Genomic DNA, 72,089 nt, shown 5'->3' on the forward strand with positions numbered 1-72,089 from the left:
ATAAAAAATGTGGACCAATTATAAAGATAAAATGAAAGTTATTAAAAATTTAACATTATAATAAATTTAAAAGATCTACTTGCATAAAATGTACATAAGAAATTGATTATAACACTAGATAGTATTCTATGTTTTAATAATATTAATATTTAAAGATTATCAATCTAAGCATAAATTATAAATCAAAATTTAATGCTCAACCGAAATATATATTTCAAATGTTTTATTTAGATATGCATATAAAGATTATATTTGTATTAGATTGCACATCCACTAAAAGAAGTCATGTTAAAAAATCATAGATGCCAAAAAAAAATTAATATAATTAGTTATATATAATAGGTGAAGACAATGTTATGTTCTCTACTTATACAATTCACCAAAGATCGAATCCTTTGAATGTACAATAAATAAGATATGGAACTAAGACCGTGTCTTAGAAAACTGTGGCATATCAATATCATTTTCCCATATAATTTTAAAATATTATATGGATGACAAAATCTTTTATCCAAATGAAAGAATGAAAACATAGAATAGATAAATTTATTTCATTTAAATAAATAATTTAATTAAATTTTAGTACCCATACTTTTCTAAAATGAACTCCTTGTACAATGTAGTGACACATGCAAATGTTTACTTTTCATTGATAATAATGTTATATTTACGTGACATTACATGATGCATGAGTCACTTTATGTTTAGCTTCCATAATGGACTAAGCATTACCATTTGATGAAATCTTTGTGATAACTTTAAGTTTTCTTCTGTAATATCAAACTTCTCCACAATCAGAAGTATAATAATAATTTACACTTTTTATAAATCAAAATTTTTAGTTTAAGAATCTTAAAATTATTTCTGCCGATTTACGATCTATGCTGAATTTGTACATATCTCGTTTGTATTTGGAATGGATCCCCTGTCAATGGAATTGCTCCCCGGTCAATGTCAGATTATTCCTTCATGTCCTTACCCTGTAAGTGAGATGGGCCTGAGCTTATCTAACCATGGACGACACCTTTGAGCTACCGGACCATGAAACGTTTTCCATCGGGGAGGAACTGATAAATAATTAGAAGATGTCAGGGCACTTGAACGAACTTTCTCAAGCAGGGAATTCCCCGACTGTGAATAATATTTCCGTGCCAGGAGAACAATATTGTAATGAGATGCTACCAAATAAAGATATTCTGTCGTCCGAGCAAACCATGAATTGCGAAGGACCTGGGCGCGTAAGTTTATGCGCTAAGGATAGCTCCGATCGAGAGGCTCTGCATCGAGAGGAAGAGACGGGGCTGGAGGAAGAGAAAGGGATGGAATTGATTCAACTTCTGCTAGAGTCTGCACAAACGATAAGCGAGGCGAAATATGATCACGCTGCTGGACTAGTGAGCAAATGCGAAGATTTGTCTTGTCAGATGGGGAATCCCACACAAAGGCTCGGCTATTATATCTCCGACGCCCTGAAGGATAGAATCGAACACGAAGGATAGAATCGAACACGAGAGTCTCGGCATGTTAAACAATGCAGCTAAACCAGTCCTAGATTTTGCCTTCAATATAGAGAGTGAATCTGACAAAAATGAGTTTTGTAGTCTCATTGCTTACTATAATAGAGTTCTGCTCTATGTCAAAGTGATACAGTTCACATCTGTGCAGGCAATCATAGACGTCGTGGGGAATGAGAAGAAAATTCATGTAATTGATCTAGGGATACGAAGTGGGTCGCACTGGACAGTACTGATGGAGTATCTTGCACACAGATCTGTTTCCTCTTCTCTCCCTACGCTTGAGCTTCTCAGAATTACAGCAGTTGGGATGAATGCGGAAGAGCTTAGGAAAACCGGAAAAAGGCTTCATGACCTGGCTAAATCTTATGCGATTCCATTATCTTACAACATGGTGGAGATCGCAAGCATAGAGGAGATTAAGGAAGGTTTATTCACCGTTAAATCTGGTGAGGAGTTGGCAGTTTATGCTCCAGTTGTTCTGAGAAGTTTGTTATATGACCCCGTTCTTATGGACAATATCTTAAGTGTTATCAAATAACTGAGGCCAAGGATAATAGTCAATGTTGAAATAGAAGCGCAGCATAATTCTCCTTCTTTTGCAAATAGATTCAGCGAGGTGCTTTCCCATTACATGGCGTATTTTGATCTTTTGGATGTTACCTTACCAGACAGAATTGATCTTAAGAGGGTGAAGCTTGAAGAAATAATTACTGCAAGTCATATAAGGAATATAATAGTCTATGAGGGGAAGGAGAGGTCCGTTAGGCATGTTAGAACAGATGAGTGGAGGTGCTTGTTCAGAAAAGCTGGGTTCAGAGAAAAGGGCTTCAGCTTTCAAGCTATGTATCAGGCTAGATTGTTATTACGAGAACATGCTTCGGGAGAGTATTATACTCTAGAGGCCGATGGACATGCCATGATTGTAAAGTGGAAAGGAACACCATTATTTGCAATCTCGGCATGGGATGGTATCAAATGAATGATCATTCTGGTTGCTGAAACGAATGTCTCAATATCCTAAATATGATATATTTACTAGAAAGTGTTTGTCGCCCCACTTGCATGAATAAAAGTTAGATTGACCAACTGTTAGAGTTTTCTTTAGTCATTTTAATTCCAAGGGATAATATCCGAGTCCAGGACAATTAGACCTGGAAAACTGTACTACTACAATGGCCTTTAATATAATTGTTATCTCTTCAATTTTCAATTTCATCATTCTTATCAATTGTGTACACTAGTTTTATAATTGCATTCTTTCTATTTATACAATCCAATTTCTAACCTAATTTTTTTATTACCCGAAAAATTTCAATTTATGTTTTATAAAATTTACAATAAATCATTTATACATTCTTTCTATTTTTACCCTCTAATTTCAATCCCTAACCTACAAATTTTATCACCCTAAAACATTCCAATTTATATTTTATACATGATTAAAATTTAAATCATTTGAACAACTAAAATTTAAACAGAGAGACACATATAGAAAACATATATAGAATATTTTTATTACTTATTAGGTGAAATAAGAGGCATGGATATTAGGCTAAACTTGCTCTAATAAGTGTAAATGTAAACCTCATAAATATTATATAATGGCACTGAAATTAACATTGTAAATGTGCCTAGAAGAAGTAATGACATGATGCAAATTACTATGATAGCAATTCTCGCAAACAATTGCGTTTGCAAATTCAAATTCATAGCGGTCAAAACTATGCGGCTTATGTTGTTAGTCGGCAGATTCTGCCTAGAAGTAAAATGTCAGGCGAAAACAAATTAAAATGAGTTTGCTCCATTCGATATGTCGCAGCATCAAACATAGTCATTCGGCAAAGTATTTTATGGTCCGCATCAGGCATAGTAATCCTGGGAAGTATATGCATGGCGTTTTATGCGAGTGGGACCACTTTTCGCCTGCTCAGGATCAATTGCGGTCGGCAGCAAAGATTATGTGAAACGTCTAGACACTCTCTCATACTTCTCTAGTAAACATTAGAAAATAGATATTATATATATTTAAAAATAATATTTGGCTTTATTGTTATGGTCGTTGGTCAATACTTATGGTGAGTGCAGTATGTTTATAGGCAACTCTTATATAATGTAGTGAAATATAATATTAACTAATCTTTAAAAATAAAAATAACACATATATGGAGTTTTTAAAATAAAATGAAGTGGTAGTTTCTTTTTAGCTCAAGAAGAGCTTATCAAAGTGGATATGAATGTGATATATTATAATCAATTTTGAAATCTTGCGATCAAATAAATGAAATAAAATAATTGTTTGAGAATGTAAATTTTTCTTATATTTTTTTATGGTTCTATAATAGACACATTGGATAATTTGAAAAGTGAATCTTAGGTCAACATAAACTAAGTGCAAGAGTTGTGGGAGGTGAATGGTCATCTTCCATTTTTGATTCACCAAGCTTCTACTATCACAAATCGAGCTTAGATTAGTTCTCTCTATCGCTATAGGAGTTCTTTGTTTTCTTTTATCCTCTCTTTCCCAAATTACTATTGATTTTAATTTAATTTTTTTGCACTATTTGATTTCCCTTGTCTTTCTAGGGTTTGGTTTTCCTCCTAGGTAATATTGACTCTACTTCCTTAAAATTTGCGGTATGATCTTTTATTTTATATTTTAAAAGAATTTTTGAATTTCAACTAAGATCATTTTTTATTCTAGCAGATATTCCAGTGCCTAGTTGTGGTGGTGGGCATTTAATTCTTATGCCAATTGCATTAATTCCCTTGAATTGGACAAGCCTTATGGAAGCTTTGAGTAGAGGGGCTTTAATGATATTTGGCTAGACAATTAATGCATTGAATTAAATTAATGCTATTTATGGTGATGGATGGGGATGTTAAACTAGAAATAGAGAAAGTCATTTCAAATTCTACCATTCCTAAACATTCCTAAAACTAAGCACTCAAACTACAGCTACTTGGTGCTCCTTTCTTAGTTGCTATAACATTCAATGTTGTTGATGGACAAATATTCAAGGCTTGGGAAAATCGAATGGGAGATGGAGGAACCATCCAAATTGGAGAGTTTGAAGGACTCATAAAATTTGAAGAAACTCATTTGCATAGTGTTGCTATCTTTTTCTTTGTTTGGACATTGATTTTTTTTGTTTGAAGAAAAATATTTGATAGCTAGATGGCTAATGTGTTGTTTACAAATATTGGAATATGTGTTTCATTCTGTTGCATGCTTCAAAGAGGCCTCTTTCTATTTTTTGTTGTAGCAATGGTATGCAAAAAAGAGTTTTGAAGAAACAACATTGGAATATTGGCCAATCCCTATTTAAGGATATCTCTTGGTCTCCAAAACATAAGTTTGAGGAGGTTGTAGAAAACTTTGCTCCTTGGTTGCTATAATCAAGAATTTTTCCTCCCTCTTTAGAAAATTATTCCCCAAATTTTGAAACCTTTGGGTAATATATTACAATTAGAAGAATCAAGAATTTCTTTTCTCCATTTAAATGCTAGGGTTATAATGTCAATTCTCCCTAGTGTTGATATACTAGATATTATTTTAGTTTAGCTGGCAAATAAATTTGTCTAGTCTAAGGTATGTTTACTCGGAAGTTTGAATCCTTTATTTTTGTGTAGAAAGAATTCCCATGTTAAAAATAATTACCCCATTTTACATTCCAAATGCATTAGTTTCTTCAAAAAAGTTTACTCAAATAACGACTTGGTCCTTGGTAATAGTAATGATATGGTTAATCCTCCTACTAGTGATAATGGCCAATTTGACTCTATTGAAGAAGTTATAATGGTTGAATGTAACCCTAATTCTAATGCTAGTTGCCTTAAAGATTCTCTTGGTCTTTAAACAAACAAGTGTTCACCCTCAACACTCTTTTTGATGGTGAAATTTCTATTGTTAAGACCAACCATCCCCTAGAGCCTTCCTTCCAAATTGAACAAGGAATAGAGTAAGGTTGACCAAATTGTGTTTTATGCCCCTCAAAATGCCCAACAATTGGTATTTGATACAATTAAGGCTAGGGCTAAGAAGTTGAGAAATTATGCTACTCCCTACATGTCCTCTTAGCTATTGCTTGAGGGTCCTGCTAAAGATATTAACCCTTTTGAGGATCCAAACAAGGTAGTTTTGGATATTTTTAATCTTTTATTTTTAGTGTTTAGTTTTGAACTAACCATTATAGAAGAGATAGGTCTTATATAAAAGGATGATAAGTAGAAAAAGATAAATAATGGTAGGTCTAGACATTTTGAAAAAGAGTAGTGAAAAGAAAAATTTCCACATATTTTGATAAATTATATAAGAATTAGAAACTCCACCTCTCATCTTGAATTATGGTATTCAACATTGCTAGGTAGAATGTTATGACACCAACATCCCTTGACAAGAAATATCATGTAAGGTACTTTTGTACAGACAACCCAAATTTGGACCTTCTTTGTCTTCAATAAATTAAGGTGATAGGTTTTCAAAAAGATAATGTCCTTAATTTTTTTTGGAATAAGTCTAAAGCCTTTTCTACCCAACATAATAAGGGTAAAGGTGGTGTTGTTATTTTGTTTTTGATTTGGTAAGAAGTATTTTGAAAGGGCCCAAAAACCCTTGTACAAGGAAGAAAGACATTAAGCCTAATAGAGCAGAACACATCAATCAGAAAAAAAGGAGTAACAACATGGGATTTAACAATGCTCCCAGGACCTACAATGGTATCCAAAGAACCCATAAACCTTCTTGGGTTTTCAAAAGGTACCTAGAACCTTCATATCTATGAACTAACTATCTAGAAAGATAGAAAAGGATGTCAACCAAACCATCTAACTATTGACCCTCTTGGATCACCACGTACATAAGGGGTAGGGAGTTTTCCAAGGTTCCCCAAACCTTCACTAAGGGTTTTGAAATGAAACCCTAAACCAACCAACAACATCTAACTAGGAACATCGAATATAAAATCATCTTTGCACCTGCTAAACTCATCTCCACCTTGATAGGACGGGATCCCACCTCATTATTAGCAATAAAGAAGAAGACAGACCTAAGGTCAAAATAAACAAGCTATAATCCAGCACCTAAGTGGCACTAGCTGAGGGAAGACCACATAGAGCATCCATGATCCTTCCTCCAAAAGAATATCCCCACCTCAATAAGAGATATCCTCACTTCAATAAGGAACAAGAAAGAGAGTATCACAAACCAAATATGCCAAATCCCCCACAAAGTAGCTAGCACACATCCCACCTCAATAGGGGAATCCCTCATCTCTATAGATGCCTTACTAGATGGAGCCTAACCATGAATAGTAGAAGCATAAATGAAGGACAAAGGGATAAATAATACCTAGGAAAACCCTACCTAATCCAAAAACAAACCATGGCCTAAACAGGGCCCATGAAAACTGCCAGCATGCTTTTGGCTGACATGAGGAATAGCTCCAATAGCATACAGAAAACCACAAAAGTAGAGGACACTAAGAACACATGAAATAAAACACTAGCATAAGAAAAATACAAAAATTCCCTTAACAACTCTCACAAGTAAGGCAGAAAACAAAGATCCACGAGCAATCTTCCTCCAACCCAAAACTAAGGAGGACCACCAAGTAGAAATCCCTAAAATCTTTTCCTACAAAACTAAAGATAATAGATGAAGTAGGGGAAACATAGGGTTGAATTCATACCTAAAGTTGAGAGAAGAATAGGTAGCCCATTTCTCAAACAATCACCTCTCAAATGCCACAATCAACTGAGAGATCTATAGAGGAAGCCACCCACCACACATGCATGTAGAGGAAAATTGTCACTTAGCAAGAACAAGGACCTTGAAAACCCTAGCCTTGAGCAAGTGGCATTGAAACAACTCATCACCAGAAATGATGACAAAGATAGCTCCAAACCCATAAAAATGCTAGAAAACCAAACACCTAAAATCACATATGACAGGCATCTACCAAACCAAAAAGGCCAACTACAACACTTGAGACAACCCTTCATCAAAAAATAAAGGCTGAGCAGTAGCAGCTAGTCCAGCATGGGGAGGAAGAAGGACAAAAAGCCTTGGATAGAGGGCCAAGAGAAACCTGCAAACCCTTAACCATGAGGAGGACACAAAACATTGCACCCAACAATCACCTAAAACCAACTGAAATTGCTAAGACAATACAAGCCTTGAACTTGAGAGGGCGGCATGAAGGCATGAGAAAAGAGTCAGAACAAATCCAACCCCATCCACCACACCTAGAAAGACCCATTTTCTAGATGCCCACCTATAGAAAAATCTCCAGTGGATAAAAAGGGCCCAAGCACAAACAAAAAGAATTTGTTATGAATCCTTCTCAGCATGAGCATGGCAGAAATAAAGATGCCTCCACCAAAGGAGGAAATCTGAATAAGGATAAAACAACCTCTAGGGGTAAGAACCCCAGGTAGAAGGTAACCACCTACAAGAGGGAACAATAGAAAGATAGCTCTACCATCATCATCATCTCCATCTTCTCCTACAACACCATCTCTCAATCAATTTTTACATATTCTAACTCGTTATTCCAAGTCACTTTCACTATTTAAAAATGAACATGAATTCATAGGAAAAAAAAATAATTTATATTTTTAAAACATATACATGTTCTTTAACCAATATTATGCATTAATTATAAAGATGCCTATTTATTTATTATAACTGATATTAATTATATAAAAATAATTCACAAATATACATATTAAAAACAACAAATTGTTTTACTTTATCAAATCCCATTTTCCCTAAAGAACACATAGCAAAAAATTGAAAACATCAACCATAAAAGAAGTTAGAAATTCAAAGAGGAGAAAATTAAAATATAAATATTTGCGAGTTTTGTTGTAAATATAAATAGATTTTTAAAATAAGATAATATTTTTTTAAAAAAAATTATTTTTTTAATTGTGTTGATAATTGTTACATATATAGAAAATAAATATAATTTATAAATAGTTAATTATATATAGAAAAAAAACAATATTATTTTTATTTTGTAATTTTGACTAATTTTTATATTGTAATACTTAATAAATATAGCATATAAATAATAAATTATATGTTTAAAATTTTTTAGTTTTTAATATATTTACATATAATATGAAAATTTAAATAATTTTTTCTTTTAAGAGTTAAAAACTTTTAACCCGGAGCTATGAACCGATTGGGCTTGATCCTTGATGGCAAGAACAACAACACGACAACTTAACCATCAAAACATGCCACTATTGACATGAAAATTTAAATAATCTTATCTATTAATGATTTGTATTATAATTATTATTATAGAATTAAAAGATTAAATTAATATTAACAATTTTCATTAAATTGAACATAAAAATAATTAAAAATTTATATAAATTAAACTTAAAAAAAATACTTTTAATAAAAAAATCTAAAATTTATATTAAAATTATTAAACTAAAATAAAATACAAATAAAATGGGAAAGCCCTCATCTATTTACCTTGATCTTCCATTGGGCATGAAACCTATGATTTTTTTTGGAATAGTCTTGTTGATAGATTCAGCGGGAAGTTGGCTGGTTGAAAAGGGGCCCTTCTTAGTCAAGTTGGTAAAATCCATCTTTAAAAATTTTCTCTCTAGAGTCTTCCGGTTTATTCTTTAAGCCTCTTCAAAATTCCTGGCAAATTTGTAGATGGTATTGAGAAAATTTTGAGAGCTTTGCTTAGGTCTGAGATTGAGGAAAAGAACAATGTTGCCCTCATTGCCTGGGAGAATATCTACAAACCAAAAAAGGTGGGGGGACTGGGACTGATAAATATTAGAACCTTGAACAAGACCCTTCTGGTGAAATAAATCTCGAGAATCTACTAGGGAACTGGTGAGTGGAATGAAATTTAAAGGGCTAAATACTTACGTCTGGTCCCTACCATGGAAGATTTCCTTGTCTCTAATCAGATAGCGAGTGGTTCTACTATATGGAATATTGTTATCCATGCTAAAGGTATTATCAGTTTTCACAAAGTTTGGGCCATTGGTAATGGTAGAAAGGTGGATTTTTGGGATGATGCTTGGATTGGAGGAGCTCCTCTCAATGATAATTGTGATTCTCAGTTGATCATCTAGGCTTGCAAGGATAAGTTCAGTGTTAAAGTTGCTGACTACGGGAGAGATCAAAAGTGGGTGGACCTTAGCTCTATTGATCCTAACTTAATGCAGGTTAACTTAGTGATCAACCATGCAGTTATTAACCCAAGAAGGGTGGGCCACCTGGTGTGGAGCGCTACCTCTTTAGGGACTTAATCCGTGGTGTATGTTGTCTTTATGTTGGCTTAGTCTTAAAACCCTTGCCCCTACTGGGCTAAGGCCTAGTGTTCAGTTTTGACTCCTAAAATTAATATTTTTTTATGGATTCTTTTGCAAAATAAAATTCTAACCATAGATAACTTGAGAAAGAGGGGATTCTGCATCCCCAATAGATGCTATCTTTGTCTCAATGATGAGGAATCCATGAACCATATTTTTATACATTGTCCTTTTGTCCAACCTATCTGGGCTATATTTTTCCAGCTTTGGAGTTTGAATTGGGTGTTCACTGGGGAGATTCAAGATTATTTTAGGAGTTGGAATCACTATACAAACAATCTGACCATAAGAAATTTATGGAAGTTTTCCTTTCCACATATCCTATGGGGTATATGGAAAGAAAGGAATAACATAATTTTTTGGAATGATATTAACCCATTTGAGCTGGTTTGGGCTAAGATAAAATACAAATTTGTTGAGAATGTGATGGCTAGGGGAGATCATTACTGCAATAGTAAGGACAATTTTGATGTACTAAAGAGCTAAAACATCTCAGCCCACATGGACATCAATACCAACCAACTCAAAAGAAGGATGCGTTGTTGGGCTTTTCCTCCTAATGATTGGATTAAGGGTAACTTCGATGGGGCTGCTAAAGGGAACCCAAGGCCAGCTAACTATGGTGGATTTATCTAGAATGGTGGTAGATTTTGCATAGGGGCAATGGCCTTCCCCTTGGGGAAATAGACTAATCGTCTGGCTAAAGCTATGGGTGCCATCTAAACTATCAAATTAGCACACAATCTAGGAGTCAAATTTTTATGGCTAGAGGGGGATTCTAAAAACAATATCAATTGCCTCCTTGGTAAGCATCAACCCTCATGGATGATTAAAAATATCAGTGACACGACTAGGGAGATTCTTGAGGGATTCAATCAGTGTTACATTTCTCATGATTATAGAGAGGCCAACAGAAGTGCTGATTGGGACACCAATGAGGCAGTACGAAGCAGGAAAATCAAGATTTGGAATAGAGAGGGTGAGTTCCCTCGAGTGACAAGTGACATTTTAAATTATGAAAGATATCATGGTAAACAAGACATGATTTGATATCATTTCCCGAGATGGTAGGGGTGGTTGTTGCATCATGAAATGATATCGTATGCAACCAAGAAGGAGGTACATTAGTAATTGCCATATCATCTCACATGCTTTGTGGGTTCTTTTTTCCATTTGGAGCAAAAGCTTAAGAAATATCCATTGGCTTCTAGACGCTTCTTCCCTACTAATTAGAAAGTTTGCAGCAAAGAGTGGTATTTATAGGAATTTTTAGTTGATAGAAATCGATAAGAATATGGGGGGAAATCGTAAGAGAATGGAGGCAACTAAAATTGATAAATGGCAGGACCATCCCCAAGTTTGGGTTGTGCTGCAAGAAGAAAAAATGACAGATTACATGGAGAGAATGCAAGAAAGACGATCAGAAATCACAAGGATTTTCAAAAAGGGGTTGATAAGGGCACCTTGACCATTGGCAGTAGGAAGGTAAAGGTGAATGAGACCATGATCGCTAGGGCTATGGGTCTACCGATGGATGGTATCAAATTCTACAGGGATAGGAAACTGTTGGATGCTGTTGTGAAGAAATTCCCTAAGGACAAGGAGGAGAAAGCCAGGCTGGTGAAAGGAAGTCACACTTACTACTCCCCTAACATAATCAAGATGATCTGGCAATGGGTTTTGTTTATAATTATAGAATTTATTACTTTAGATGGTAGATATAGCAGGGTTTATACCTATCATTTTGTTATTCTCAACCATTTTTGGTACAAGGAGAAAATTTTCATCCCCTACTACTTGTTATGTGCCCTAAATGTTGGGATTATGGATGTTATATCTAATCCAAAAACAAATCTTTCTATGCATGAGGGTCTTATGTTGGTTTTGTACAACCACATCAAGAATACCACAGTTCAACAAAATATTGCAGAGATTTCTAAGTCGGATGAGGATTTGGATGATTCAGATGATGATATTGGTGAAGTTATGACACAAAGGTTGATGTTGAGGATGACCTCCATATCACTCGGTCGAGCAAGTGAAAAAGGAAAACAAGGCAAGACGATCAAGGTAAAGGGTCGGCCAGAAGGAAGTAGAAGGGAGAGGATGATGACAGTTTGTATTAGGAAGAAGACAAGACTGAAGATGATATGGAGACTAATAGTGAGGAGGTTCAAATCCTCTCTAGCCCCTAAAACCCTTTACAACATTTCCTCAATCTCCTTTCTTTAGCTTTGCTTCTTTCTAGTGCTTGTGCGAGTTCTTTTAATGTGCTTTTTTGATGTGCTCTAATGGCTATCTTTTGATCTAATGTTGTAAAAGGTCTGAGGGGACCTTCAAAACCTGTTTTCCCCTAATAAAAAAATACAAATAAAATCAAATTTTTAAAATAAAAAATTAAAGAAAATATATTTAAAAATTAATACATAATTTTAAATAATGATAAAATATTTATTTGGTTTTATTTAAATTAAATGTATTTTTTTAAATAATAAAGTTTATCTAATTTAATTTGTAGTGACCATATTTATTTATTTCAATGATGTTAATTACCTATTTATTTAGATACTAAGTGAATCTTTTCTAAATGCAAAATAAGTAAATTTACTTTTTTCTTGTTTCCAGACTTCTCTAGAAAAACTAAATTTCTCTTTATGTATAGTAAGATTGTTGTATTAAATAAAGTTACCGAATGGGAAAATGCTGAGTGGAAAAATGAGAAAGGCTTATGTCCATTTCAAATTAGTAAATGCTCATTAATTTTGGTATGCAATGGGTGCACTGAATAGGTGTAGAAGTTCAATTGGGAAAAATTTTGGTCTATTTTTTGTATACATTTATTTTGCTCATGATGTCAATTGGTAGGTCATTTAACAAATGTTTATTTTGTGCAAAAAATGTCTAAACATGACTAAAAGGGAACCATTCAATCAAGAAGATAATCAAGCTCCATTACCAATAGACTCATACTATGTTTGAAATAGGGAGAGAGGGAGAGATAGAGAGAGAACAATAAGAGAGAGAAAGAGAGAGAGAGAGAGAAAAATGGGTAAGGAGATAGAGATAGAGATCAAGACAGAGATGCAAGTGGAGATAGAGAAGGAGGAGAGGGAGGAACAAAAAGAGAGAGAGATAGATAGATATGAGAGAGAAATATATGTATGTATATATATATATATATACATATATATATAGAGAGAGAGAGAGAGGAGAGAGAGAGAGAGAGAGAGAGAGAGAGAGAGAGAGAGAGAGAGAGAGAGAGAGAGAGAGAGAGAAGGTCACACATTTGATTGGAATGTCTCAAGTGCAAACTCTAGGTGGATGACACTCAACCAGCCAATGTGACGGGAGGTACAAGTTGAAGTCTGCATTTTAATGGAGGCTAGGGTTGTGGATTTTAGTTTGACTTAGTGTTCTTATACTTAGAGGTTTTTTGGTGATGGTTTTATTGTAATAGCTACCAGGGTTACATGTTTAGAGCTTTAGTTTGATCTGAGAAGACATCTACTTTAATTTAGCAAGACATTAGAATTCCATGACACTGGTCGATGGTTTTGTTTGCAATAGATGCTAGGCTTATATGTTTAGAGATTCATTTTGGTTTGGGAAGACATTTACTTGTATTCAACAAGACATTGAAATTTCATGATACTATATAAAATCTTTTCAAATTAATATAATGGGAGCTATCTCATCCAACTATTAATATACCAAAAAAAGAAGTGATATGTAGAGAGAGGGAGATATATAGGGTTGGAGAGATGTAGAGATAGAGATGAAAGTTCTTGAATATGGAGATATAGAGATATAGTTTCAAAGTGATATAGATAAAGAGATGCAGGAAGAGGGAAAGGGAGAAAGAGAAAGATGAATGTATAAAGAGAGAGAGAGAGAGACATGTCTATATATAAAGGTGGAGAGAGGAAGATAGCAATGATAAAGATAGATGGAGATAGAGGAAGTGAGGAAGGAGATAAATAGGTAGATAGGTAGAGATAAGAGAGATTGATAGGAGAATAGGGAGGGAGTGAGGAATAGAGAGATGGGAAGAGAGAAGGGGAAAGAAAGAAAAGAAAGGGAGAGAGATAAGTAGAGAAGGATAGGGAAGAGGTGGAAGAGAAGGAGAGAGAGAGGGAGAGGTAGGTCAATATATAGAGGGCGAAAGGGAGAGATTTATAGAGGGCGATAAAAAAATATAGAAAGGTATAGAGAAAGAGATATAGACATAGGTAGAGAGATAGAGAGATAAGGAGATAGAGGTAGAGAAAGATATGGATAGAAAGATACACACACACACACACACACACACAAAAGATTAGGGAACTAGCTAGAGAGAAGTGAAGAAAATAAGTGGTAAATATAATGTGATATCAATAGAGGGGGAGAGAGAGAGATAGAGGAGGCAAGAGTGAGAGAGAAAGAAGGTGATTGAGATAAGTAATCTACAGAGAGGTGTGTCAAAGGTTATAAAATTCTATCCCTCAATGACAATGTTTTTTGTTTGCAATTGTTAGAAGCAAATGCAGTGTTACGAGGCAAGAGAAGGTGTCAAACACAATAATGATGTGCTCGTAATCACTTGGAGTGGGAAATGTGTCAACTTAAATGTGACTTTGCCAATTTTTTTGTTTGTGGAAAACTTTAGTGGTTTCAAGGCTAAAGAAGACAAGGAAACATTGGTGTAATATATTTGTAATATGATTTCTTTTATCAATTATGCATCTTATCGATGTAGGACACACTAAGTTTTAGTTGAGTCTAGGGAAATGTGTTGGGTGATGTGAATTAAATGTGTCATTTTGTTGATTTGCATTTCCATGTTAAAGAGAGAGAGGGGGGGGAGTAAGTAGAAATAGGGAAGAAAGATCAGGATTAAATGGAGATGGGAAAAATAGTCATTTATTATTTATATATTATATAATAAATATAATATAATATACTTATTATTTAAATCTTTAAAATAAAAAATAATATACTTTTAAAAATATATAATTAATTAATTATATATTATATTTATTATTTATATATTATAATTAAAAGATATTTCAAAAATTGGTTTTAAATTAAAATAGAAAAAGTTATAAATTTTGAGTAAAAATTAAAGAATGTTTTAAGTATCACTACAAAATATGTAAAACTTTAATTATATATTAAAATATAATTATTAAAATCTAAAACTCTAATTTGAAAAGTTTAAAATAAAAAATCTCAAATTTTTAAATTTAAAATGAAATGTATTAAAATGTCTTCACCAAGCATCAACTGACACAAAAATCATTTTTTCATACTAGCATTATAAATAGATTTCATCTGTTATACTATTAGGCTTTTTTAATCTTTGTCACTGACTTATGATACATGGTAGGCATCTCCACATTACGATTTGAAAAGGAAGGAGTTGATAAGCATAAATATTTAATGGGTGGCGATGATTATGGGACCCAATGATGAATGTAACCACAATATGAGTGGGAGAACACATTGATTGGTTAAAATGATAGCACTGGCCTTTGTTTGGTTGATATCATTGAGACTTTTGTCTATTCAAAAATCAAGATTTATAGTCCATGTGCCTTTTGTATGCTTCCACATGCATTTGGGTGAACAACCCACGTGCCTTGTCCATGCTTCCACATTTTGCATGCATACAGAAGAACACATAACCCTCCTTCTCTTCATAGTTTGATGTAATTCTATTACTTCTTCAAAAGTTCCCATATTGGCATAGATAGGCTAGACGCTGGTAAAAGTTGCAAAGTTTTGATTTACGCATGTCAATTGCATTTGCTTGAATTCTTTTCTGCATTTTCATGAATGACACATTTTTCCATGGAATTATGTCAAATATCCCAAGGGTTAATAGAGTCGCTGTATCAGAAACAAGGAACCAGCAAGCCAGCTCTTTGGGATAATCTTGACAAGTGGTACTATATAGTTTACATTTATAAGATGAACACTAATCATAGGTGAAATTTCCTAACATTTTTATTATAACATTGGGCAGGATGAAGTACATTTTCCAATGGTTTGGCTACATTATTTTTTAATCTTTTAGTGAAATTTCCCATTACTATGAGAATCATAGGAGAATGTGGAATTGGAAAATCTAGCCTCATGGTTCAAGTAATGATCAGGTTACTGAATATTTTTAGACATTTACTTTCCATTATTTTATTTGTTACTAACTCAAATCATTGTGGCTTCTAGACATAATCCATTCTTATAAAGATAGTGGCTCAGTTAACACTCTCAAATTAATTTCACAAACTATAAAATTTCCAATGTCTCCATGGACGACAAGGTTTGGATAATATACTATTGAGTGAATCCATTAGTCTCAGGGATTTAAATCATTTCCCTCAATAATTTAATAAAAACATTGAGCTTTGCCTATCTCTTAGAGATATATGTTTTTTGCATTTCTTGTGCATATTTTAATTATTTCTACTTATTTGGTATTGTGTTTACTTTCATCTTCTTTCACATATTTAATTATTTGTTCAATTGTTTGCATTTTGACATTATCAGAATTTTGATTCCCTTTTTTTTTAATATCAGAAGAAGTTTGAAGCAGAAAATGAGAATATCATAAGCAAAAACAAAATGAAAAAAATATAAGTACAAAGGAATTCCAAGCAAGTCTCCCCCAATGGAAGACATCCAACAATCTCCCGCTCAAAGATATAGCAATGAAGTTCTAAAATAAAGACCAAACTCCCCCTATGAATAATATCTCTATAAAGCTCTGAATTATGCATATAATTCTCTCCCTCTAATATATACCACTCCATAAGATTTCTTTTTCACATCAATATCTCTCACCCTTTGACATCAATGATAGAAATCTAACAAAAATATCAAAGCAAAAACACTAACCACTGAATCACAAAGTTGACTACTCCCCCTAAGCATCAGCATCTCCAAATCAGTATCAGAGTGAAAGGTGTATTTGATAATGCATACCGCACTGATGCCAAACCACATCAATCAAGTCTCTACCAGAGGGGTAGAAACTCCCAATATGTCTCTGAAGTATTCAAATGATTCCTTAGGAAAAGGTTTAGTGAAAATATCTACAATCTACTCTTTAGTGTTCACATAAACCAATCTAACTTCATTTGCTTCCACCTTCTCCTTCAAAAAGTTATACTTAATAGATATGTGCTTTGTCTTAGAATGAAATGCAGTATTCTTTAATATATCAATAGAAACAGAGTTATCATAGTGAATAACTATTGGTCTACTGCAATGCACTTTGATATCCTTCAACATGTGCTTCATCCATAAAACCTGTGTACAGTTAGTAGTAGCAAAAACATACTCAACTTCAGTAGTAGATAAAAAAGTACATGATTGTTTCTTGCTGATCCATGAAACCAACTTCTTTCCAAGAAAGAAAGCGCCATCAGAAGTACTTTTCTAGTCATCAACATCTCCAGCCCAATCAACATCTATATATGCACATAAAGTAAAGTCATCATCCTTAGGGTACCACAAACCATATTTTGTTGTATCTTGTAAGTATCAAAAAATCCTTTTCACCACACTCTCATGATTTTCTCTAGGATCACATTGAAATCTTGATACAATACAAAGAGAATTCATTATGTCAAGCCTAGTCTGAGTCAAATAAAGTGGACCTCCAATCATAGATTTGTATCTTGTAGGATTGACCAGTGTAGAAACATATTTTCTTGTCAATTTCTCACTTATAACCATATGAGTACATACCGATTTAGAATCTGCCATACCAAATTTCTTCAACAATTCCCGAGCATACTTAGTTTGATAGATGAAAATACATTTATCAGTATGAGTAATCTCCGAACCTAAGAAAAATTTCATTTCCCCAATCATAGACATTTCAAACTCTTTCTCCATATTCTTAGAAAATTCTATGTATAACTTATCTTCACCTCCAAAAATAATGTCGTCAACAAATACTTCAATAATCAGTATATCATCATCAGTGACCTTATAATATAAATTATTGTCAACATTAACCTTACTAAAACCAAGCTTCAAAAGATATTTATCCAACCTTGCATACCAAGCTCTAGGTGCATGTTTCAATCCATATAAATCTTTCCTTAACCTATAAACCATGTTTGTATCATCTGATAGTTAAAAACCATCAGGTTTCTTGATATAAACTTCCTCATAAAGATCCCCATTCAAAAATGCACACTTAAAATCTATCTGATAAACCTTGTAGTTCTTATGGGCAACATAGGCAAAAAATAATCTTATAGCTTCAATCCTAGCTATAGGTGCAAAAGTCTCTCCATAATCAATTCCTTCCTTCTGAGAATATCCTTTATAGACCAATCTAGCCTTATTCCTTACCACTTGCCCATCCTCTTTCAATTTATTCCTAAGAATCGATTTAGTTCCAATAACATTCTTATTTTTAGGGTGGCAACCAAAGTCCATGTGTTTTTCTTCTCAATCTGATCTAATTATTCTTCCATATCTTTCAACCAATATTCATCTTTGCATGCCTCAATTACTGATACCAGTTCAACTTGTGAAATTAAACATACCTCATGAGTTGCCAATCTTCTTGTTGTCATCACTCCATTGTTCTTATCCCCAATGATCTGATCTTCTGAATGATTCAATCTCGCATACCTAGGAGTCCTTTGACTCTCCGTTCTGCTTCCCGGTTCTTTAGTTACTGTAGAATTTTCCAGTACTATTGGAGTAACTGGATCAACACTTTGTTCCCGTAAAGGTGCTATCGGTTCAGATAATCATTTCCACCACTATTTCCTTCTCATAAACTCTGATTTGACCTCTATTCAGCTCATCCACCTTGACATTAGCAATCTCCACAATTCTCTGCAATCTCTTGTTATAACATCTATATGCCTTGCTTTCATTAGAATAACCAAGAAATATTCCTTCGTCATATCTAGGATCAAATTTTCCAATGATACCATCTCTTTTTATATAACATTTACTGCCAAATATTCTAAAATACTTAGATGTAGGTGTATTGCCAAACCATAATTCATAGGGTGTCTTACCAGTTTCTCCTTTTGATATGTACTCTATTGAATGTATAAATCGACGTGCTCATTGCTTCTCTCCAATAGATATGAGGTAGACTAGCTTCCATCATCATTGTTCTAGCAGCATCCAAGATAGATATGTTCTTCCTTTCCACAACTCCATTTTGCTCAGGTGTCTGGGGAGCAAAAAATTGTCTCCATATACCATTCTTCTCAGAAAAGTTATCAAACTCACTGGATGTGAATTCTCCACCATGATCTGACCTCAAACATTTAATATTCAATCCTATCTTAGTTTCCACTTTAGCCTTATAGATTTTAAACTTTTCAAATGCCTCAGATTTCTCCTTTAGAAAAGTAACCCACATCATTCTAGAATAATCATCAATGATTAGAATGAAATATCTATCACCTTGAAAACTTTTAACTCTAGAAGGAACATACAAATCACTATGAATAAGATCAAGAACATCATTAGATTTATCTTGTATACTCCTAAAAGAGGTTCTGACCTGTTTACCCATTTGACATTCTTTACATAGCGGATTAGAGGGCTTCATAATCTTAGCTATATCTATAACTACCTTATTTGAACTGATCTTCACAATGCAATCAAAATTCACATGACACAGCCTTTTATGCCATAGCCAACTCTCATAAATTTGTGCAGTCAAACATGTCTTCTCACCGGAACTTAAATGAAATATATTACCTTTTGTCTCTGTACCAGTTGCAATCTCCAAACCAGTTATTTTAATGTTTTGCATTTTCCGTCCTTCAACTATAATTGAAATCCCTTATCTACCAATTGTCCTACACTCAAAATATTAAACCTTAAACCTTCAACATAATAAACATTGTCAGTATTGTTCTTACCATCAAATGATATAGTTCCTTTTCTTTTAATCATAAATGCTTTGTCATCTCTAAATCTAACTAGACCACCATCAAATTCTTGCAAACATAGAAACTTTTCTTTATCTCTAGTCATATGATGTGAACAACCACTATCTATTAGCCATTCATCTGTTTCTTCAATTTTAGTAGCCAGTACCTTCTCTTCAGGTACATTCTCTTCTAGTGCAGGAACATCTTCCTTGATAGCCAAGAACACCCATTCCTTCCCATTGTTGAAACCACTAGCAGAGTCTTCTGCCAATTCATCATCAGAATCAGTAATGCCTTCCTCATCCGCTATGTAGCATGATTTGTCTATGTTTTTCCTATACTTATACTTGTTTTGATATCCAGGGTTAGGCTTAAATGATCTATTAACTCTTTCTTCAAATCTTGAATTCCTTTCAGGCATCTAGAAGCAAAATGACCAATCTTATTACATGCAAAACATTTAAAAGGTGCTTTTCCTTCATACTTACTTCCTACCAATCCTTTAGGTACTCTTCTATAAAATAGTTCCTCAAGTTGCTCAAACCCTTCATCTTCTCTTTTCATATCATCCAATTCCTTAGCATACAAAGCTTTCCAATCTGGGTTACCGGTTGATGGTGTTGATGCTTGAAAAGAAGGTTCAGACTTCATAGCTCCAGAGGGTCCAAATTCTTCAAGCTCAAAAGTAGATAATTTCTAAACCAAGGTATCTATATTGATAGTTGTATTAGCATTGTTCTCAACTTATTAATAGAAGTAGCCTTCATCATGTAAGCTGTTGGCAGGACTCACACAACTATAGAAATAATTTCATCTTTTCTTAGAGTTCCACTACAACATTAAACTCCCATAACAGCCCCATTTACGCTTTCCATGAATGCAATAATCTTTTCATCTTCTTCCATCTTTAGGTTTTTATATCTCACCTGGTAACCATTAAGTTTTGCAATCTTCACTATAGGGTCACGTTCATTAAGAGTCTCCAACTTATCCCATATAGCCTTTCTACATGATTTGTCAGTCAAACCCATTATTTGTTGATCAGAAAGTGGACACAAGAGGGCTTATCTTTCTCTACAATCATTCTCAAGATCCTTATCCGTGTTTGTCGGAGGACAATTTTTAGATCTTGGATTATGAGGTGTGACACCATTCCGTGTGATCTCCCAAATCTCCTTGCAAAGACATCTCAAATGAGTCTCCATCTAAATCTTCCATATTGTGTAATTTTTACCATCAAGCCTAGGAATATCTCTCGGAAAGATAGCTCTAGATGAACTGGATGAACTTGAAGTGTTAGATGCCATAGGATCTTCCTCAAGTGGTTAAGCTTTCTGTAGAGAGGACCAAAGCTCTGATATCAATTGTTAGACATTTCAAATAATCGGAAGATAACTGAGAGGGGGAGTTGAATCAACTATCATAGATTACCAGAACCATTAGCAATTAAAACTTCAATACCTGAACCCAAAGCATTAATACCAAAATGCTTAAACCAAATACTGGAATAGCAGTTAAACCAATTAATTATAAACAATAATCACAAAATAAATACTATACACATGACACCAAGATTTATACGTGGAAAGCCTAGTAAAGGGAAAAACCACAGTGGGAAGCCTACCCACAATTAGATAATACTTCTATAGTAAGTATGTGAATTACAATTGAGGGGCCTACACTTTTAGGAAGGCCAATAGCCTAAAGAACATTGCTCATCACAAAAGGAGTCTCATTGACTACATAGAAATCAAGACAACAATCCGGAAGAAGTGTTGAACTGCAAAGATAGCATCTCCTATGCTTGAGTACAATTCCGGTTAAGCTCAATACTAGAGGAATAAATCCTCTTACATAAACCTAATTTGATCTCCAATGATCGACCAAATCCTCTGCTTGAATGATATTACATTATTTGCAAATTACATATCCATATCCCATAACCACACCTTATACCTATCATGATCTACAATGAGATCTTACATCTATATATACATACCCTCGACCATAAACAATCAGGTCGAGCACCAGACAATAACCCAGTTACATAATTACATATCATGTCAGCCTTAGACCAAACAAATAATATCCAACACATAAGATATCCCGAAAACACATTGAGAGGATCAATCCACACATTTCATTAAACTGGTCCATAACCTAGACCAATCAAGACCTAATATAGGTCCACACGCTAAAGCAATGATCTCCATCTGCCAAGTCTCGAACATGATCACCACCATCATCATAAAACTCCACTAGAAGCTGCACCAGCACCACTTATGCATATCATCAAAGATCTTTATCATAAGCTCTACCGGTGAAACCCTCGTTGGTACCACAAGCCAAGCTTCCAAGCAAACAAGATAGCATCCAATCACCAAACCAAAGCGAACTGACCGAATATGAACATGAGTAACATGAATAAGCCAATACCATAACCAAGTCATACCAGAGCATACCGGATCATGTCTGATCCAAACCAACTAGAAACTACTCAACCTACCAGAAGAGTGTCATAAAGCATCCAAACAACTAGTGATGACACCAATGAAAAAACATCAATGCAACACTTAATCAATTCCTCTAAATGGCCAATAATTTACAATTGTCATCTTCTCTTCATCTTCTATAAAGTGGTTATTCACTCTCACAGTGGTTGAGATAGTGCACAAGAATAGTGGTATATGACTTTACTTCAATCCTGCAAAGACATGTTTAGTTTCTTTATCAACAGTTCTCTTGATGTACTAATAACAAAGATATGAAAAAATTGTCTAAGTTGTGTTTCAAGAAAAATTATCATAATTTCTTAAGTGTGCATGATCTCCATAGATAGTAACATATTTCACATCATCTTTTAGCAAATTTCTAGAAGAATGCAACAAGATAATTTAGTTAAAATGGTCTGAGAATCATGTGAAATGATTTCATGTGATAACAATTTTGTGTTTTGATTAACCAAATGTGGTATTTGTTCACAAGGTAACCTCATTGGTTGATTGGTAGTATTTATTGTGATTTTGGTTAGTTGATTTGTTGACACAGTGAAAAGATATTGCTTTATAGAGACAGTGACATTGGAGATAGTAGCTTTGGATTTTGTTGCTTGTATATGCATATATATATTTTTCTGATAGTAATGATTCTGCTCTTGATTAAAACATGCTTTTATTTGCACTTAATTTTCATAGGACACTTGGTTCTTCTTCATTTTTATAGATAACATGGAATTTGATATAGTTTATGGATATAGTAGTAATTTTATACTAATATATGTAGTGATAGTGAAGAAACTTGGTTTGACTTTGCTGCCAGACCAATGATATTGTTAAGATACTATCATGGCATGGAAGTTGACACACTTTTTCAAGATTGAGATAGATACACTATCTTGAATTGGTAAAACTGATTACACATTTGATCATTGGAAAAATGCATGATCATCATGCAGTTTGAATAGATAGTAATCCTTATTTTGTTTCTTCAAGTTCTTGGTACATTAGCAATATACTTGTTTGTGCAGGAGCACCTAAACCAAACATACACCAGGAGGTTAAAGATCATGTCATGAATCATTTCACTCATATTTGAGTTTATATGGTCATTTTAATGTATTTTAAGTCATTTTGTGAAGCATTGTAAGACATTTGCTCAAGATGTGTATTTGAGTCCTAATATGGTCTAGGAGGTCACATTGTGCAAATATGACCATGGAAGGGTAAATAGGATGTAAAAGTTTATTTTGAGTCCATCTAAATGTATTTCAAGTGCACAAGAAAAGATTAGGGGTCATATTTATCAAAATGTCAAAATTGTCAATTGTGTCAAAAAATATTATTCAAGACCCAAACAATGCATTATGTTGTCCCAGTAAATGACATTTTGATATACCCATACTCAGTTATTGATAAATTTCAAACTAAAATATATTTGGAAGATCGCTTCGGTGAGGCTGTAGAAAACTAGATTTCTAAAACCATATCCAAAATTGAAAACAATCCAATGGTGGAGTTACGTGTTATGGTCTCTGCACTGAGACTATTTTGACTATTACAAAAAAAACAAGAAATTTGCGTTCCTAGTCCTCCTAGGGCATCAAATATCTCATGGAATACTTAACCAATCACATTGAAACTTAATTAATTTGAAAGATAATTCAACCCTATATCAAACACCACAGTTACAACAATTTACAATGGTGCATTCAAAATATTTTAGTGAAACTCTCCACAAACCCCAATTTGGAGGGTTTTTTGACAATTTTCACCAAATCTTGCACAACTTGCTTCAAACTGATTGAAATGAAATGAAACCAAAGGGAAAACAAATTTAACTCAGGAAATTATCATATGAAATACATTTCCAATGGATACAAATTATTTTTCATAAAGAAAAACATGAATGATCAGACTGCAATACCCAGAAAACAAAGTGGAGTGTGTAAAAACTTGAAATGTTATTCATTTCCTTCCTCCAATCTTACACACACCCATTGGATTCGACCAAATGATGGTTTTTATAACCACCACACATCTATATGGTAGTTACAACTACCCAAGACCAATTACATCCTTGGTTTGTAACTTTATAATGCAATTTGTGCTTGACAACATTTTTGACACAATTGACAATTTTGACATTTTGATAAATATGACCCCTAATCTTTGCTTGTGCACTTGAAATACATTTCGATGGACTCAAAACAAAATTTTACATCCTGTTTACCCTTCCATGGTCATATTTGCACAATGTGACCTCCTAGACCATATTAGGACTCAAACACACGTCTTGACCAAATGTCTTACAATGCCTCACAAAATGACTCAAAATATATTAAAATGACCATATAAACTCAAATATGAGTGAAATGATTCATGAAATGATCTTTAACCTCGTATTGTACGTTTGGGTTAGGTGCTCCTGCACCACTTGTGTTCTAGGATGATTTACATCATTTAGTTATAGATGGCAGTTGTTATGTGAAAAGCATATGTTTAGGGGGAGATTTCGATGTTTTTATATACCCCTATTTCAACTTGGAATTATATCCTTTAGTGCTTTGCATTAATCCAACACCATTCATTTCCATAGGAGCATTCATGCACCATATTTCCTTTCCACTTTGATAGTTGTTCATGATTCTTGAGGTTCTCTGGTTTTGTTTTCGTGGTTTTTCTTTCAGTATTATGTATTCCTTGACAACACTTTCTTTAGTGGATATTTTTACATCATGTAGTTCTCATCTTTTGATTGTAATCATCATGGTTCACTTGCTTGATTTTATGAGAGATTTATCATATCTTTTTATTGGTTTTCCTTTATGTATCTGATGCTCTTTTCCTTCACTGTGATACTAGATTTGTGTGCATAAGTAAACATTTATTTTAAAGTTCCACCCCTTTGACCTTTGGCATTGTTGTCAAAAGGGGGAGAAAAGATATCTTGAATAGTTTTAGCAGTGAGCTCAGTGACCAGGTTTACAGGTTTATATGTGTCTGAGGTGTCTACAGGTTTTCAAGGTTCTTTTCCTGTTGATATGTTTTGTTTCATACCAACTAATTGGGACATTACATACAGAATCATATGCACTGCGATGTTCATATGCATTCATTATGACAACCTTGCAATTCATACAGGTTTATTGTGATAGTTATAACAGGTTTGTATAGTGAGCAAGTGAACTTCTGGTACTACCATTTCTAGTGCATTGATAGTGGGAACTGAAATTGTTGAGAGTTAGCAAAATGTACTGCATCCATAGGTCATTTCTCTATACATAGGTTTCTTGTTTCTACTTGTTACTTATATTTCTCTATTTGGTGATTATATTGTTTCTTATGACAACTGATTGGTGTTCAGACAGGTTACCTTCTATATTAGGTTTGACATCAATGCCAAATGGGGAGTTTGTTGACCCCTTTGACATTGAGATTAGCATTTATGTCATGATAAGACATAATGTTTGCTTTGAGATAGTGAACATTAATAGATGAAAGAGTCATTGATTCGTTTCATTGAGTCTTGTTGTTTGATTCTTATGTATCTTATTTTGTATCAGTTATTAATGTCTCATATGTTTGTGTTTAACAAGAGATTGATACCTTACCATTGGTTAATGATAAGATATTGATGTCTTGGTAATGCTAGAAAATAAGTCATTAATAATCTACTGCATGTGACTTATATGGATGACAAAATGATGACACCTTGAAGATATTTTGTATCCACTTCAAGAAATTTGTCAATAATCTTCTTGGTGGCAAATCTCAAGCTTTTACTCTATGAACATGAAAAATGTGATCATTATTATTAAAGGTTGTCATATTTGTAGTATTCAAACAAACTTGTACAAATAACTTGGTACAATGTAATGAGGAGACTTGTTTAAACATTGTTGATTATTTTGGTTGGTATGATGTGTAAGGTCTTATTTTTGTTTTCAAATTTGTCTGCATCATTATGCTTGACACACTCTTTCCTTGGTTGGTGTTTGGACAGACTTCACTTTGTGGAAAATACATTATCATATAAGAGAGCACTTATGGGTTTTATGATGACAACATCTTTAGGAAACTTGGAAGAATCTTTGCCAATTCACATTCATTTGTTATTGATGGCATATTAAAAAAATTTGTTTTTCGTAATATCTTGTCATAGGCATTTGAAGGTTTCTTCTTGGGTTCCTAGTTAAACTCTAGCTACTAGCGCACTAGGGCATAGCTGCCATGAAATATTAGAGTTGAATATGGACTATGGATAACTTAGATGTTGGAATAACTTGTGAAAGATGAAAGTTTGGGGAGACTTCGTGAATCTAGTAACTCTATCCCAATTTGTTGAATTAAAAATCAGTTACATCAGTTTTTTAGCAATGAAAAATGAGAGTGGTTTATTTAGTTAAGAAAGTTGTTCGTGTTGATCATCTTGTTCGAGTGTTTGGACATTCCTTAGCAATTACAGTTTAGTGGTTTTCTGGGTCAGCTATAGAGAGTAGGTTGTTAGTGATTTTCAAGTTATTCTCCACAAAAGTAGACTTGAAGTATCTTTAAAAAAAAATTGTGTTTCTCTGCAAAGCGTTCGATGAAAATAAGGGAAATGAGAAAAGGTTTTTTGCTTTTTGTAGATTTTTTTTTATTGCTTGAAACCCATGAGGGGTTCTTTTTTCACATTATATTGATAGTTGATAGCTTCATTTGTAGCTTTCCATGTAGAACATTCATTGTGACTATAATGGTTCATATATGCAAAATGATATATTATAAATGATCAGTTTCATGATGAATGTGTTTTATATCCCATGTGCTTCTGATAAGTGAAGTTAATAGGATGTTTAGCATGGATGTGGAAAATTGTAGTGTGCTTTAGTGAAAGAGAGAAGCCCTCTGTAATTGATTCTTTCATGTATGAGAATAAGTTGTAAATGACCATGTTAGTGAGACAAGTTTGATAATTCTGCCAGTGAGGCATATTCAGCTAGTGACACTTACCTATATGTTAGTGTGACACTTAGCAAGTGAGGCATATTCAGCCAGTGAGGCATATTCAACTAATGAGGCATATTCAACCAATGAGGCATATTCAAATATTGAGCTTTATGTAAACAATAACTTTGTAGATTAAGCTAGTGAAGAATTTTGAGTGTTTTTTCTACCCCATGAGGGTTTTCCACTCATTACAATTTCTTGTGTTGTGTGTTGTGTGTTGTTCTTTTACTATGCTTAATTCTTATGTGCATTTTCTTATCATGTGTCATCCAGTTGTAAGTTATCCCAAGGTTCATTGATCTGCATGAACATATATTATCACTTATTATCATTTCCTCTACTCATCTTTATTTTAGTCAAACAAACTTCACATATAATCTCTAAGTTATGGTATCAAAAGGATGTGTAAACATCTTTACTCTTAAGTCTTATACTTATGAGTTCATGTTTTGCTTCATAACATTGTGTTGATATATTCTTCACATCGATTTGTCAGTATTGTGTTGTTGTCTTTATATCTATCATAAGTTGTCATAATGTTTATGGTTAATATGAAGCAATGTCTCTATTCATTAGAGGTTGTATTGTTATTCCAGTTAGTGTTGTTGAAAGTCTAAGTTGATTTCTTGAGCTATCAATGTTTGCCAAAGTTAATGATTCTAAGTGGGCTTGTCCTCATAGTTGCTATGTTTCAAAGTTTTTCAAAGGTTATTTTAGGGTCATTTAAAATTAATATACCACTTATTCAACCCACCCCCTCCCTCTCAATGGTATTGTACTCCAACATTTATTTTGTTCTAGCTTTGAATTTTTTATCAAATAACCATTAAATTGTGTCATTTTGTGGTTGACAATGAAATATGGTCTTTAATCTGGTTGCTATTTTCATCTCTATTTGTATTCCTTTGTAGAATCATTGCAATTTAATGTACAAAATTTTGTTTCCTCTATTACATATAGATACATTTTGATCTTCATTGTGGTGATATATAGATGTTTACATATTCATGTTTAAATTTATTACTAAGCTATAGTGAATTGAGGATTGTATTTCTAAAACAGCTTATATAATTCTTGATTAGTCAAATGTACATTTTGAATTTTTAAATGTGAAAACCACAACCTTTGGGTGGAAATTAATTATACTATAGGACCACTACCTGTTGTGGTTTCAAATTAGAAACCAACTACGCTATCTACCTTCGTTAAATGCTCTCTCTCTCTCTCTCTCTCTCTCTCTCTCTCTCTCTCTCTCTCTCTCTCTCTCTCTCTCTCTCTCTCTCTCTCTCTCTCTCTCTCTCTCTCTATATATATATATATATATATATATATATGCTAACAATGAAATGTATTTATCTACAATAAACAAAATTAAATTGTTAACATGTGTTTATGTGGACATGGAGAAAAGGAAAATATTTAATCTATAAAATATTATAACCTATGGTTGAATGAGCGGATGACACCAAATGAGCCCACACCAGCATATGAAAAGCATATAAAATTAAGACCTAGAAAACTGAAAAGAAAAATAACATAAAGAGGTTAATAATCCAACTTTGTTATGCCTAAAATATGAGGACCATGAAAATATGAAACCAATAATTACCTATGTTTCGATGAGGGATAAAACTTTTGTGTAATTCCAAAAGTTGAATGTGCATGAGCATAGATAGAAGCAACAAATAAATTTGGTTTTATCTGCAAGGTGAAAATGCAGGCAATCAAATACATTTATTAGCAACAAATGAAGTGATAATGTATACATTTGTATATAGATATATGTCTGTGTACAAATTTATCCATCCATGTATATATACCATATGAATAAAACAAACAAATTGCAGGATATAGCTCAAACTAATATCTAGGTTTCAGTGAATGTTTATGTCTATCTATATACATGTATATATATATATAAATAATGTACCACTTTCCTTTTTTAAAACCATAACATTGATATCTATTTCACCCTTTATCCTATTCATGTTTTCACTAAATATGGTGTACATTGTTCATAGATATAATCATACTAAGATTTATCTCACATATATTTTGTATCTTTATAGGAATTATTCATCTCTTTATTATAACAACTTAGCAAGGTGATGTCACATTTGAAGAATTTTTGGCTTGCAATCAAACTTGCCTTAAAAAACATAGCAACTCTTTATCTTTTTTCAAGCTCTGTTGAAATGATTACACACAAAAATTGGTTAGATTTATCTATGTTCTGTTTGCAATCATTTTCAGATTAAAAAAGAATGTTTATGTTTCAGTCATATTTCCTTACATCTATTCCATGATGCTTTCTATGTAGGTGATTCCTCCATCCTTTACTCCTCATTTATCAAAGGAGGGATAAATTTGTCATCTTGCATGACCTAACTAGTCATGCATGTAAATTCATGTTAGTGATTAATTCAAACAAGGTTGGGATGATTTTGCACAATATTATAGCTTTGAATATGGATACTTTCTTGTCTTCAATTATTTAAAAGATGCTTTCCTTGCAAGTCTTTGTGTTTCACAAGACAAGTTGTGAGAAGGTCCCCTCAAGTTTTGATGGTGGTGCAAGTACAAGAAGCTCCCTACAAGAGTGTCCAGCCTCTTCCATTGGTAAACAAGAATTTATAGATGGCTATGAAAATTTACTTGTTTATAACTTACCTTTTTCTAAAGTCCTCTGACGGCAGAATTAACTTTTAATATTTTTTTGATTCAGATGAATGGTTTGTGCCTCCTCCTATAGTTAGGCCTTCTTGTTCTATCACGTTGAAGTCATGGAATGTAACCAAACCATTAATCTTGGCAAGTTGAAAAATTTTCATTGTCTTTATGCTTCCACTTTAAATTAGTTTTTCAAATTACATATATTATCTGATTCTTCATTATGTTGCTCAATTGTTTTGCATAAATTCCCCAACTTGATGTACTATCCAATTCAGCTACCTCGTAGAGAAGCCAATTTGTGCTTTTTATTGGGGAACATAGAAGTTGGACTATGAAATGCATCATAGACATTTCAATGCCTACCTTTTCAGTAGGGTGCAAAGCTTCTGTCTATGACAATGACTTAAAAGAAGATGACATGTGCATCTTTGAGAAACTTAAGTATACGTACATGAAATACTAGTTTAATGTTCACATCTACCCCCTTGTTGTTAAATGTATGATACCTATTTCCTCCCCAAATTGGTAAGAAAAAATTACTTCATTATGTCTTCATTCTTTCACACTGCAGGAAAAGTATGTTGCAATATTTTTTTTATTTTAAAATTGTGTTTCAATTTTTAGAATATTGCACCATGGTTGAAAGTGTTGATCAAACTTCATTGCCCACATGTTCAATTTTCACAATGTAGGTATTTTTCCATTCCCTTAAAAAAAAATTACTGCCTTGTCATTTACAGACTGCAATTGAACTCTATAATCATTCTAATTATAATTTTAAACTGTATATGCTTATGTAGGCACCTTCAATTTAATATTTATCTTGATTTTCCTTTCCGTTGCAAATGTTATTTGCTAGATTTTGTCTAGCATGTTCGGCATACATGCATGTGCCGAAAAACATAAGTTTTGTTCGAAACATTTCTTTGTTTCTCTTTCAACATTCATCCTTACACATCTGAATGTGTGTATCTATTTTGACTTGTATATTCTAATTTTATATTCTTTTCATATTTTGCCTATCGCTATTTACATGTAGTTATAAGTAGATGTAATATGCACTTCCACAATAGTTGTATTTACCTTTTCTTTTACCACCTAAGCATATTTTAACAATTTTATTTCCTTTGTTGCACATAAATAAATTTAGATGTTATCATTACCACATTGTAGAAATATAAATTAGCTACAAGTTTCTTATACCTCTCTCTCTCTCTCTCTCTCTCTCTCTCTCTCTCCGTACACACATATACACACAACTTTTATTAGCGGTAATAGCCACTTGCACGTTAACTATTTTTTATTTTTCTTTATCTTCCTTAAACATATTTTAATAATTTTATTTCTTTTGTTGCCTATAAATAGAATTGGATGTTCACATTTGCACCGTACAAACTTACAAATCATATACATATAAATCTTTGTAATCCATGTATGTGTATGCATGTACATCTTGATGATACATAAACATGTCTATATATATATAGACAAGTTTTGTCATATGTTGGTTTCTTCTTATATATAGGTCTATATATGCATGTATATGTTGCTTATACAAATACATGGTACTATTTATATATGGTCATCTTATTACCCCAAACATTGGGGGACATGATCTAAATATTACTTTACATATGTTGCTTTTAATTTTTATACATAAACATGTGTCTGTGTATATATATATATATATATATATATATATATATATATATATATATATATATATCATTGATTAGTTTTCATCCACTTGCACATTAACTATTTTTAGCTTTTCTTTATCTAGCTTAAACATATTTTAACAATTTTATTTCTTTTGTAGCACATAGTTAGAATTGGATAAATACAAGTGATATATACATGTATGTATATGCATGTACATATTGTTCACACACACACACACACACACACACACACACACACACACACACACACACACACACACACACACACACACACACACACACACACACACACACACAAACACACACAAACACACACACACACGTGTGCGCGCGCACACGCATAGGTTTTTTAATATATTTATTTATGGTCATATGCACGTATATGTTACTTATACAACTACATGGAAGCATGTACATATGACTGGGTTATTGCCACAAACATTGGAGGAGATGAGCTGATTTTCACTTTACATTTGCTAGTTGTGTGTGTGTGTGTGTGTGTGTGTGTATGCAAATTTCATTTAAGAAAATATATGTAGACTCACACATAAATATATATGTAAAGTGTCTTTTATAATTATTAAAAAAGCATTAACAAATTTATCACTTTTGGAAATGCTACAACCTTTACATTTGCTAATGAAAGTATTATCATTAACATTATGTTATCTTTAAAAATGATTTTCTATATAATTTAAAAAAAAAAAATTCTTTATAATTTTAAACATTAAAAAAGGTTTTTACTTTTTATTGCCCTTTGAATTCTAAGTGGCTATGAAAGATTTCTCATTCCATTCTGTAATGATGTAAAATAAAGAAAACATCCACTTTATACATATCTTTATATATCAATTTTAAATTGAAATATTTTATTTCCTTTTGCAAATTATGATCATACTATTTCTAGATGTCTTATAATATGTAAATAAGGAACACAATTATTTATTATTAAGAAAAGAAAAATAATTTATACTTTCTCCCTGGAATATTTATGGATGTCTTTTTATATGATTCACAAAAAAAAACAAAGAAAACCTATCAATTTGAACCATTGACTAAAAATTTCAAAAATTACTTTTAAAATAATACTAAATGAGAATACCTTTTTATATCATTTAAAAAAATAAAAAATAAAAATTGTACTTTTCTATAGTTTAAGAAAAATTACTTCTACCGACTAACGATTAATGCCAAATTTGTATTTATTTACTTGTATTTGGTGTGAAGACAACATTAACCATATGCCGAATTTGTATGTATCTCATTGTATTTGGTGTGATGACGACATGAACATTGTGTTCTGCATCGACTAGGCTATATATGAAATCTAGCCTTCTTCTGCACTTTGTAAATTACTCTTCCAATTCCTGGAGCTAATATTGAAAGCCAATTTCCAGCAAATAAAGAGATGCCTGTTGACAATGGAATTCCTCTTTCTATATTGGATTATTCATTCAATGAGACAGACTGTAGTGAGCAGATACAATATCTACCCATAGCCATGGAGGACACCTTTGGTTTGTCAGACCGTGACAAGTTTCCTTCCGGGAAAGAGATGAATATTGAGAGCCAATTCGCAGCGAATAAACAGAAGATAAATGTATCCAACAATGGAATCGCTCCTCTTTCAATGTCAGATTATTCGCTCATGTCGTTGCCCTGCGAGTCAGATGGTACTGAGCTTGGCCAATAGCTGACCGTGGACAACACCTTTGAGCTGCGGAAACATGAAATGTTTCCTTTTGGGGAGGAACTCAAGGGCCAGAATTCATTTCATATCTTTCCTCTTAATGAGGAACTGATAAACAATTGTACAATGTCTGGACAATTGAACGAAAATTATCACTCTGGGAATTCCCAGACACTAAATGATATTTCCGTGCCAGGGGAACAATATCGCGATGAGATGCTACCAAATAAGGATATCCTGTTGTCAAAGGAAATCTTGAATTGGGAAGGATCTGAGAGCGTAAGTGTATGCGCTAAGGATAGCTCCGATCACAAGGACATGAATGGAGAGGAAGAGAAGGGGCTGGAATTGGTTCAACTTCTGCTAGAGTCTGCACAAATGATAGGAGAGGGGAAATATGATCACGCTGTTGGACTGGTGAGTAAATGCCAAAATTCGTCTTGTCAGCTGGGGAATCCCACACAGAGGCTCAGCAATTATATGTGCAGTGCATTACAAGATAGAATAAAACGACAGACTCAAGGCATGCTAAATAACGGTGCTAAAACAGTCCCTGATTTTGCCTTCAATATTGACGGTGAATTTGACAAAACTGAGTTTTGTAGTCTCCTTGCTTACTCTAATAGAGTTCTGCCCTATATCAATGTGATGCAGTTCACGTCTGTGCAGGCAATCATAGACGTCGTGGGCAACGCCAGGAGAATTCATGTAATTGATCTAGGAATGCGAATTGGTTCGCACTGGACAGTATTGATGGAGTATCTTTCACACAGATCTGTTTCCTCTTCTATTCATAGGCTACAGCTTCTCAAGATTACAGCAGTTGGGATGAATGGTGAAGAGCTTAGGAAAAGCGGAAAAAGGCTTCAGCAGCTGGCTAAATCTTTGGCTATTCCGTTTTCGTACAATATTATGGAGATCCCTAACATAGAGGAGATTAAGGAAGGTTTATTCAGCGTTAAATCTGGTGAGGCGTTGGCAGTTTACGCTCCAGTTGTTCTGAGAAGTTTGTTATACGACCCGGTCCTTCTGGATAATCTCTTAAGTTACATAAGGAGACTGAGGCCAATGATAATGGTGAATGTTGAAATAGAAGCCCAGCATAATTCTCCATCTTTTGTGAATAGATTCAGAGAGGTGCTTTTCCATTGCATGACGTATTTTGATCTGTTGGATGTTACCTTAAAAGACAGAAATGACATGAAGAGGGTAAAGCATGAAGAATTAATTACTGGAAGTCAGATAAGGAATATGATAGTCTATGAGGGGAAAGAGAGGACTGTTAGGCATGTTAGAAATGATGTGTGGAGGTGTTTCTATAAACAAGCAGGGTTCAGGGAAAAGAGCTTCAGCTTCCAAGCTATGTATCAGGCTAGATTGTTACTAGGAGAACATGCTTCCGGAGAATATTATACTCTGGAATCCAATGGAAATGCCATAGTTGTAAAGTGGAAAGGATCACCACTAATTGCACTCTCTGCATGGGGTGGTGCCAACTGAAAATTCATGCTGATTTGTGAAACAAATGTCTGAATATCGAAAATATGATATATAAACTAGAAACTGTTTGTCTCGCCATTTTGCATGAATAACAGATACATTGACCAACATTTTGGGTTTTCCTTTAGTCATTTGTACTCTTAGACATAATATTCAAGACCAGATCAAGCAGAACTGCTAAAATGTATTACTTCAACGGCCTTTAATATAATTGTCACTTCCTTCATTTTTCAGTGTTGCATTTCTTTTATCATTTTGTAAATTGTTAATTTACTACGCTTACTACATAATTTGGCTCCCCCTATTTTCAGCAATTTATTACGTAATTAAAACTAAAATTTAAACAAACGGACCTTTCGATATATAATATATTTTTATCTCTTACGTGAAAAAAAAGCCATATGAGTAAACGCTCTAATAAGTGTAAACGAAAACCATTATACATTGTCTCTGAAATTAACTTTCTAAACATGCCTAGAGGAAGCAACGACTGATGCAAACTCTATGATAGTGATAATAGCTAATTAATACACAAAATGCAACGTATTAAAAATATAGCACTCAAATCAAATAAAGAGGGGTCAAAACAATATATTCTCAATCGGCAGATTCGGCTTAGAAGTAAAATGTCGATAAAATTACATGAGTTCGGCCGGCAACGTATATGCCTGGCATTTTATGCGAGTGGAGCCAGTTTCCACCTGCTCAGAATCAATTACGGTCGGCCGCAAAGATCGTGTGAAACGTCTACATCATTTCTCAAACTTCTCTTGGTAAACAAAGTACAAGATAAATATTATATATATTACAAAATAGTATTGGGCTTTCTTATTAGTTTCGTCGGTCAAGACTTGATGGTGCGTGCCCTACGTTGTTAGGAACTCTTATCTAATGTAGTGAGATATAATAGTAGCTAATCGTTGAACATGCGTATTTAATAATAGCAGAAATATGCAATTTTATAGATAAAATGACTTGCTAGTTGGTTGTTAGTTGAAGAAGAGTTCATCTAAGTGGATTTGAATGTGACATTGTAGGATCAATGATTTGAATGTTGTGGAAATCTTACAATCAAACAGATTTGGATAATGTAAAAATTTTCATGTTTTTGGATGATCCTTCAATAGAGACTTCAGGTAATTTGTAAAGCGATTCTTCCACTTTCTATTGGCTAGAGAGAAACCAAGATAGTCTACCTCAATCGTAGAAATCAATGATGAATCTTCTTCAAGTCTATCATCCCGCATCATCAAATGCTCATCATACTATGTATTCTTCGTGCTTCTTCAAATCTTACTATATCCATAATCTTCCACATCTTTTTTTGTTTCCATAGTATCTAATTGTCTATTTACAATTCTAAACTTACATCTTTTAACTATTTTCACAATATTGATACATACAAATATAAAACATTTAACATTAGTTATATGTCAAAACCTAGCAAGTTCACATTATATGAGTTTCCTCCATCAAATATTGTCATAGCTTAACATGTATCAAATTGCATTCTCAACTTTTTATGTATCTCGAGTAGATATCTTTTCTTCTTTTGATAGACCATCATTTGGTCACCAACTACAATCACCCTTATTTTATATTTCTCACTAGCTTTGTTCATATACCCACCACTTATCTCCTCCAAACCATTTTTCTTACTTATTCATGTACTTTGCTCATTTTGTCAACAAGTTATGCTATTTATATGCTTACATGATCGTTATTATTGATATCTCTTAATTCTAGTTCATTTCTTATACTATTTCCTGTATACAAGTGAAGATGTTGTTTACCTTATAGTCAAGTTTTTTTAACAGCAACGTGTTTATTTAGCCTAAACTAGTACCCTATCCTAGTTTCCTACCTCTTCTCAAACTAAACATGTCAATCACTTCTCAAAACTATGAGACTCACCCTTCAATGATAGGCTTTCACGTTTATGCTCATATATATTTTATTTTCATTATGAAACATTTCATGTTATGATGTATTAGTTTATTCTAGCTCTTTTATTTTTCATTTTGTTAGACTCGATATAAATATGGATATATTTATAGTTCAAACTCATTATCATTATAATGATGTTATAAGAATAGAATAATTATTTAGATGATCTTGTTCTTGATATTTCTATGTACGGTTTATTTTATTAGAAGATAATGATGATGTATTGCATGTGTAAATAATTTATGAACTTGTATGCTAGAAGTAGTATTATTTAGTAAATGTGATACCACCATAATGAGGAATGAAAATATAGAACAGGAATATCTAGTTAAGAAATGTTACATGTGAATATGTTATATCTTAATGAATTATTACTTTGTCTATGGATATCTTAATGCATTATTACTTTGTCTATGGATGCCATCATGATAAACAAACATGCGAAATTGAGTGTGCATAAATTCTATGGCCCGCGACGTTAGGGAGATCACATGATAGCCTTATTCTATGGCCTGAGTTGACCTAATCTATTTTGAGAGACTAACGTCTTATGTTATGTATACATTGTCTTGTGATGTGAAATTTTTTGTTTGTATTTGGGCTATTCCAACATAATGAGTGCCACATTTTTGGCCAAATCAAAAGTTTGAAATCAACATATTTCACTAGATATTCACTTTCTAAAAAACATAGCAAAGAAACCATTAATAATTTAAAGATGTTTCAAACTACTAGTTTGTGAAATTTTGTGTTTAGATTCTAAATATATATTTAATTAAAATGTAGAAATTAATGGTGAAACCTTTTATGTAACTTTTAATAACATAATTTTTGAAGTAAACAACATTTTAAAAAAGCAAAAGTTATGTTGCAATGCATAACTTTTTGTTTTAGTAATGACAAAACTTTAATTTTAAATATTTAAATTTTATACACCAATGTCTAGCTCATGAAAAAAATTCATAATTTTTTGTTGCATATGATTTCTCTAATCAATTTTCAAATTCAAAGATTATAATTTTGATGAAGGTATTTGTCATATTGCTTAAATTTTTTATATAAATTTGAAATAACTTTCTTTTCTATTGAAATAAGGATATCAATACCTAGCGAAAAAAATAGTTTGGATTTCTTTTTTCTATTTTCTTGTTTTTCTAAATGTGTGAAACAAAGAATTTAATGTTTGAAGAAAAAATTATTAGAATCAATGACAGTCCCAAAGACACTGAGGGGGGGGGGGGGGGGGGGTTGTGAATTAGTGTCTTACTGTTTAGCAGAAATTTAAACTTATTTATAAATTCGCAACCCAAATCAATATACCAGTAAACAAGAAATAATGTAGTAAAGAGAAATAAAAGAGACAACATAAATACACACCATAACACAGATATTTTTGGCGAGAAAAACCCGGTGTGGGAAAAACCTAGGTGGGATTTGTGACCCACAATATTTACTCACTAGCCAATATGAATAAATATTACTTACAATAAGGGCTTGCACATGCAGGAAGGCCAACGGCCTGGAGCGTAATGCTCAATGAAGAGTCTCACTAACTACAAAATGGATAATTAAATCCAATACAATGTACTGCTCAAAATAACATCTCTAATGCCTGGTTTAGTACCGGTTTAAGCTCAGTCAGATACCTTAACCAAAACCTTTCAATGTCTTACACCATTTATCCTATCATATGTCACACCTTATCCTACTATTCTTCATATTGAAAATGATCTATAAGATCTCATACATATACGAATCTTTTACAATATACCAAGTCGGCTTACAAATAATTAATTATATTTACAATATAATCCATATAAGAAAAACTTATCCATGTCGGCCTGAGTGCCAATATACTTCTTTTCAGTGTAATCTAGATGTCGATGAATATGTTTGTTGGTGTCGGTGCTTGCTGATGTATGATGTTTGCGATGTCGGTGCATGAGTAGAAACCTGTTACCAGCTGGTTGCCATCAATGACAACATTAACCATTTCTCACAAGAGTGTAGAATGCCAACAATCTCCCCCTTTGGCATTGATGGCAACACTCATGAGAAAAATCCAAAAACTGTTGTCCAAAAATGAAGTCCAAAAACTAATCCCAAAAGATGTGCTCCCCCTGAGCAAGTGATCTCCACTATGTACTTATTTTCTCCATACTACTCCCCCTTTGCCATCAATGACAAAGGATGTAAAAAAGGAGTAAAAATTTACCTCATAGCTTGTAACTGGTTGGTTACAATCTGAAAGATGTCTGCCACAATTATGTTCAAGCTCTACATAAATTTGTTATTGTCTGCAATGGTAGCCTTTGTCTATTGGATCATACTGGTGAGAAAATGCATTTTTAGTTCTGGTGATCATTCTCCTTGAGCTGTAGACTTAGTTAATTCAACCCGCTAAGTAATAAGACTATCCAATCTAGGACCAAGTCCGCATTTTAGTTCCTGAGCTTTTAACCTTATCCTTTCTTTCTCTTTCTCGGGTCTTATCCTCAAAAATTGTCATTTGTTGTTCAAAAATAGATGTAAGTTTCGAAGAACCTATCATATTATCCACAATATCATCTATCTCTTTCTGTGTCCTCTTGATTTCCTCATTAATGTCTTCTATCAAAAGGTGAGGCTTGCAAGTTTCTTTGTACAACTCCTTATATTCCAAAATTTTAGAGTTTAGTACCGGTAATAAGGAATCAATGTGCTTATTACAATCCTTAATAGTTTTCTCAAAGAATTTTCCTTTTTCCTTATCAACTCTTTCCTTAATAGTGTCCTCATTCACTTGATCAATAGTTATAACATTTCAAGAAATGAATTTAGACAATGTATCCAATTTACCGAAACAATCCTTAATGTGATCTATCTTACAGGTGGGGGTAATCATCTGCAAAATAGGCAATGTGTCATCAATAGCCTTGAATGCCAATGCATTATGATCTGATATCCTCTTCAAAGAATCCAATAGAAAATCTATCACATTAGTAGGTCAGAATTCTCTAGTTGATGTGCTTGGTTCTGCAATGGATTTCCTATCAATGGATACTTGCCCAATTACCTTTACTATTTCTTCTTCTTTATCAATTTCTTCTTTTTTACTTACATTATCTATCGGTTTCTCTATATGTACATGTACCTCTACTTCCAATGGTTTGTCAGTGTTAGTTACTTTATCCTCTGATGGTTTCTCTGTCTCTGGTTGCTCAGCTTGTGTTGGTATCTCAATATTCTCAGATTCATCATTGTGTGTTGGTGGCTCAAAGACCTTACTGTCCTTAACATCTGATGCCTTAACCTCTTGATTTTCTTTATCTACAACAATATTCACATCTTGAGTATCAACATTCACAGTGAAAAAAATTTCAGACTCTAGGTTAGAGTCATCATGTGTTACATCTTCAGTTGGCTTATCTAGTTGATTTTTTGTATGTACTGGTGATGTTGAAGTTATTTAATGAGGGTCCTGTACTGGTGGAGGAATATTATCTATGATCTTTATAGAAGGAACACCACCAATCTTTCCTTTACCTTTTTCCTTTTGATAGACCTTTGTAAAAGACTTATCCATCCTCTGTTTGTCCCTTTCTTCTCTCTTTTCTTTTTCAACAATGAATATATCCCAATAGTTTGCAATTTCATCAACAATTTCCTTTACTCACCCAACCATCAAGCTAACCTACTGGTGTCCACTAACAAAAACTAACTGGTTTGCTTCAGAAATTAGTTCATCAATTTCCTCTCTAGAATTTACAGGATGTACAACCAATAATGCTTCAACTTTTAGCTTCTTATCTAATTCCATTACTAACATTCTTTTAGCTTCTAATCTTAGATATAAATCATTTGGAAAATCATCTACAACTTCAATCACAACTTTCTTATAGATGGCTTAATGCAAAATGATACTTTCTTCTATGGTATCCTTGTCAAAATCCTAGAATGATTGGTAATACTTATTTACATTTCTTAGATTACTATCTTGTGTTATCTCATTTACCAGTTCCTCCGATGAAAGTGTATCCACCATCTTGGTTTGTTTTTTCTTAGGAGTTATCTTCTTCTTAGGCTCCCTTACTGCTTGCTGCTTCTTCCTTAATGTTCTAGGCTTTTTAGGTGAAGGAGAAGGTACCGGTGAGGGTTTTATCTTCTTCTTTTCTACTCTTTTTAATTCTATAGCCTTGCCACTGTCTGTATCCAAAGAAGTGCCAACCAGTGAAACATGAGCTTCCAGTTGGATTCCTTCCAATTCACTAGCCAAAATGCCACTTAAGTTCATCACATTCTTTCTTACTTCCTTAGCCATCTTAGATGTGTCTCTGATAGTTTTTTCTCTTTTCTTTCTCTGCTTCGGCATTGAAACAACACTCTCAATATTCTCATCATTACCAAAATTTTCATCAGATGGTTCCTTAGGTGCATCAAGAAGTGTCCTAGCATATGTTTCAAGAACATTCAAATACACTTCATAAACCATTTTTGTTATCCAAATAGTCCTAGGAGTAATAGCTTCCATCCAAGTTTCATTTTGCTTGATCACAAAACATATTTGCTTGTCATATTTGTCTACTATTCTTTGTGGTATCCTTTCTCTAGCCTTCATTTTAGTTTGGAAATTCTCAAAATAAGTTTTCACAGTGTTAGCACCAATGCCGGTAATAGCTTGCTTAATCTATCTTCCTACCGGGATGTCATATCCAAAGTCCTTATGACCAATTTCGGGTATCTCTTTGGGGAAGCAAAGCATCACACACACTAGTAGGTTACCAAAATGGAATGTCCCCTTCTTGTCACCTTTAATCTTTTTTAGGTTATCAATTAATTCATCCTTAAGCCATTCACATATATCAATCTTAGTATTGTTTTTGACCATTTCATGTGCACTGTGAATACATAGACTCGAAATTGAATTTAATCTGTTTGCATGTGTTACTTTATAGCCAAGTACCATACTCACATATCTCACATTTTCATTTGTGATATCATTAACCCTAAAAGATCTTTTATCAAATGTAGCTCCGGTTAATTCCATTACACCCTTGTTAGGTATCTTTTTCTTCTTGTCAGGTCGAACACCAGTTGGAGGTAAACTAATAACTACTTTTATTGCCTCCTTAGTGATCTTAAGAATAGAATCAAACCACATAAACTCTTTGTGAACTCTTCTTAGTACAAGTCGTACTACCTTATCCGGAAATTCAAGAATGTTCAAAATTTCAACAAATCCTAAGTCTCCTACAATCTTGTGTCCAGGTTTAATCTGACCTTGCCTATCACTAATGACACCATTATACATATTCTTCAAATCATCAGTCCCTAAGTTCTCTATGTAGCAGTGAATATAGATTCTAGGGTCTTTGGTAAAGGTGACTCCCTTCAGAATTTTCATAAAAGATCCAATAGAATCATCTTGCTTTGCAATTTTAGGGATGATTTTAAATACGGGCCTAGGGCGCTTAATTTTTCCTACCACAGTAGGTTTTGCAATAAATTCACATACAGAAGATGAAGATTCCATTTCGAAAGATAAATACCTTTTCTTGAAATCCTTGAATGCTTGAAAAACACTTCGCGGCTTGCCTTAGGATGCCTTAGCTCAATTTCATGCTCTTCGAATATTTGAATGCTTGGTGAATGAAAATGAGGGCTTTCTGGTGCTTCGTAGCCAAAAATATTCCCGAACTATCATAATAAATGCTTGTCGGTTAAGTGAAATCTTAACTCATCTTTTGGTAAAGAAGAAATGTATCTTCTTCCCATCAACCGAGGGTAAAATTCATCATTTTCAATTTTCTGCCATATCCCCTAAGCATTATTCCTTAGTTAGATGAAGAATCTCCTACCGGTGGAGGATTACTCTATTGTACTAGTGCAAAAATAGATTCATCAACTCTCCAATCTCTCTTATTAATTCATTGTTGTGAAAATTCTTTCTTTATTTTGTTTACCTTTTCTTTTCCTTTTCCATTAGATCCTTTATTGTTCGGCGGTGTAGTCTTGCTTCTACAAAATTTTGCAATATGCCCAATCTTGTTGCATGCAAAAAAAAGTTACATTATTCTTCTGAATATCCTTTCCATATCCTTGACTGGTTTGTGTTCTGCATTGATTAGACAATTGTCCAAATCTACCACAAACATAGCATTTCACATTTATTTTGCAATTTTTTGAGTTATGACCAACTTTGTTGCATTTGGAACATTGACCAATGGGTAAGTTTGTATTTTGATTATTTTTGAATCCGCACTAATTTTCTCTATGACCATACTTGTTGCAATTAAAACATTTCCCATTAAATTTATAAGAATTAGGTTGTCTTACCGGTTTATTGTACTCTTGATTATTTGCAGTCCTGGAACTTTCTCCATGTTCAAATCCAAGTCCAACTATATCTCCATCAATTTTTTGTTTATTTAGCATATCATCATGTCTTTCTGAACTTTTCTTGAATTTATCTTTGTATTCATTTGCAGTGATCAACTCATTTTCCAAAGTCCCAACTTGTCTTACAAGTTCATCTTTATCATGTTGCATATGAATCAGATCTGTCTTTAGCATATCATTCTCATGACTAAGTCTTAGATTTTCATTTCCTCGATCATTATGTCTTCTAATCAAGTCTTCTTCATTCTTCTTTCTGTCTTCAATATCCTTTCATATCCTCATGGTTAAAACTTGCATTTCATTCCTCATGTTAGTATTTTCTTGTCTCAAATTATCTAGAAGGTCTCTAAGAGTTTCCTTTCCATCATCATGTTTCTGCATCTACTCATAAAGTTCCTTCCTCTTTTTTTGTGCTATACCCAAGTTCTCCTGAAGTCCTTTTATGAATTCCTGGGCAGTCCTTAGATCATCTTCAAGTTTAACATTCTTCAATTTTTCTTCATCAAAATCTTCAAGAGCTCCTTCTAATTGTTTTCTCAAACTCTCCATCGGTACCGGTTTCAGAATCTTCCTCAAGTTGTTAGGCTTTTGCAAATAGAGGACCAGGCTCTGGCACCAATTATTAGAATCAATGACAGTACCAAAGACACTGAGAGGGGAGGTGAATCAGTGTCTTATTGCTTAGCAGAAATTTAAACTTATTTATAGCTTCACAACCCAAATAAATATACCAATAAACAAGAAATAATGCAGTAAAGAGAAATAACAGAGACATCATAAATACACACCACAACACATATATTTTTGGTGAGGAAAAACCGGTGTGAGAAAAACCTTGGTGTGATTTGTGACCCGCAATATTTACTCACTGGCCAATATGAATAAATATTACTTACAATAAGGGCTTTCACATGCAGGAAGGCCAACAGCCTAGAGCGCACTGCTGAATGAAGAGTCTCATCGACAACAAAATGTATAATTAAATCCAATACAATGTACTACTCAAAATAGCATCTCTAATGTCTGGTTCAGTACCGGTTTAAGCTTAGTCAGATACCTTAACCAAAACCTTTCGCTATCTTACAATATTTATCCTATCATATGTCACACCTTATCCTACTATTCCTCATATCGAAAATGATCTATAAGATATCATACATATATGAGTCTGTTACAATATACCAACTCGGCTTACAAATAATTAATTATATTTACAATACAATCCATATAAGCAAAACTTGTCCATGTTGGCTGGAGTGCTGTTATACTACTTTTTTTGTGTAATCTGGATGCCGGTGAATATGTCTGTCGGTGTCGGTGCTTGCCGGTGTAAGATGTCTATGATGTCGGTGCATGAGTAGAAACCTGTTACCAGCTAGTTGCCATCAATTGCAACATCAACCATTTCTCATAGGAGTTTAGAATGCCAACAAAATTTGTATTTACAAGATTGTAAAAATATAATAATCAAAGTAAATATATGACAAAAAAACCTTTTTGGAAAGCTTAATTGATGGTAAGTGTGAGTGGTGGTAATGGAGGATGGATTTCAAGAGTTGCTAAAGAAGTATAGGATTATGCTGAGAGCGACCTAGATGGAATTGTGTTTGCATCTAGGTTGGGTTGGGGCTTCCCTCTTGGGTTTATGGAGGAAAGGACTTCTAGAGTATCTATCTTTGGTTGGTTTGTTTCTCTTTAAAATGTGCAAGTTGGGAGGGGGGGCTTATTTTTACTTTGTTGCGTATTCTTTTGCACTTTACCTTCTTTGGCTTTTTTGTGGGGCTCTTGTGGTTTTTGTTTGTCTTGTTGACCCCATTTTGAGAGGGTTAGGGTGTAGCTTTGCCACCTCTTCCTTTCCTTGTAGGTCTCATTTCTATTGGCAAGTACGGGTGCTTTCAGGTTGAAGGTTTCTCCTTGATGGACTTTTTCTTTGTTCCAATGGACTATTTTTCTAGTGTTATTGATTTATTTTGGGTGTTTTCTTCATCCTCGTTAATTCCTTTGGTGTGCATGTGGCTAGTTGCAAAGTGTTTCTAGAAATTCTTTTTGCCTAAATTTCTCCTTTTCGAAGGCTTCAGGATTGGAGTTTCTCATCTCCTTCATTGGAATTGGTTACTTCCCCCTTTGTATCTATTGTAGTGGTAGGTGTTTCCTTTCTGTAATGTTTTTTTTTAATTCTATGGTGGGCAATATTAGGTGAGGAGTAAGGTTTCCCATCAATTTTGGATTTCTTTTTTCCCCATAGTACCTTTATTTGTGTAGAAGGATTCTCTTGTATTCTTTTGATGGCTACCTACTTCATTTGGTGTCTTATGTAATAGAGTTACTTTTTATTACATCTCTTGGGGGATTTATACCTTTTCTCTAACTGGTTTGCGAGGCATTAGGCCCTATTTGGTATTGGGTCTTTGTGGTTTGGTGAAGCATCCTATGCACTATATCTTTTCTCCTATAGAGGTGGCCTCCCTTGTGGATATTTATTGTTTCCTTTAGCATTGGGGGTCTCTTGTGTGGGGAAATTATGTCAATCCCTTTATGAGACTTATTTTTCAACATTTGTATCCTTATGGGTATAGGATCTGGGAGTGTTGATTGCTTTGTACTTTATTGAGTGGTCCTATGTAGGTGGTCCTTGATGGAAAGAGACAATGTTTGGGTGATTCCGATAGAGATTGGTGCATGATAGATGGTTAGGGCTTGATATTGATGGCAACTCAATTCATAGATCACATCCAGTGTACATAAAATTGGTTTACCAGAAGTCATTTACTTCATAAGGCATAAGTTTGGAAGGTGGAACACAATTATGAGTAGAGCATGAGATCATGGTGCATATCTTGATTTCATTGATGTATTTTGTCTTGTGGTGATCAAGGTAGTTGATTCAATTTTTAAGACAGGTTACCTCATGATCTTGATATCCGCTGTCGAATTGTGTGCTAGTTTAGAGCTCTGATATCTAGTATTTCAATTAGGGAAGAGCTATTTTGGAGTACCATGTGTCGCATACTTGTTGGGATGATTTTGGTGATCAATTTCACATTGGAGGTGACTAGAATGACCTATGGGAAGCATCTATCATCTTGTCTTGGTCCGCATTGGGATCTATTATTGGATTGAGCCAACTTTGTGGAACACATTTCATGTTATGTGTTATGTAGTTTTTTGGAAGCCGACCAAGTAAATGATTCTTCTGGATAATGAAGATATATAAGATTCGTTCAGTTGATCATTCTGGTATGATTGTGAGAGAAGGAATTCTATGTGAGTGATTTTGTTAGTTAAGTGAAGATGTTGTTTCTCTAGTATGTGAAAGAGCAGTGTTATAGAGTAGAATTTTAGATCACTTGCAAGAGACAATCAGAGGCTAACCAAAACTGTAGTTTGACACATATTGATGCTAGACTTTAGTTCACATACTATTGTAATAATTTTGTAATATCATGTAAGGCAATAAGCCTTCCTCTGGGTTGTAGCCCTTTTGTAATTGAGCAGTGAGCTCTAGGTAGTAAGCTTGAATGCAAGTACATTCCACTTTTGTAATATTGTTTTTCTATTGGCCATAATATAATAATATTGTGGGTACTCATTCCCATGATGGTTTCTCCCTTTCCGGGTTTCCATGTAAAAATTTTGGTGTTATTTTTGTGTGATTGTTCATTTTATGTTTCTACACTTTGATTACTTTCTCATGCATCTAGTAGTTTAAGAATCAGTTTGATAAGTTTTTGAATTATAAAATACTTATTAACCCACCCCAACCTCTAAGTGTTAATTGATTCCAACAATTGGTATCAGAGCCGATTGACTTGAGTTTCTTATCTCCCATTCAATTGATTTGAATGATTTTGGTCTAGAGTCGATTGACTTGAGTTCCTTATCTCCCATTCAAGAACTTGAATTTGCAACCCTAGCTCAAGCCAAAGCTAGGGAGGACTTGCTTAAGTCCCATTCATCTAATAAGGAATTAATATCATTGGCAAAGGATATGTTGGAAAATATTATGCCATCTTTCAAACTGGATACATTTGATCCCTCTAGATAGCTCAAAGGTTTGTTAGGTGTTGATGGTACTCACTTTGATTCTTTGGAGAAGGCCAAAAATATTAAAGGCTTGAATCAATTCAATACAATGAAGCTAAAGAAATTTTTGAAAATGATTGAAGATGATAGATTTAGTTTAGTCAGTGCACTAAAAAGTATTCAGGATGTAATTGATGAAGGAGGTAATATATACAAGTCATGTCTAATTTTTCCCAAGTTCTCTACAAACATTGACAATAAAATTAGGGAATGTGAAGGTCAACTAGCCAACATATTGTAGTCATATGCACCACAATCTACTCTGGCTAGCAATTTTGAACCCCAAGTTTTGAATATATTATATAAAATCAAGAGCTTAAGAAAATGATAGAATTTTGGGTAGAGTGTCTAAGATGAGAAGTCTCATTACCACCCGGATAGATTATTTGATGAGTTGCATGTAGGAAGGTAAGGATGCACTAAATAAACTTATTTTGGCAGATAGACAAGAAGAAGAAATACATGTCTACCTTTTCAACTGGATGATAAACATTTTGGAGAGCCTAAAGAAAGCATGGAAAAATCATCTACTATCCCTTAGAACAATTTTGCAAACATCTTTAAATTTTTATTGGTAACTGTACATACTCTTGTATATCAATTTTGGTAGTTCCTTTATCTTTGGAATTCTTGTCAAACTGGGAGAGAGAGCAGAGTGAAAAATGGTGTAAATTCTTAGGAGGAGCTTGTACAAATTTTGGAAGTCTTGTAATATTGAGTGTATTGTTCATTTTTAATAGTGTTGCCATCAATGCCAAAGGGGGAGATTGTTGGCAAGAGACACTATTCTGGTGATTCCAGTAGAGATTGGTGCATGATAGATGTTTAGGGGTTATCACTAATGGAATCTTAATTCATAGATCACATCTAGTTTACATAAAATTGGTTTACCATAAGTCATTTTAGTCATAAGCCATAAGATTGGAAGGTGGAACATAGTTATCGATAGAGCATGAAATCATGGTGCATATCTTGATTTCAGTGATGTATTTTAGGTTGTGGATGATCAAGGAATTTTATTAAAGTTTTGAGATAGATTACTTCATAATCTTGATATCCGATGTTGAATTGTGTGCTAGTTTAGAGCTCCAGTATCTAGTATTTCACTTAGGGTAGAGCTATTTTGGAGTAAAGTATGTTACAGATTTTTTGGGATGATTCTAATGATCAGCTTCACATTTGAGTTGATTGGATCAACTTATGGGAATCATTTTATTATCTTATTTTGGTCCGCATTTAGATCTATGATCAGATTCAATTGACTTGGTGGAACACATTTCATGTTGCGTGTTATGTAGCTTTTTAGATGATGCAGATATATACAATTGATTTGGTTGATCTTTTGGGCATGATGGTGAGAGAAGGAAGTTTGTGTGAGAGACTTTGTAAGTTAAGTGAAGATTTTGTTGCACGGGTATGTGACAGAGGAGTGTTATAGAGCAGAATGTTAGATCACTAATAGGAGATAATCAGAGACTAATCGGAACTATAATAAGACATATATAGATGCTACACTTTAGTTCAAATAATATTTTCATTTTTTAATAGCTTGTAAGGTAGTGAGCTTTCCTTCGGGTTGTAGCCCCTTTGTAATTGAGCAGTGAGCTTGAATCCAAGTGCATTCCACTTTTGTAATATTGTTTTACTACTAGCCATAGTATAATAATATTATGGTTACTCAATCCCACCATGGTTTTTCCCTTTTTGGGTTTCCATGTAGAAATATCGATGTTATGGTTGTGTGGTTGTTGATTTTATGTTTCTGCACTTTGATTACTTTATCATGCATCTGGGGTTTAAGAATCAACTTGATATGTTTGTGAATTATAAAACACTGATTCAACCCACCCCCTCCCTTTAGTGTTCATTGATTCCAATAGGCCTTGTTGACATCTTCTTATATGTTCAATCCTCTATTGTTTCTACCCCTATGGTTGTTTATTCTCTATGATATTTTGGGGGTAGATCATGGGGTATTAATGATATACAAGTTTTTCAAATTAATGGAATCATCTTTGAGTTGAGGTTTGTTCTAATAGTAGGTGGTTGGAGCTAGTTGAGTGTCATGGGCAGGTATCATTGACTAGGTTTTACCAAAGAGGCACTTCCTCCCTTGTTCCTACCTCTACTATTGCTCTAGTCACTTTCAGGTCTGGTTGTCTTTTTCTAGGAACTTAGTCTTTTCTTCTTTATCTCCTCTTCCCCTCATGTGTCCTCTTGAGGTGGTTCCTATTAAATCTCCATCTACTATCTCTAGGCCTTTTATGGGGGACCTTGTTGTAGTGACTATTGGAGATCTTCTCCACAGGTTTTTGGGTTCCATTTCTATTTCCATGGTTGTCCATAGTGATTCCTCTTGTAAAGGTTCTAGGATGCCTTTCAAAATGTGGTGGTTCCTTTTGTTTTAGACTTCTTTTTGCCCCTTTCCTTTCCTGTGAACCTAGTTTTTCATAGTGGCTTAACATATAAAAGGTTTTAAGTTGCCTTTAAAAGCCCGGTAGATAGTGACTAATTCCTTGGCTACATTGGCTCCAATACAAGGGTTTTTTTTATGAATATGTTTCAAGGTTCCACGATATTATTATTTTGTTCGTTCAATTTATTTTATCTTCAATTGAGATCTTTCAAATATACATTCAAGATTGTAGTGTTTTGTCACTTTATCCAATTTGTCTTAATCTAGAAGCATCATAAATTTACAGAGGAGCTATTCTAATATAGTAATGTAATTTTGGAATATTAAGATGTAGGTATTTTTTTCTCTTCAATACTATATTTTTGGATTGATTACTTGTGCGTCGTGATGTTTGGAGATGTTTTATTATAGTTTTTAATTTTTAATTGTTTGCGAGGGTTTTTTGCCAATAGATTTCATGATCTATTATATTTTACTATGGTTTTCTATTTTATCCTTCTCTAATAATCTTGGAAAGCGTAAACTATAAAAAATTATGAAATGGCATCTTGAAACATATCAGAGGGCTTCATATTTTTCTATATTGCTATGGTCTTGTTCTCCCTCCAAGTATTAGTAGCATGTATTTTTCTCGGAGTTAAAAAAGGGTCATGTTGTAGGAGTGATTTCTCGGCATGTTAATTTTTAAATGTTATATGCCATTACACATAATGAGTCCTCTCATATTCTTTAGACTAAGGTTTGAAAACATATGTTGATTTTGACATAGAGCAATTCATAGATGATCTTGTTCTAAACTATCGTATACCCCTTGATGATTCATATAATATACCATATGAATATGTTACTATTTATGAGTTTGATTGATCTTTTATAGAGATTTGAATATTTAGATAATTATGATGTTAAGTTTTCTTTAAATTATCATCACCCTTAGTCAGAGATAATTGTTGATCCTTCACCTTTATTCATTCATTATATAGAATCATTCATTGAGGATGCCTTCATTTCTCCTCACTAGGACCATCTCAGTCTTTCAAAATAATTTTTATTGGGTTAGTATTTGATAAGTACATGAACTTTTACATCTAAATCCTTGGACACAATAAAAATTAGATCATGTAGATTATAGATGACATCATTGGCATGCATATTTGTCTCTTAGTGATTATATATGGAATCATTTTTCCAAAAAATAACAATGATTCATTAGACACAAATGGTTTACTGAAAGCACAAATCTCATCATCAAATAAAGTCATCATGTTAGGAAATTTTTAAAAATATAACATACAAACTAAATTTCTATAAAAACAGATTTTGAAATATTTGTTTTATTATATTTAATTTTCTTTTCTAACAAATTATGTTTGCTGCAAAAATCAATTTCCTATATGCAACACACTTGAAATAATCACAAACAAACTTAATTTATAAATAATTAAAGAGATAGAATCAAATATTTTTAAATATATATTTTTTTATTTTAAAATTATAATTTCAATGAGAAATATCACAAACCATTGATCTATATGATTTTTAATTTCTTGCTCTTTTCTTGCTATAAATTACGAAAACGGAAATTTCCTTAAACACTAATATTTGTACTGGTAGGTTACAATACTGAGATTTGTATTTAAGTCTCAACCTTGAAACATACACACTAAACAACATATTAAGCCTAGAGAATGAAGCTTAGTGTATGCGATTCAAGTTGTCCAATATTTAGGCTGTCACATTAAAATGTAATGATGTTTATGATGTAAGTACATATTATCTTTATAATAATGTCGCTTAAATCAAAACATTGGGATGATTGATAATAAATGAATATTTTCCTAAGGATAACACCAAGTACATAAGTCAACCAAATTCATATAATGTGTTCATAATCACTAGTTTGGAGTTTTCGCTACACTAGACCTTTCATTTAACATGCATAACAAACGAATAAAACAAGAATATATGTAAAGGAAATATAATAAAGTTTCTGTTATTTGCTACAAATTTACTCCTGAATATCTTGATTGTAGACTAGTGATTACATCATGTACAAATCAAATAAAATGTAAACTACCATTTCTACCTTACATACGCTACCCTGATATGACGAAGTTGTGCATTATCCTTTCACGGGCTTCCATTATGCATATATTCACTTATCGTTCATAATCATGTCGCTGTTGTGTGACACTCGGGATTCTGAAGTCGGATAACTCTGCGGGGATGTTTTAGGCGTAGCTGACATAATTGATTACGCAATAACATCACATCTAGGTTTTTTTAATGGTCATTATTAATCTCAGAGACATTCAAACAATTCTGCCTGTTTATGCCAAATTTGTACGTATCTCGTTGTATTTGCTGTGATGGGGACATCAACGTGTAGGAAAATATTAGTGACGTTACTCTTTATGGCTATTGGATGTTACCATAACAGATAGAAATGATATTAAGAGGGTGAAACAAGAAGAATTAACTAATGGAAGTCAGATAAGGAATATGATAGTCTATGAGGGGAAGCAGAAGTTTGTTAGGAATGTTAGAACTCATGTGTGGAGGTATTTGCTCAAACAAGCAGGATTTAGGGAAAAGAGATTCAGCTTTCAAGCTATGTATCAGGCTAGGTTGTTAGTAGAAGAATATGATTCCATATTATACTTTGGAGGCCGATGGATGTGCCATAATTTGAAGGTGGAAAGGAATACCACTACTTTCACTCTCGGTATGGAGTAGTTGTAAGTTTTAATCGAGAAGATAAACTTAATAAATATCTAAAACAGCGATAGAAAATAGAACACAACACATAACACAAAAGATTATAGTGGTTTGACAAATTTCCCTACATCCACATCTCAAAGCAGGAAAATATCTTATTAATGTTTAACCAATCTACATCTTACATGGACTACACACAGTCCTTTATATTTTTATATTCAGCCATGAAATGAAGAGATGAAAAAGCCAAACAGTCGTGTGACTGTTGGGTTTCACATCCCCAACAATCTCCCTCGTGAAGGCTAACCATTCCAACCATGCACAACAACATCCCTGCTCATCAATTCAATCCTTACAAAACTAGGCCCATGGAAGATTTTAACTTTGCCAAACTGTGTTCGAGAATAGTTTGAATTAATCTTCTCCAAATCAAATCAGAATTAAAGACAAAATCTCCTATGACTTTCTCAAGGTGAAACTCACTTATAAATCCACGTTCATGAATAAAATGTTCTCTTTGTCCCATAACTTCACCTATTTTAATATTGGAATTATTCGCATGAACATTATTGTTTTCCTTATGTGAGAACATGTAATGTTCAGACTCAACCAATGGCATTGAGAACACCAAAAACATCCGCTCCTACTCTTTCCCCATCTGCATAAAACTGCCGACCACAGAGGACACAATACTACTCATCAATACCATGTTTCCCATCAGCATCTTAGTCCCTTTGCCCAGAAACAAAAAAATTTGATCGAAGTGATGTATCCTAACAAGTCTCAAAGCAACAACAACTTCATCTTTTGTAACAATAATAACATCTACTGTCCTTCGAGTAACAAGTCCTTCTTGTTGGAATCCTAGAATATTGAGCAGAGAGGGGGTGAATCACCGTTCTACCAGAATGATCAATTTTAACCTTATTAAAACATGTATTCACCAACTAGTATACCGGTACATATAAGATTGAAAGAAGTAAAGAAACCAACAAGCCAATGACACAAATGATTACCATAACACAAATATTAATATGTGGAAAACCTCAAAGATGAAAAACCATGCTGGGATTGTGACCCACAATATAAATCTATTGGCCATATGAAAATATATTACAATATATAGGGACCCACTTGCAGGAAGGCTTATAGCCTAGAGCACACTACTCAACTACAAAAGGAGTCTCACTAACTACATAAAAATCCAGACTAGAATCCATAGAAATGACTGAACTGGACTGATAGCATCTTCTATGCCTAAAAAAAGTTCTCGTTAAGCTCTGTCTGTTTCCGTCTGAAACCCTAAACTCTTGCTGGAATACCCTCTTACATAAATATCCTCACATACATCTCATATATTTCACATGTCCATTACATTCCATAACATTACATATCCATATCATACCAAATGATCTAATCAACTGACCTATATACCCCTTTACAATCCATCATGCCTTATGTCGGCTTACAAAGATAATTACAATATGAATATACATACCAACTCAATTACATAAATACACATGAATATAAAACCCAATTGCCGATGTTAGAATCCCCAAAATGATGTCAGCCTCTACTATCGGTAACCAAAGAATTCCTTCCAACTGGTGAAGATACTTGTTGGTGCTGGTGAAGTGTTTGTTTGTAATTAACCAAGCCAAAATATGAAGCCGGGACATGTTGCCATCAATGACAACATATTAAAACCAATCAATTGAGTGTCAATTGCCAACAATCTTCCCCTTTTGTATTGATGGAAACACTCATGTGAAAAATGATAGTGGTTTCCATCTGTTGGTTTCATCCTGAGACTGCTCCCCTTGAGCTAAATATCCATTTGAGATAATGATTAATACAAAATACTGCATACCTCCATATCTCCCAATGCCAAGAATATATTTTTCACCTATACTCCCCCTTTGACATCAATACCAAAAAAATACAAAAAACTGGGATGAAGAATGAAACACTGTATAGAGAATATCCTAAAATACCTTATCGAAGCTAAATATACTTAGAGATTTCTAGATAGACTTTCTCCAAAACCACTAGATAGGTATCCCATCCTAATTTGAGTGTGCCAGAAATAGATACAAGTCCATTTAGTATATTGGAAATGACTCTTTCTCATTAAATTTTGTCGATGTGGGCTTACCAACTAGATCTATAGACTCCTTATGTACACTTAATGAATCCGATCGTGGACTCACCAATCTTCTACGACCTCTAGCTCTCCTTATAATTTTATCCTTATCCCTCTCAAGAGCTAGAACTTGAGCTTCCAAAACCAAAATATGACCATCAATAGATGTAGTCAATGAATGTGAATCGTCAAAAGAATTGACTATACCTACAATCTCCTCTTGAGTATCCTTAATCCTTTTATCTAAATCTGCTAAAAATTAACCTATGTTACAGCAAACTCTGTTGATATTAGTACACTATCTTAATGCATTATCAATCAACTTCAGCGTATCATTGATTTCCTTCCTCTCTGACTCAATCATCTGATCAAAATTTTCTCTGTTGGCCTATTTAAACCTTTACAATGCTTGTTGATTTGATATCTATTGTAAAGACTAAAGGTCCTTTGAAATGTGTTCTTTTTCAAATTTGCACTTTGGGACAAGTCTATGCAATACTGTGATTGACTGATCAATGACTCCTTTCTCCATAGATCCTTCCTTCATCATTTTCTATGCAACCATCTTCATGAGCTCAGTAGAACTCATCTTAGTAATAGTTTTATGTTCAACCCACGAGGTGTCAATTGACAACAATGATGGGCTCACTATCGATTCCCTACCGAATTCCCCTTTCTTCTCGTATGATGGTTTAACTTTTATAGCTTCCTGGTGCAGGGACACTTAGAAATTTTCATTGAGTTTGTTTTTAGGATGTTGAAATCTTGTTCTTCACTTTTTAATAAGGCCAAGAGACCACTGAGTTTGTAATCAAATTATTGTAAGGGCCCTAGGAGTCTTTGTTTCACCAATGTTGGCATGTGACCTCTTAAGGGTGCAAGGTAGAACACTTAATAGGATAAGTTGTTTTTGGGTTCATGTAGGTTGGTTGATGTCATTTTGAAGTTGTTTAGGTCATATGAGTCACTTGGAGGTGACCAAGTTTAGGTTTGAGCAGAGTTGCTCACCAATGTAACAAATTGCAAAAGTGGCAAAAGTTGCTCATAGCAAATTTGTAACATTTTCATACACTAATGGCTAGTTGGTTGACACAATCGGTTATGAGAATATGTAACTACTCCAAGGCCAGTATAAGGCTTGAAAAATACCAATGATAATTGGTTGTTGAAGATCTGAAGAAAATAACCAATTTTGGTTTCTCCATTTGGTGTCTTCTTTTGAGTTTTTAATTGTTCTTTGTAGGTTTGTACGGCCTGTATAGATTGACACATCCAAGATATGGAAATGGGTTATTAGAATAGTGTCTTACCTTCATCTTGTTTTTGGATTCAAGTCCTGAAGTGTTGTAAATGTAGACAATTTTTATTTTATTGCACGCGAGTTCAAAGGTACTAAGCACTAGGGTTTTGAGAGCAAAATGGCTCCAACCTAACATTCCATGGTGGATATCTTCTTTGAAACTTTTTGGAATGTTAGGTGGCCTAGGAAGGGGCAATTAGGCCTAATTAGCCCTATAAGGGGTTAGATATGTTAAAGACAAAACCCACCTCCATTTTTGAGATGTTATATGTAAAACCCAAAAGGATGGGTGAAATGTACAATATTTCATAGGGTTGTTAAGGAATATTGGTAGATAATCGCAAAACACCCCGCTAGCAAGGTTACTAGAATTAGGACTCCTATTATGCCTAAAACTGCAGGTTGTTTGTAAAACTTCGAATCGGTAAATACCAAAGATTTTGAGGAAGTAGCAGGGCTGGAAATCCATACAAAATTATCCATCCTTGTATGTTTAATGTGGGAAATGAATATCCTTTGGTAGAGGGGTTAAACTCTCAGTGTGAGTGAGAAAGAGAGTTACCAACTAGAACTTCTAAGCAAGAGTTTGGAACTCTCAAAAACAATAGGTTCTTATCCTAGTCTAAGGACCTTGGGAAGGTGAGAGAGGGTAAGTCCTGTAGACCCTTGGAGGGTGTTAAGGTATAGAACCACAAACTAGTGAGGTAGCTACAAACCAGCGAGAGTCAACACACTCTACATCAGATTTGTATCAGAGCCAATTGATTGAACAAAGTGGTATAGGTTAGACCCAGAGGTAGAGTTAGAAGTCAACAACATGCCACCAAAGGAAATGAGACAAGTGGCCATCAGTTAGTTGGTCCAAGATATTGTTATTGAAGGTTGGGTGCAAGAAACCAAGAAAGACAAGGGCAAAGTCACTGAGTGGGGTGATGAAACTGATGATGAAGATGTAGATGTGATATGAGTCATAATAGAAAAGAAGGAGTTGGACAAAGATCAACAGATCTTCTTGGATTCCCTCAAGTCACTCAATAAAGACAACATAGAAGGTTTACCTATCTACAATGGAAGCCTAAATGGAGAAGAGTTATTGGATTGGGTAGAAGCCTTGAAAAGAAATTTTGAATACAAGGAAGTTGCAGAAGAAAAGAGGGCCAGTTTGGCCAAGTCAAGATTGAAGGGATCAGCCCTTGTGTGGTGGAAAATGATGCAAGAGAAAAGAAAACAAACAAGGAGGAAGAAGATCATCAATTGGGAGAGAATGAATATTAGGATCAAAACTCAATTCCTACCTATAGATTATGAGGTGCAGATGCATAAGAAGTTGGAGGATTTGAAAAAAATAAGAAATTGATGTGAGTACCTATGCAGAGGAGTTCAACAAACTTATCCTAAGAGCCAGGAAGAAAGAGGAAGAAGTGGAGAAGGTGGCAAGGTACTTAAATGGCCTTAGACAAAACATTCAAGATGAGATTAGCATGACAGTACTTGACACAATCCATAAAGGTTTTCAGCTAGCCTTGAGAGCAGAAGATAAGATCAAAAGTAAAGGTGAACATAATCAAAGGGGCAAAAGTGGCAGAGGTTTTAGAGGAAGAGGCACCTTCGGAAGGGGTTATAATCCAAGAAAGAATGAACAAGGAAATCAATTAGAGAATGGTGGTGATAATCCTAAAAAAGGAGGATATTTTAGAGGCAACTCTAGAGGGAGAAATAGCTATGGAGACAGATTTGGCAATTCAGGAAGAGGAACCCTAGTCTTCACTAGCGAATGCTACCATTGTCATCAAGTGGGACATACCATGAGTCGGTGTCCTAAAAATACTTCAAGATCTCACATGGGAGATAGGAGAACTCAATTGCTGCAAGAAGAGGATTTTCAAAGTGTTACCTTACCAATCAACAAGGTTGGACCAATCCTAGAAGGAGAGAACCTAATGCTAAGAAGGACCTTGTTGAAGGTACCAAAATCCAAAGAATATACACAAAGGAAGATACTTTTCAAAACCACTTGTAGATCTAATGGTAAGATTTGTAAAGTTATAGTGGATTCAGGGTCTATTGAGAACATTGTAGCAGTTGAGATGGTAAAATTGATAAAATTACAACACACCACCCCTATAAGGTATCTTGGTTGATTAAAGGTCAGCATGTGCTTGTAGATGAGCAAACTTGGTTAAATTTTGAAAAAGAGATTGCAAGGATAGTGTGTTATGTGAAATATTACCCATGGATGCATGTAACTTAATGTTGGGATGCCCTTTCTAGTATGATGTCAAAGCCATACATGATGGGGAGAATAATTCCTATGTTATCACCAAGGAGGGTAGAAAGTTTTAAATAGATCCCTTGATTGATCAGGGTGAAGAAATACATGTTGGATCAAGTGTTATGTTGCTTAGTGGGAAAGAATTCTAGAAGTTGTTGAAGCATGAAGGGAATTAAGGATTTTCTCTCATAGTGAAACCCAAAGAAGAGACAAAGAATGCAAGACCAAACTAGAGATACCTCAAGAGGTGTAGACCTTACTAGACTGGTACAAAGACATAGTTGTCAATGAGATATTGGATGCCTTACCTCCTATGAGAGATGTTAACCATCAGATAGACCTCATACCTAGTTCAACTTTTCCAAACAAATCTACCTACAAAATGACTCCTCAAAATTAGGAAATATCAAAGCAAGTGCAGGAATTGCTAGATAAAGGGCTGATAAAGAAGAGTTTAAGTCCATGTGCAGTACCTACTATTTTGGCACCTACGAAAGATTGCAAGTGGAGGATGTTTACTAATTCAAGGGCCATAAACAAAATCACAATTCGATACCGGTTACCAATGGTAAGGATAGAGGATCTAATGGACTACCTAGGTGGAGCTTGCTACTTTTCTAAGATGGATTTGGAATCCAGTTATCATAAAATTCAGATGAGACCTAGTGATGAATGGAAGACAACCTTTAAAATAAAGGAAGGGCTATATGAATGGTTGGTGATGCCCTTTGGGATCACAAGTTCACCTACCACCTTCATGAGAGTCATGAATGAAGTTCTTGCATAGTTCATTGGTATGTTTGTCATTGTTTATCTTGATGACTTTCTTGTTTTTATCAGGTCAAAGGAGGAGAATATCAAACATTTGAATCAATTTTTGAGGAAGCTACAACAAGAAAAGTTGATGATCAACTTGGATAAATGTGAGTTTTTCAAAAATGAATTGGTGTATCTTGGTTTTATGGTTTCTCAAGGTTTTTTAAAAATGGATCCATCATAAATGGAAGCAATAGTGAATTGGCCTGCTCCTAAGTCAGTAGGAGGTGTAAGGAGTTTCCATGGTTTGGCTTCTTTTTATAGGAAATTCATTAGAGGTTTTAGCCATGTGTGTGCACCTATCCTGAACACCATCAAAGGTGGGATAAAATGTTAGTTTAAGTGGACTAGTGCAGTAGACAAGGGGTTTGAGTTGTTAAAAAAAAGGTAGAATAAATCCCTTACCATAGGCTCCTTGATTTCGATCATCTCTTCACTGTGGAGTGTGATGCTAGCAAGTTGTCTATAGGGGCTGTTTTGAGTCAAGAAGGGCACCCGGTTGCATTTTTCTCTGAGAAGCTCAATTAAGCAAAAAAAAGGTATTCTAATTATGATCTGGAGTTGTATGCCATGGTGCAAGCAATCAAGTAGTGGCATCATTATCTGTTTCCAAAAGAGTTCATAGTCTACATTGACAATCATGCACTTAGTTTTATGAATGGGCAGGAGAAATTGAATCAAAGACATCTCAAGTGGGTTGAGTATTTTTAGGCCTACACCTTTTCCATCAAGCACAAGAAAGGAGTCACCAATAAGGTAGTAGATTCCTTAAGTAGAAGGTTTCTCACCATCCAATAAGTACAGCTACAAAGTGTGCGGTTAAGTGACCCCAAGGACCTCTACCAAGGTGACAAAGACTTTGGTGAAGCATATGATGTTTTCTTAGAGTTTGCTAATGCTTGTCATGTTTCCTATTCTAATTTAATGTTGTAGGAAGGCTTATTGTTTAAAGGACACCTAATTTGCATACCTTAGTGCTCTATGAGAGACAATATCATCAAGGAGAAGCATCAAGGTAGTCTAAGTGGAAATTTTGGTCTTGACAAGACCTTAAAGCAAGTTGGCAAGTTTTACCATTGGCCTAAACAACGGTCAGATGTTAGAAAGTTTGTGGAGAAATGTGCTACTTGCTAGAGGGCTAAGGGTACCTCCAGCAATGTAGGGTTATATCGGCCTGTTGTCATACCAACAAGGCCATGGGAGTATTTGAGTATGGACTTTTTCCTTGGTCTACCTAGAACTCCAAGAGGATATGACAGTGTCAATATCATAGTGGATAGATTGAGCAAGATGTCACACTTTTTGCCTTGAAAATGCACTAATGATGCCTCATACATAGTAGGGTTGTTCTTCAAAGAGATTGTGAGGATCCATGGTTTGCCTCTTAGAATAGTGAGTGATAGAGACACAAAATTTGTGAGCCACTTTTGGCAAACCTTGGGGAAGAAACTTGGTACCAACCTATCTTTCTCATCTCAATACCATCCATAAATGGTCAAAATGAAGTAGTTCATAGGTCCTTTGGCAATTTACTATGATGTCTCACCAAACAGCATGGTGAAGCTTGGGATCTAGTGTTGGGACAAGCAGAGTATGCCTACAATGACTCTGTCAATAGGAGCACATGCTTGAGTCCATTTGAGATTGTATATGGATGTCATCCAAGGGGTATCTTAGAACTTAGAGATCTCAGTTCCATGGACCATAGGAGTGCCCAAGGTGAAAAATTTGCAGAGAATATGAAGGAGATCCATGAACAAGTCAAAAAATATTGCAGCAAAACAATGAGAAATACAAGACACAAGAAAACAAAACAATAAGAGAAGTACCCTAAAAGGTAGGTGATCAAGTTATGGCCAATCTAAGAAAGGAGAGACTCCCTAAGGGGAAACTTAGAAAACTATGCATGAAGAAGATTGGACCTCTTAAGGTTGTGCATAAGTATGGTAATAGTGCCTATGAGGTGGAACTACCACCAAACTTGGGTATATCACCAATCTTAAATGTATGTGATTCGTTTTAGTATAAAGAAACCTAGGCAACTACAAACCAAGAAGAGCCTACTACTATTGAAGATGTAGATTGGATATAAGACCTACCTCCAAGCCAACCGTTGACATTGGATTGCATTCTAGTCTCCAAGATTGTCAAAAGGACTAGGAAAGGAATCTGTAGAGACTACTTGGTTAAATGAATAGGTTTCCCTAAATCTAAAGCTACATGGATGTTAGAAGGAGATATACTACAACATGGAACCACTGTTCAAGCCCTATCCACTCAAGGGACTTGAAATTTTCCTACCCCGAGAGTATGGTGTAGGGGAACTTAGAAATTTTTGTTGAGTTTGTGTCCAATATGTTGGAATCCTATTATTATCTTTGTCATAAGGCCAAGTGGCCATTAAGTGTCTTCTCAAATGATTGTAAGGGCCCTAAGAGTCTTTGTTTGGCCAACGTTGGCATGAGAGCTCTTAAGGGTGATAGGTAGAACACTTAATAGAATAAGTTGTTTTTGGGTTAATGTAGTTTGGTTGATGTCCTTCTGAAGTTGTTGAGGTAATATGAGTCACTTAGCGGTAAATAAGTTAGGGTTTGAGCATAGTTGCTCAACAATGCAACAAATTGCAAAAGTTGCAAAAGTTGCTCATAACAAATTTGTAACATTTTCATACACCAATAGCTAGTTGGTTGACACAATTGGTTGTGAGAATATGTACCTACTCCAAGGGTAGTATAAGGCTTGAAAAATACCGATGATAATTGATTGTTGAAGATCTAAAGAAAATAACCAATTTTGGTTTCTCCATTTGGTGTGTTCCTCTGAGTTTTTGCCCATTCTTTGCAAGTTTGCATGACCTTTATGGATTGACACATCCAAGACGGGGACATGGATTGTTAGACTGGTGTCTTACTATCATCTTGTTTTTGGTTTGGAGTCCTGAAGTGTTGTAGTTTGTAAATAATCTTCATTTTGTTGCAGGTGGGTTCAAAGGTCCTAAGAACCAGGGTTTTGAGAGAAAAATTACTCCAACCTAACATTCCATGATGGATATCCTCTCTGAAACCTTGTGGAATGTTAGGTTTCTATATATATTATGTTTTATTTTTGGTTTTGATTCGGGGGAAGCTAAATCAAATATTTTCCACCATACCCTAGGCCTGGAACATTGAGTTGGCAAGCATTAGGAATCATGATAGCAAGCCCTAATTGGGTGAATCTGGTGGATGGAAGTTAAGTATGATTGGAATGGAAAACCTTATGGTAGTATAGACCTAAAACCAATATTAGTTCACATAGGCAATCAGATTTGTGGAGGAGTTTTAACCAATCCCTACTTTTTAGGCCTAGGAAGGGGCAATTAGGCATGATTAGCCCTATAAGGGTTAGATATGTTAAAGACAAAACCCACCTCTAGTTTTGAGATATTGTATGTAAATCGCAAAAGGTTGTTTGGAATGTAAAAGATTTCATAGAGTTGTTAAGGAATATTGGTAGATAATCACAGAATACCCTCCTGGAAGGGCTACTAGAATTAGGTCTCCTATTAGGCCTAAAAGTGTAGGTTGTTTGTAAAACTCAGAATCAATACATACCAAAACTTTAGAGGAAGGAGAAGGGTTGGAAAGCCATACAAAATTTTCCATCCTTGTGTCTGTAATGTGGGAAATGAATATTGTGTGGTAGAGGGGTTGAACTCTCAATGTGAGTGAGAAAGGGAGTTAGCAACTAGAACTCCTAAGAAAGAGTTTCTAATTGACAAAAACAATAGGTGCTTATCCTACTCTAAGGTCCTTGGGAAGGTCAGACAGGGTAAGTCCTGCAGACCCTTGGAGGTTTTGAAGGTGTATAACCACAAACCAGTGAGAATGAACCCACTCTACATCACTTCCTCACTTGCACCGGTGGCTTTGCCACTAGGTGAAGTATCAGTAACTATGGACATGATCTATATCATAATGGATAAGTATAACACTTAAATAGACATAAAAGAATGGTGAAGTTAGGTAAAAAGGCATGCAAGGATAGTGAATTCTAACAATTTGGTATAGATTAATGAGAATTAAGTATTAGATTAAAAGGTTTATCATTATGATTAACATTAAAATTTAAATAACTTATAACAACCTAGAAGAATTATCATTGCCTCAAAAAAAATTATTTATAAAAGGCTATGAAAGGTATAAGGAGAAATAAGAGAATTAAAATTAGTTGGACAAAATTATGGGTAACATAAACTAGTGCTTAAATTTTAGGTAACATTCTATTTTAGGAGTTCAAGTAAACTTATATGTATTAATCTTGAAACACCATAAATACTAAATTAAGTTCATTATAGGCTGCATTATTTTGCATACATATTGTGCCTCTTAAAAATTATATACATAATTATCCCCAAATTAACATTGATAATTTAATTAGACAAAATGTTTTGATTAAATTGGTCATTTACATAACAAGAAAATTTGTAAAATATACAACTTACAGTTAGTTTGTAGAAAATATAGATTTTTAAATATCTATTTTATATGGGGTTGGGGTATTTATTTTCCATTTTTTTTTAAAGAAATTTATTGGAAGAGTCAATTACCATTATGTGACGACCCGTTCATTGCTTTCCATGGGTTAATCGTATTTGTAAGAACTTTGGAAAAAAGGAGGAGATTTAGTAAAAATCCGAATGAGGATGGGTTAAGATCAACTTTGATAGGGCTTCTAGGGGTAACCCAAGTACTTCTGTAGTGGGATGTGTTGCTTGTGATGATGAAGGGAAGGTTCTTTTTAAAAGAGCAAAAAGGCTGCAAGATGGAACTAATAATGAGGTAGAGGTACAAGCGGCTTTGTTAGAAACTGATTTGGCAGTAAACATGAAGGTTTTGAAAGTCCATTTAGAGGGATAAAAGAAGTAACCCGAAGTTGGAGATTAAATAAGTTTATCACATTAATCTACTCAAAATTAAAATCTTTCCAAGATTTTTGCATCTCTCATGTAAGGAGAAGTTGAAATGTCAATGCTAACAGATTGTCCAATGTCATATGTGATCTATCTAAGGGAGAGGCGATGTGGTGGGATGGAAATGACAGTACCATTCAATTGATTTAAGATAATCTGCTAAGTATAGTACCTTGTCATACTTGAAATATGCAAAATATATTTCTTTTCTTTCTATTCGTGTGCCCGGGTTGGCTAAAGTATTACAGGCAATTAATGTCTAATTCCTCTGCATTGGTAGCTAGAGTTAGGAGAGCTTCATTGATTGTTAGAATAGGAATTTTCATTTATTCATTATGACAGTCGAGCAATTTTGGTGGTGGTAATAGTGGTCTCTATGCAGAGTTAGGTGGTTTTGTTAGGAGTGTGATATAGAAGCCAATTTCACACTCAAAACAATTAAAGTCATGCCTTCTTTTGGGGGTCTGGTTCGTGCAAAATGACTGCTAAGTATAGTACCTTGTCATACTTGAAATATGCAAAATATATTTCTTTTCTTTCTATTCGTGTGCCTGGGCTGGCTAAAGTATTACAAGCAATTAATGTCAAAATTCCTTTGCATTGGTAGCGAGAGTTAGGAGAGCTTCATTGATTGTTAGAATAGGAATTTTCATTCATTCATTATGACAGTCGAGCAATTTTGGTGGTGGTAATAGTGGTCTCTATGCAGAGTTAGGTGGTTTTCTGAGGAGTGTGATATGGAAGCCAATTTCACACTCAAAACAACTAGAGTCATGCCTGCTTTTGGGGGTCTGGTTAGTGCAAAATGGCTAAAAAACATGTTCATTTTGAAGGAGCCCATGTTCTTGAGGGTTGCTCAACCACTTGTTGGTCAGGAAGTGGCTATTATCAGACATAGATACAGAACAAGGGTGGATATCTATGGGCCTTAATTATGGCATGGGGACTTGAATTCGGTTATTCCTATGTGAAGGTGAGAAAAATGATAATAGTAATAGTGCAAAGAGATTATTTTCTCAACATGGAATCTTTTCTAGAGTGGACAGTCCCAGGATGGGGCTTTAATGTTTCGAAAGGAATCTCGAAGGAGCATGTTGAGCTTAGAGGAAGGCATTTGCGAATTCCTTTTCTGAGATGTCGAGAAGAAGTAAAAGAAATATTTTGGGATGATGTGATGAGAGGTTGTGAGGGCTTGATAATGTACATTCAAATAATAGATTTGGAAGAGATTAACAGGGAGGCGAAGGAGGAAACTAGGGTGGTGGAGGAGGAACAAAGGATGCGAATGATAACCAGGTGCCTATCTGCAGAAATGGGCAAGAATAATATGTCATGGGCTAATAGACGAACTAGTGAATGAACAGGGCTAGTGGTGCTACGAGCTGATCGGATGCTAAGGTAGTGAAGAAAGAGAGATAAAGATGTTGCAAGCCAAGGTACCTCTTAGTGCCATTTCTTTTTTATGTTAAATTCTTGTTTTGAAAATCTGAAGTTTTAGTTAGAACAGTTTGAATAGTTTATGCCATTTTTTGTTTGGCACTATGTGTATGACACTTTCGTACTTGTAGATGTGGGCTAGGGTTTGTGCAGACTACTAGTTTATGGGTGGTTTGGAGTTTATTATGGGTGACTTTTTGGGTGGTTTGAGGCATATAATCTGGATGAAGATGTCTTGTTTACTTTTATTCAATAAAATTAGCTATCAAAAAATAATTTACCATTATGTGACAATTGAATAAATAACAAAGAATTAAATAAATAAAAATAGAATGATGTTTCATGGTGTAAACATAGGTTTGTGGCGTAGCTTGTTTTGTATATAGGTTGCATATATCCATGGTATTAAGTTACCTTGTACATGGTTTTGCCCTTTTTCTGGTTTTGAGCACCTCTTTTGCTCAACCTTGTGGTTGTCAACTATATTGTACTTCATATTTTAAATTTGTAAGTATAGGGTTTACTTCTTTATTTTAAAATAAAAATAAATATATTCATTTCATAATGATATTCTTCCTTCAACAAAAATAAGTAATTAACTAAGGTGTAGACAAAAGAAACTATGCATTAAGAAAAAATATTCGTCTAATTTACTAAACACATTTGTTTTAAAAAAACTAATTAGAAAAATATATAAAAATTAATAATTAAAATATATGTAACCTAGACATTGGAGGTTAGTAAACTATATTCAAAGAATCATGAAAGGTTTTAATTCCTAGCTCAATTTCTATTATGATAAAATAAAAAACATTTTAAGATACTTTTGTACAACATAAAATAAATATTTAATAAATTCTTAAATTTTGCAATTAAGATTTGTAGAGGAAATATCACAAACCATTATCTTGTAATATATTTAATATTTTTAGTCTTTGTTTGTTATGTGAATTATAATAAAAAATATATAGTTTTAATTTTACCTTTTGTATTATTAATATATTAGAAAAGTGCGTCACGTGATAGGTTAGAACCCTGAAATGGTCATGTTCAATATAAAAGTACATATTTATGTCTAGGATGTTAATTTAGATTGGTGACATAGGGATAAAATAATGTATATTAAATTAAAACTCTTTGAAGATGGATAATAAATTAAGGTTCTCTTTGAAGCATAAAACACTAATATAGAGTTGTTACTTTCCATTATATATTAATATATGCATATATATAAGCAAATCAATTTTAGATAGTTAATTCAAAATTATTTATTAGAGGAATTTCTCTCAATCTAGATCTTAAATTTTTATTTGCATGTTCATAAATCATTCATGTTCTTATGATATTTACTTGGATCAATTTTATTTTTTAAAATTTGATTTAATATAGAAAACAAATGAAACAAAGTATTGAAGTTTATTTTTTTTAATCACCATAATCCTTGGGCAAAGGTTGACCCAATTTGAACCTTTGCAGTAGAGACAGGCTACTAGGGAGTAAATAGCCAAAATAGTGGCAGAGGAAGAAGCGTTAGAGAGGGAATCACCTATAGATTAAGCAGATGAGAGTCATAAATGTTATTTGGATGGATGTTATAACATAAATATGGTGAATGCAATTTGACAAACACTTCATCAAAAAATTTCTAAGAACTTGTGAGAGAACATATTCAAAAAATTGACGAGATTGAGGTAGAACTTAGCCACCTATAGATATAAAATAACTTCCACTAGGTTTAGATACACTGAAATTTGGAACCAACAAATAAAATGTCTAAGACACTCAACTATAGAACTAAGAGCCTTAGGAACTCCATAGATGTTGTGCATTGGACATCCTAGATTAGCTTCAACTAGAGCATGCCCAAATTTGACTATTCCAAATCTTAAGACCTATTAACTCCTGAACTTTGGAGCATGTGCCTAGCAAAGCAACAACAAATACTACACCAAGATGTGAGATTTTTAAAATAAACACCCACTTGAAAAATCTTTTAGATACAACAAAGTTAGAAAGAGCCAAAGATAGACACATACTCCAGATTCAACATGAAGGTGGAACATTTAAGAGCTCATCTTTAAAGAAATCATTACTATTTGATTTGAACTACTCTATAATACTTGGGGGATTCATATATTACTTGACTAACAGGATCTGATATCCTTGTTGCAACTTTACCCCCATGTTAGCCAAATGATCTGCCATACAATTTGCCTCTCTATAGCAAAGAGCCACCACATACTCATCAAATTTGTCAAGCAATTTCCAAATATTCAAGAAAATGTATCTTAGTGTCCAATTGTAACTTGTTTAGAGTTAAGGGCATTGAGTATAACTTGAGAATCTCTTTCAGTGTGAATCTTATCAATATGAAAAGATAAAGTTGTAAACCTTTGTATAAGGCAAGAGTTTCTCTAATGTTGTTTGTATTTGAGTGGAGTTTTGAAGTCAAAGTTGTGACGAAATGCCCTTTGCTATTTCTGATAATGCATATTGAAGTCTATTGTTATATTTATGTATAAATGTAATTAATAAAGTTTCTTTCATTTTAAAAATTTTGATGATCGAAAGAAAGAAAGATTCTTTTATAATCTACCAATCTCTATATAAATTTAAGATAACTTAAATTTTTAAAAAATAGATTGTAAACGAATGAAATTAAAAATTAACCACCATTTTGCTTGCACACGCTATCCTTAAATGATGCATGTATTAACCTTTTATCCATAGTAATGGCGAATCCATTACTATGGATAATGTATATTGAAGTCTAGTGTTAGATTTATGTATAAATGTAATTAATAAAGTTTCTTTCATTTTAAAAATTTTGATGATCGAAAGAAAGAAAGATTCTTTTATAATATACCAATCTCTATATAAATTTAAGATAACTTAAATTTTTTAAAAATAGATTGTAAACGAATGAAATTAAAAATTAACCACCATTTTTGCCTGCACACACTATCCTTAAATGATGCATGTATTAACCTTTTATCCATAGTAATGGCGAATCCATGTGGCATTCCATGAAGTTTTTAACTTAGCTGACATAATTGATTACGCATTAACAGGCCTTCGAAATTTGATTGGTGACAATGATTAGTCTTATAGCCGTTCGAATCAATTCCGCCGGTTTATGCCGAATTTGTATTTGGTCCGATGGCGACATTAGCTTTGTAGGAAAAAATCAGTCACACTATATTCTCAGGATTGTGACATACCTTTTCCCTTCTGACTTCTTATTTAAGTCTTTGCAAAATATTATTGTAAAAAAATAAATTTTAAAAATGTTTAGTATAAAATATTTGACAAATTGTTTCTTTAAATATAGATAATATTGTTTAAACAATGTTATAACATAAATTAATCTTCATGTTTCTGCAAATAATTTTTTTAAATACAAATTACAAATACTTGAAATTTTTTTGTTACTTTATGAATTTTCAACCATATGAGATTATTATTTATGTTCTATGATCATTAGATAAAAAATTGACATTGAAAGATGTTAATATAAATTCAAGTCTCTTTTATTCAAAGTTAATATTTTTTTAAAGAATCTTAATAATGATGACATCATCGAGGTCTTTAATTTTTCTTTCCCTTCATCTATATTAATATACTTCTCATTAACAAACATTCAATCTTCTGATAGTCATTAAAGTTTTGAATTTTGAAGAAAATTATTTGCTTGGGCTTAGAATCTTCATTTATTTAGTTATAAATATTTTTTAATTCAATTTGTAATTTTAGCCTTTCAATGTTATGAAAATATAAGATCCATGTTGTATAATTATGCGCATGTATTCAATCATCAAACCTAAGAAGTAATATAATTTAGTTCTGATGTTTGTCTTTAACATTATTTTGTTAATAAATTTTAGCCAATGTCTGTATTAGATCTTATTGTATCGAAGTTTGTCATTATTAATTTACTAAGTCAATTGTTATGTTTAATTTAAACATGTATTACTCCTAATGAATATAAATATGAACTAATCTTGGATACCTATTTGTAACAAAATAAATAAAGTGTTATGCCTTCACACTTAATATTTAGCCTTCTTTATAAAAGGGACACTTTATAGACTTTATATTTGAGACAAATAATTTCCATATTTTAATATATTACAAGACCTATGAATATTGATTTTTCTCATTCATTCCTATGATAATCGTAACCCTCAAATTAGGGTTAAAGATAAAAGGATAAATGATATCCATATTCTAAAGATTGATAAAACCTATGCAACCTAGGTTCTAATTATTCATTTGCATTCATAGTCACTTATATTTTAAAAAGAGACAAGAGCATACACAATTTGAGAAGAAAAGGAGAATAGAAGAATATTGTAAAGTCCATCAATTAAAGAGTTGTGTTATGGTATGGGTCCACAAACATTCGATGAATTCCACTAGCAAATAAGTTCTCTTCTTTTGGGTGAGCCATAGGAGGAACATTTATTACAAGCTAAGAAGTTGTGTTATATTATGTGATCCATTTATTGTGATTAAATGATCGCTCTAGCAAGACAAAATTTACAAGGAGATTAGTGCCTTAGGGAGAATAAATACCAACAACTATTAAACTAGCACGTCTCACTATACTATATAACCAGTGCTTTAGCGAGTGTAAACCTTTTCAACAAAGGATCAAGTTAACAATTTGTGTCATGGTAGATGGTGTCAAGCTCCACCTATAAAGAAACATAGACACTTCATGTGTCAATGTTACCTTGGGATATTTTATGTTTGATTCAAATTATATGGACATCAGTTTATGAACTTATCTTAATTACATTTACGGAAGGATGTAGAATAATATTATAATGCTTTCCAAATTTTATATATGTATTGTAAAATTGATTGTGCAATGTAACTTAGTCAATATGTACAACTAAGTTAAAATGATCGAATATTTTTAAATGAATAGAATATAGTGATTTTACCTATGGTGAATGAAGTGAGTGGAAATGAGTTATGTCTTGCAATGATTGTAAGTTATAAGGATTGGGATGGCTTTCCATGTTGGACAATGAGATGACCATCATGGAGATTTTATGAGACATTGGATTTTTATCTAACCCACTAATGTTGGTACAAATTATTTGTATTTAGATAAATGAATAATGTCATTTTGATCACTAATGAATTCCTAGTAGCATGCTCAGATTATCAAGCAAAGAGGTATGTTGAGTGTGCGTATAAATTTTACAATTTTTCATGATATAGATAGGATATCAAACTTGTATATTGAACTTACTTACAATTTCATTAATGAATATGAAATCTTCACTACATATTTTTAAATGCATAATATCTCTTTGAATTCAATGCTTTATTATGCATACCATTTTCAAAACCATGAAACACTAGATTCCTTTAGGTCTTCTTCTAAATGCAAGCGAGTTATCTTGTCCAAAATTATATGTTACATGCATTTTATGAAGGGTATTATTAATAGATATAGCAAGATTTTTCATGTTATTGAGCAAATATCCAAGTAGAATAATGCATTTAAGAATACAAATGTTACATTTAGATTACCTACTAATTTAGTGAATATGGTAATGCCTAACTCACTTGGCAAATTTATATGATAAATAGTTCATACTATAAATTAGTTAGCATCAAAACTAAATAGCCCTTATATCCTAAAAGTCCTTGCTAATACTAATTGTTGTATTAGTTAATGAATATGTTATCAAGAGCATGAAAATTTATCAACAAATAATAGAATGATCATTTAGCGATCGATGGTATAATGGATGATTTATGATAACGTATTATAATTCATAAATGATTATATAGTATAATTTATAACATTCTAACATAAATTATAGTGTCTATATAAGATACGTTTGAATGACATGAATATATTTAGTATTAAAGATAAGTGTAACTTCTTGACGAATTTTTATAATTATATTAAAAAATATATTAAGAAATATTGTAAGCCTAATAAATGACTCAAGCAAATTATGTAACTAGGATATCATATTCACCATTTAATACATATGTTTATAATAATCCATCTATGTAAATTAATTAATAAATAAGTTTTATAAAATCCATTTAGAGTTAGAATTACATATTCGATATATGATACATCATTTATGTATTTCTAAAGTTAATACAGAGTTTAATTTTACTTAAGTATTGCTGTGGAGATATATAAAAACAAAAAACGCAGCATTTTTGGAACTAGGAGATATGGTCATTGGAAAATATGGTGGAGTCGACTTTTACAGCCACCAACTGTATTTTCATGAACGTCTCTAAAGCCTTTACAACGAACTCATCTTTATCTGCGTGTGATGCAATGATGGAATTCCGTGAGAACAAATAGTTTTCAGCCGTTTTGCTATGCCTGGTCTATGCTTTCTCCGTTTGCATATATGTCTATTAGGATCATTGCACTAAGAACTTGTTTGAAAGCCCTCATGTTATCAAACGTAGGATGGTTGTTTGCAAGGTTGTTGAATCTGATTTATTCCTACCAGTTGCATTTGCTTGAATGTTTCCAGAGATTTATCAACCCATCTATTTGAGTGCGTAACCATCTATCTTAGCGTTTCACAAGAGCAGATTTCTTGTAGGCATTCTGCTCATACGCCTACTTTATCATTTCACAATTTTGGCCACTACGCTTACCCATGCGTTTAAAACTAAGATATCTGTCAAAAATTCTCCCTACTATTATGCCTTGATGCTATTCCATACCCTATTGCATAAGCAAGCCTTCTTTATCATTTGCAAATGCAAGCCTTTTCAACATATCCATTCTGTACATGTGATGCAATCTTGATAGTTTAGGTGACTGCG

General features: G+C 33.5%; 2 protein-coding genes across 2 annotated transcripts; both read left to right on the forward strand.

The window, feature by feature from the left end:
- The first annotated feature begins 1,521 nt into the window (after positions 1-1,521).
- On the forward strand, positions 1,522-2,496 carry LOC131865761 (GRAS family protein RAM1-like). The gene is made up of 2 exons (XM_059215373.1): positions 1,522-2,002; positions 2,090-2,496. Exons 1-2 carry the CDS (start codon positions 1,522-1,524, stop codon positions 2,494-2,496), a joined length of 888 nt encoding a protein of 295 aa, XP_059071356.1.
- Positions 2,497-33,429: 30,933 nt separating this feature from the next.
- Positions 33,430-34,803, forward strand: LOC131865762 (GRAS family protein RAD1-like). The gene has a single exon (XM_059215374.1). The coding sequence runs from the start codon at positions 33,430-33,432 to the stop codon at positions 34,801-34,803; it is 1,374 nt and encodes a 457-aa protein (XP_059071357.1).
- Positions 34,804-72,089: the final 37,286 nt, after the last annotated feature.

Source organism: Cryptomeria japonica, unplaced genomic scaffold (assembly GCF_030272615.1).
Source record: "Cryptomeria japonica unplaced genomic scaffold, Sugi_1.0 HiC_scaffold_118, whole genome shotgun sequence".
NCBI classification, from domain to species: domain Eukaryota; kingdom Viridiplantae; phylum Streptophyta; class Pinopsida; order Cupressales; family Cupressaceae; genus Cryptomeria; species Cryptomeria japonica.

Bases quoted from the DNA above. Each gene is read 5' to 3' on its own strand.
- LOC131865762 (XM_059215374.1), top strand. From the start codon at position 33,430: ATGTCTGGACAATTGAACGAAAATTATCACTCTGGGAATTCCCAGACA.
- LOC131865761 (XM_059215373.1), top strand. From the start codon at position 1,522: ATGTTAAACAATGCAGCTAAACCAGTCCTAGATTTTGCCTTCAATATA. The intron at 2,003-2,089 runs GTTTGTTATATG...ATGTTGAAATAG, and splicing joins TGCTCCAGTTGTTCTGAGAA to AAGCGCAGCATAATTCTCCT.